Consider the following 70,907-nt stretch of genomic DNA (forward strand, 5'->3'; position numbering starts at 1 on the left):
TCTACCCCTAAATTCCAGATGTGAACAAAGTTGTGTGGACATTTTATTTTACCTAAGTCATATCAAACCTCTAGACACAATCTGACCCACACATCCTCTCTTTTGCCCCAACCTTCTCTGGCCATATTAGACACAAAACTAATTTTTAAAAAGTCTACACACCCAGATCTTATTGTAATTTGAAGTCAGAACCTCCCCACTCCCTCAAAAAAAATCCATCAGTCTTACAGAAATACGTGTGAGAGAAAATTATCAAGATGAAGCTAAGGACATAGATTTAAAGAACAATCATAAGCTTCACCAAAGACTTCAAGGAATTTAAAGAGGACACAAAGAACCAGTCAGACGAATTTAAAAAGAATAAACTTAAAGAGATTAAAGACTGAGTAATGCCCACAAAAACACAAATATAAGACTGATGGATCTGATGAAGACAATATAGTGTTTTAAAATGGAGTTTAATAAAGAGACAAGAAAAAAGAGCAACACTGAAAATGATGCAAGTTGAAATGAAAAACAAGATTAAAAACCCAATACTCAATTTTATTGAAAACTCTGAAAGGAACGGACTGCAGAGAGAATATCAGAACTTGAAGAAAAAGTAATGGATCTCGTGAAATAAGCAAAGAATGTTAAGTGTTGGGGATGCACATTGAGGGACATCTATCATGTCCAACCGACTTGTCCAGTCCAAACCTGAGAGGGGGAGTGTTGAATGAGGAAAGAAACAGTCTAGAGACAGAAGATAGAGTCAGGAGGTCTACTTTTAGTTTATTGCTCAAAATTCATATATACCCCAGTCAAAAGTGGGAAGAGGCAAAAGACTTGTTTACCATGATACATGGAGCAAACAGACTTAATTACTTCCGTAATTCTCCATATATGTTTTAATCACACCTTACATCAAACCTCTTATAATCTAGTCTTGAGGATTAAGACATCTAGTAACCTTAGATCAAGTATTCTTTTATCTAGGTAAAATGACCACACCTTGGGCTGGAGAGATGGCTCGGAGGTTAAGAGCACTGACTGCTCTTCCAGAGGTCATGAATTCAATTCCCAGCAACCACATGGTAGCTCACAACCATCTGTAATGAGATCTGGTGTCCTCTTCTGGTGTGTAGATGTACATGGAGGCAGGGTGTTGTGTTTGTAATAAATAAATAAATCTTAAAAAAAAAAAAGATGACCACATCTTTCACCAAACATCCTTCGGTAATAACACCTTACTCCTTTAGGTCTTAGGCCTTTAGCCTTGAAAGAGAAAAGATAGTTTTGAACTCTCCCAGTTAATATGGAACAGAGCCACTTCTATGGGACCCAACAAAAAGTTTTTAAAACATAGGAAAAGAAGAAACAGGAAGTAGGAGGTAACATGAAAAGAAAAATAAATAGCATAGACCAAATCGTCAACAAAATTATAGAAGAAAATTTCCTCTAAAGAAACTAAGGAAAGATATACCCATACACCTGCAAGAAGCTCACAGAACACCAAATAGATAAGACAAGAAAAGAAAATCCCCATAGCAAATCATAGTTAAAGCAATAATTATAAAGAACAGAGTAATGAAGACTACAAGAGAAAGAAAACACAAATTACATATTTAAAAAAATAGAAAATCCTATAAGGATTACTCAATAAAAATGGTAAAAGACATAAGAGGGTAATATCTAGAATATACAAAGAACTAAAAAAAAACTAAGCATCAAGAAAATGTTAATGCATAGACTAAACAGAATTCTCAAAAGATTAAGCATAAGTGGCTAAAAATATTTTTAATATTCAACATCCTTAGCTATCATGGAAATACAAATTAAAGGTACTTTGAGATTTAATCTTAATCTAGTCAGAACAGCTAAAATAAAGAAATAACAGTGAATGCTGGCATGTATGTTACTGCTGATAGGGATGCAAAGTGATACAACCACTGTGGAAATCAGTGTGGAGGTCCTCACAAAACTCAAAGCTATAGTATTTTGGGGCATGTATCCAAAAGACACTAAAGTTCTACTAGAGTGCCTATTGATAATAGCCAGAAAATGAAACCCTCCTATGATGGGAGATGTCTTTCTGTAAATCTGTCTCTCTTATTGGTTGTTGAATAAAGCACTGTTGGCTAATAGGGAAGCAAGACAGGTGGGACTAGGAGTCAAGGAGGATTCTTGGAAAGAGAGGCAGAGTCAGACACCATATAGGCCACCAGAGGAGTAAGAGAAATACTTAGATTAATAATTATGGGTTAAATACTTAAGTCAGAGCTAGTCAGTAAGAAACCAAGCAAACTGCCAACAGATTCATAATTAATACAGTGTCCTGTGTGTTATTTGGGGACAGCAACTATGGCAGGGCCTAGGCACTGGCAAGGAAGACAACACATTACACTCCTAGGTGTCCATCAACTGATGAATGGACAATGAACATATGGTATATTTACACAATATACTATAATTCAGCTATCAAGAAAATAATTAAATTATGAAATTCTCAGGTAAATAGATAGGGTTGAAAGCAACCATCCTGAGTGAGGTAACACAGAACCAGAATGATAAAGGTAGAATGTTTTCTCTCATTTATGGATGTTAGCTTTGAATCTTCAGATAGGTATGTTTCTTTATAATATTATAAAGGTCAGAAAATTAGTAAGGGGCATGGAGGTGGAAGTCTTCAAGGGAAAGGAATAGAAAACTGAAGTACACATGGATAAAGGGGAATAATGAAACAGAAAGACTTAAATTGGGGTCAGGTACATAAGTGAAGAGTAGAGGATGAATACAGTGAGGGTGGTAAGTAACTCTAAAGATCCTTTAAAAAAGTAACATGAAACCCACCTACTACTATAGAAGCTTCTATATATAATATTGCATACATATATAAACTGTAGCTACACTAATATATATATTATATACATACATATTTATTAATGTAGTTACTTAGGTTATAGAGATATTGCTCAGTGCTTAAAACACTTGGTGCTCTTACAGAAAACCATGTTGAATTCACAGCACCAACATAGCAGTTCACAACCATCTATAACTCCAGTTTCAGGAGTTCTAATTCCCTCCTGTTACTCTTTGGGCACTAGGAACACACATAGAACACATACACACATACAAGCAAAACACCCATATACACAAATTAAGCAAATCCAAAATAATTTTTATGTAGTTATCCTATGGGACAATGGTGCCTCTTCTAGACTCCACAGGCTAACAAATAAAGAGTTTAGTGCTAAGAATGATTCTCTTTTTTGAATTATTGGCCAAACATAGACTTCAAACATACAGATTATTGCTCTTGGTTACCCTCCAGATAATGATACACTGTTACTGAAGATATCATGTACTTGGGTGATAGACCATGGAGACATAAAGCTGGAACTAACCTGAAACTTCATTCTTACTGGCCAACTTTTGTGATGCTACAAGGCACTATGCATACTACTGGAGGGGAAAAACAATCATCAGTCTTTGAACTCTGTGAGCTACATAACTAGTGACTGCAGCACACGAAAAATAAAAGAGACCCAGAGACTGATGTTGGGGTTAAAACTTCAAGCTGAAGATCAGAAAAGCAAAGCAGCTGGCCTTTAGCTCTTAACTACCTCAAACTGAAAGGTGATCCTGGCTCCACCAAACCTCAGACTGAAATCTCAGACTGTTTTGCTCTCCTCAGTGTGGCTGGAGATTCCTAAGACTCTATCCTCAATGTGACTAGAGAATGAATACCAGCTCTGAGACCCTGTTCCTGTATTAAATACCTCTCATAAATCTAGGGATTAAAGGTGTGTGATCCCAAGTGCTGAGATCATCTGTGTGTAAACTTTAGGACTGGATCAATTTCATGTAGCTCAATGTGGCCTTGAACTAACAGAGATCCATCTACCTCTTAATACTGAGTCACTGGATTAAAGGTCTGTTCCTGGCTTCTATGTCTTGTGATGGATTTCACTTTCTGAATCCTCAGGCAAGCTTTAATAAATCATAAATAATATATCACCGTAAGTGGCAAGACAGTCCCATTGGAACAACAGTGACTTAAACATAGTATAGGAGTAACCATTTTTTTATTGAATTAAAGTCCCACTCTACATCATTGCTGAATCAAGAACCAATAGCTAGACAGGTCATAGGCCCTGTGGAAAAAAACCTACAACTATTATTCTAATAAATGGACATAGTATGAAACTCATTTCTAATGATTCACTATTATAGATAGTAAATTAGATTAGCACATCTGTCACCACTCATCAGAGAAGCTTCTGTTTTCAGTAGATGATAATTAACAAACAAACAAAAACACAACTAGCCAAGAAGCAGAGAATAACACTTGCCTGTTATCAGTCCTCTCAAACTTATCTCAATGTAGAAGTCATGATATGATAAACTAAATTGCTTTGCTCAAACTCCTCTGGTATCTTCTGCCTCACTATGAATGAACCCCTAAATTCTTACATCTGTTAACAAAACCCTAAATGATTACTTACCAACACTCTCTCCCCATATTAGTCAGATGTTGCATTGTTTTGACAAAATGCCTGTCATAAACAACTTATGGATAAGATATATAGCTCATCACTTCAAACGTCCATAGTCCTTGTTTCATCGATTCTGTGCCTGTGATGAGACAGAACACCATGGTGGTGAAAGCATGTTACATTAACTACTCACTTCATACTAGCCAGAATGCAGTGGGAAAGAAACAGCAGACCAGCAATGTTTATCAAAGAAAGGCCCGTTCCCAATAACCTACTGTCTCCAGTAAGATTCTGCTTCCTAAATATCCAATTAAACATCTCCCAGAATAGTGCCATTAGCTGGGAACCAAGGATCCAACACATGAAAATGTGTAACGCATTCCATATTTGTACCCAAACTATTTCCAAGCTGCTCGAATCTTGTGTATATCCTAACTTGTCCTGCCCCTTCTTCATTCTTCAGATTCACACAACTCTTTGATGTCTCTGAGTATAAAGTTTTTTCTCTAAATGATCTTTTAGAAACCTTAGCTCAAATGTTCCTGATACTTTGAGTTTCCCCCCAGAGCTTCCTGCTTATTTCCTAATTAGTTTCACAATTAATTGTCTGCATAGATCTTATGATTTCCTAAATATCATGTTACATGAAACTTACTTGGTTCTATATCTGATCCCCTAGAGTATAATTTCCACATTAGCAAGAATGTTTTTGCTCACTTTATTCAATGTTTAATCTCCTATAAATTTAATTGATGTCTATTAAATAGAAAAATAATTCTTATACTACCTTGTATTTTCCATGCAATGTGTATGTATCTCAAGATCATGTTTCATTTTATTAGTGAGCATGGAAAGGATAAGGGAGTTATGACTGACAGTAAGTGAAGCAAGGACTGTGAATAAGGAAAGAAAACTATGTAAAAGGAAAGCTCCCGTGGAACAGATGAGGAGATTGCAATGAATGTGACCTCTCATGTCAGTACCATTCACGCCTAGAAACTGTATTCTATTTTCTATCCATGCTCCTTCCTTTCAAGAAACAACCTTGAACTTGAGCTGCTTTAAATAGGATTCTATTTTTTTTGTAGTATGAGAATTCTGACTAGCCTTTTCTCATAGCATAAAGTAAGCCGATATTTCAACATTTTTTAAAATTGCAAAATACCACAATATATGTTCCATAATGGATCCATGTTTTTAATTAAAAGATGCAAAAAGCTTAAGACAATTGCAAGATTACTTAAGTACTATTAATCTGCATACTTTGTCATTTAATCTGAAGTTTCATTGTTATTTAAACCTTCCTATATTAAGTAAAAAATCTTAATTCTGTCTTGTATTCTCTCCAACTAAAACAGCTGTTTAGAGTCTCAATAACCCAAATCTGTGGTGGGAAAAGTCACATATAATTTGCTATTAATGATAAAATGTGTTATTTTCTGTCTCTATAAATTCCAATAGCTATGTTTTTGTGCCTTCATATATGCAGTAATGAGCTGAGGAGAAAACAGTGGGGTCACATACGGCTTCATGTATTCACATGTTCTCTTTGGTCTAGTTTGCTATGCTGTAATCCACAACTGGAACCTTCAAAGGACTGTAAGCCTCATGTTGTCACCCTATTATTATAATAGCATATCAGTCATCAGAAGGGCATTCTCTAGTTCCTCAGGCTCAGATAACCCACTAAAATATATCTACCATATTGTTCTATCTCATATGGAAATAATTTACTTACCATTGTCTAGTACTTTACCTGCCTTTTATCCTTCCTTCTTTCTTCCTTATCTCTCTTCCTTTTTCTCTCCTTCCTTTCCTCTCTCTTTACCATTATTCTTACTTTTTAATCACCAGAATATAAATCCTATGATATCTGGAGCCTAAAATGTATGTTTTGCTCACTGTCATCATCTTTGAATATATGATACCTGTCACAAAACAGACTCTCAAAAATACTTTTTGGATTAATAAATTGATGATTTAACTGAAGTATGTCAAGCTAGTTTTTACATGCAGCCTTTACATTTATTTTTCATGGTTAGATTCATTCATCTTCTGACCTTTTTCTGTCTGGTTTCTTCAGATCACTTCAGTCCTCAGCTAAACACCCTGTCTTCACAAAAACCACTGCTGCCAATGTCAACCCATTCACCTCTCTATCTCTAGGCTGGGTTCAGTTTTCACACAGGACTTATGACTACTTGAAGTTTGTTGTCTTATATATCCTTCCAAAGGAACTTTGACTGATCCTAAAAGAGATGCTGACATAGAAAACATTAATAGATACTTGTTTTAAGAGCAAATGAGAGGTTGAAAGCTTCAGCATTAAAATAAAACCATATGTAGTGTTACTACTCTCCAGTACTCTATCTGTATCTCCAGATATAGACAATAAATTACATTGCTATATGTACAAATAACTAACATATTTCCACAAGATATGTCAAATAATAACCAAATTATATTTCTAGTTATATTTTGAATGTGTTAATTTTCTTCACATAGATTAGAAAGGTAAATTTAAAAGAGACTATGCTACAGTTGAAGATCCCCTCAAACACAGCAAATGCGTACCACTGACCACTATGTGTCATTGTCTTTGTATATGCAGACAGAGACCATTTCTAAAAAGAGAAAATATCTAATACAGAAATTCCTCAAGGCCTATCCTCTCAAACAAGTTTAATTCACACTTCATACAAACCTCATACCTAAAAGAGAAAGAAATCTTCTCTAAGGCAAAAGAAATCACAATTATTGCTACCACAAGCTATTGGCTGTAGCCAACTAACTAAAATTTTCATATATGATGACATTCACCACTAATATAAATTCTTACAATGCTGCACTTTTCATCCACAGGGCCATTCCCACAAGTCTCTAGGCACCTGGGACACCTCACTTATACTAGGGTCCTTTGGGGAATATTTTCTGATGAGTTGAAGTCAACCAAGTAAGTCAATCAACAAATACATGAAGAACATACATGAAGAAACAAGCATGTTTGGGCCAGCAAATCCATAAATAAAATGCACAAAAGTTTTCATGGAGCAGTAGATAGTTGTTAGAGTTAAATATGTAGTCAGTCATAGATACACCGAAAGACACAGATACTCTAAATTTTCCTGATAACTTAGAATTACATAACTTTGAAAGCATATCTGAAGTGGGTACATTTTTCCCATTTGTTTCCCTGCAATGTTTTCTGTTTTGTTATCCGCAATATGGGTATCCCTAAGAAATGCAGTCATCACTTTCTTACTCTACATTCACGTAGCAAGTTGTATACTGTTCTATATAGACTATGAATTCCTTACATGCTTTTTAACATTTTAAAGGGCATTTTAAGATGCATCACTGTTACTGTATCATGAACAAGTTCCTATTCTAATGCCAAATCCAGAACATTGTTTCACCTTAATGGGTACTAACCTAAGTGGTGTGTCTGAAAAACAGCTTTATTTTTCGTTTAAAAATTGGTCTTTTGGCTGTTTATTGATTGATATTTTCTGAACCTTTACAGTTCCAGACTTGAGAAATATGAATAAGAAGTTTTAAGTTACAGTAATAGGAAAAGGGGGGGAAGAAAGACAAACGAAAACTTGGGTTTAAATAATACTCACATCTATTAGGCTTTAGTTAAAGCTAGCCTAAACTACACAGTGAAACCCTCAAGAAGATTTAAAAAGGGGCTGTTTAGATGGCTCAGCCAATAAAGGTGCTTGCTACCAAATCAAATGATGTGAGTTCAATCCCCAGAACCTGCATGAAAGAAAAGAACTTACTCCCAGGAGTGGTCTTCTGATGCATAAACACACACACACACACACACACACACACACACACACACACACACACACACACACTTAGTATTAAATGTTTTCTGACAACGACGGAAAAAAACGTACTGTAATCTAGAAAGCTATAATGAATTACAGTTGAGAAGGTTGGTTCATTTCCATACTCCACCAGGAAGGACCTGTAATGAAGTCTGGGAAGCAGTTTGGTTATGGGAGGAGGAATGAGTCAGGAATTATTTTGGAACTTCCAATGTCTATCTTTCATACCCAGAAAGTAAATGGCCTGTGTTCTCTCTTTTTAATCAACAACTACCATGTGTTATCCTTCTCAAAATTAAAAACTATTCATAACATATAGTTTCAGATAACTTAGTGAGCTAAGAAATTATAACATTTAGGACAGCAAGATGGCTCAACAGGTAAAGGTCTTTGCTGCCAAGCATAGGATCTGAGTTCAATTCCCAGTTTCACATGTTAGAAAGAGAAACCCAACTCTCACAAGTTGTTCTCTAATCCTCACATGTGTGCAGTGGCAAGCAAGCACATGACAATGTACACAGAATTAAATAAACAAAAAATAAGCACAGTTTTTAAAATTACGTATGAATCACACAAACTCACGCTGATTATCTTATTGGGAGTTTACAGGTTGCCAAAGGTATTTTGATAATAAAATCCCATGGTTCCCCAGTGACAGTTCTTTTAGATACAGTAGTTCTTTCTACATCAGTACAAGCTCATGCTTTTCTTTTCTTAAAAGAAAATTCTTAGTCATCATGTCTCAAACTCAACTTCTGGGTGAACGATTCTGATTCTGATATAACTACTGGACCCTGGGAATTATCAGAGTCTCCACTTCACAGCCCCATTTTCATTGATTATGATGAAAATCAACTGGTTTATTCTTTGCTGCTGAAGTAGCACAGCAATTCTTGATTCCAGGGCTAATACAGTCTCTGGTACTGGAAGTGATTCTTAGCCTAAAATGAATGAGAAGAAGAGCCCAGGCCTCACCTTCTCTGAGGAGTGGATGGGGGTGGGATGGAGAGATCATGGGGGAAGTGGGAGGGTGGGAGGGAGAGGGAACTGGGATTGGCATATGAAATGAATTGTAAATTAAGAATAAAAAAACAGAAACTCAATATATAATGAATGTTTACTATGCATTATGATCTATAAATTATATGATTCAAAATAATCCTCAAGTAGAACACAGAATAGAAGTATAAACAACATTAGGTCAAGAGTTGATGAATATTACCAATGAGTGATAGTTTCTTACATTATCTCTGCTTTTATATGTTGAAAAGTGTTCAGAATGAATTTTCATACAGAGAAGAAATGGTCCAGGGTTAAGAGCACTGGCTGTTCCTGAAGAAAACCTGGGCTCAATTCCCAACACCTCCACAACAGCGCACAGCTATCTCTAACTGCAGTCTCATGGGGCCAGGCACACATATGATACACAGGCATACCTGCAGAATACACCACCATGCACATAAAATTAAATATAAATAAACAGATATTAAAATAAATAAGCGAGAAAAACCACATGTAAATAATTTAAATCACACACAAAATCAGCACCTCAAAAACACTGCACACCTGCCAGAACTCTCTTATGCTAAGAGCTGTCAATCAAGTAAGGATCAGACTGGCCTGGGCCGCAGCATTTCTGGTGAATTCAGAATACAGCAAGACTCTGGGTGATATGCCAACTAGTTTTCTCTGCTTCTTGCATTATTAGGGTGAGGTGAGTCTTATTTAAAACTTCATAGAAACTAAATACAGCCAGCTTCAAAGAGCATGAATTATTCCTCGGTTTTGTGGAGCAACTATTAGATGTCATAAGACCTTAAAATTTTCCTGAGAAACATTGCCAAAGAATTGAGTAAGTCTAGGGAAAAAGAAAAACATGGCCTAATATCTCAGAGCAGATTGTAAATTCACACACACACACACACACACACACACACACACATACACTCAAAGTCAATATGCTGACACTTTTATAAGCAACACTTTAAAATGAACAAAAATAACAAAATCAAGAATCAAGAGAGGGGATTGTTATCAGTAACAAAAGAATCTGTATGTAGATCTAAAAACAGTAAGGGAAGAGAAGAATGTTGCACATTTCTGGGTAGTTCTGTAAGTATAAATGTCCTGGTGACTGATGAATATATCCTTTTACAAATACTTGCTGTGAATTTTCAGAACTGAGTTTTTGCTTGGTCTGAGTCTACATGAAAATGGGATTCAGGGATCTGAAAGTCTTAGAGCATCCTAGACTCTAACATCCATATAGTCTAAATCCATCCATAGGAGCTTGGACTAGCTGACTTTACCTGGGCACTCCAGCAAAACCTGTTCCCAATAGACAATGTACTGACAAAGATTCAGGTGGCAAAACTGGCTATGCCATTGTCACCCTCCTAAGAAAGGTCTTTTCAATGTGTGTATTGTCTAGAGTTCCAGTGCAAATGTGAGGAACGGGAAGATGGTGGAGAAAATAAAGGCATGGGAGGTAGATGCAGGCAAAAGAAAGAAAAGAAAAAGTCTGTGACATTGTCTTTTTATCTACAGGAACAGGTGATATCCATTATCTACCAAAGAAACTCAAAAAGTTACGATTTTTTATTCATGTTTTTCTTATGACAAGCACCATACTTTTCAAGCTTCTTGTCTTTTCCATTATATTCCTGCAGCGAAGAAAGTATTTGAACTTATTTTTGAGATGGCACAGTAGCTATCATTTTGACCAAATTCATTTTAAGGCACATTTGTTTTATTAATTAATCAATTGATTGATCCACTCGGGTACAGTCAGCTGATAGGAGGGTGACAAGAAATGCTTGCAGAATCTCTAAGCTGAATAATGCACTTGATATATGGACCTCTTCACACGAACCTGGAAGTGAGAGGATGCAACCAAACTGTTGTGCTTTCCTCTCTCGCTCTCCTTTAACTTTTCAAAGTGTGATTTGTACAAAGTGGGTACAGCGGATACACCTTGCATCCGTTTTTACATGGGTGCTCTAGTCAATGTGCATCTTTGAAGGGTCTGAGTTTTAATGTCCCTTCCATTTTAGAAAGGCATTTTATTTTATTTTCCAACTGGGAATCAATTTTTGATATCTTCTCCATGTTTAATGGTATACAGTGTTTCTGAAAAGTGACTCTCAGGAAAGAAGACTGTGGACAATGACATGTGACATAGGAGATGCCAGTCAATTGTATTAATGTTGGAATCATTTAAGCATTTACCTTGCTTAAATTGTTTCATAAATCAAATTCCATCTTTAAACACCTGCTGTTTTGAGGGAGTTATTGAAAAATGTAGGAAGCCTCTTGTCCAGGGTACTGAAGCTCACAAAAAAAAAAAAAAAAAAAAAACTAAGCCAGGTCAGAAAGTGGAAAGGACTCAGACAGCACCAATGTCACGTGGCTCCAAACTGTGTATAGAACACTTATTTGGAGACAGCAAGAAGCACAAATGATGACTGTGAAATTTAGCACTTTCATAAAACTATTTCCTTATATCTGTAATACTTACTGATTAAAAAAACTCCTAATAATGTTAGCTGACTTTTAATATAGTTTTTTCCCCTGAGCTGTAATGCTACACACATAGTCTAGAATATATACTAGGCCCATAAATTTTAGCCAGCTGCACTAAAAATAGTAAAGTCCTCTGGAATGACTTACAGAACATAAAAGAAGTACATAAAATGGCAACACAGTCCAGAATTTACTGAATGATGATGAACTGCTCTCCCCAACTCCAAGTATTTTCCAATCCTGTTAACATGGCTTTGGAATTTTAATTAAAAGTCTGGGTATTTGGTGTTACAAGTATTAAAATCATGCAACAATCATTCAACTAAAATAGTTTTGATCTTGTACCTTTGCTCAATTATTTTTATTCACCCTAAATAAAGTTGCTTCCAAACTTGTTTTGAAATTCCAAGTACAAATCCTAGAATTGTTCCATTTGGAACAAGCCTGAGGAACCTTGTATACTTACTCATGTGGCCACTTAAACTCTCTAAAATTCTCCTTCAAAATTATGTAAATCATGTAAATGTTCTGTTCTGCTCATTTTATAAAAGAGTCATTACATATTTCTGTTGATCAATATGTGGTCTTGACAAATAATTATTGGCTAAGTAACTTATTAATTTCACAATAAAATCATCAAAAATAAACCCATTGTGCAGTGCTGTGGAAGTTTCAAAAACATTATTAAAACTGAGACCATTGTCTTTCTCTGTGTTAGAATCACTTGCCTTGTCTGGTACTTTTCTGTGCATTACTATAACTACAGTGACTTACTGGAAAAACACATTTAACATTCATAATTATGAGGTTGATTCTATACTGTCAAGGATCACTATTTTCAAACAGTACATAAGGTTTCGTGTAAGTTGCCTTTTTATATACAAGGTTTTCCAAATGGATTTCTCATTCGGTTATCTAACTTCAAAGAAATTCATTGTGCCAAATAATACTCAAATCATTTGGGTTTGCAAATTGCTTCTTTTCATTCGTGTGTGTGTGTGTGTGTGTGTGTGTGTGTGTGGAGGTTTTTATATTTTATTCTCATTTCAGTGAGTTGTTTCTCCAGAAAAACCACATCACTTTCACCTGTGGAACTGCATTATGAATGGCATGATTTCCTCCCCTTCCCACCAAAGGAAAGAGCCCAAGAGAGAGTCCACCTCTCAGTGACTGTCTCTGCAAAGCTGAAAACGGACCTGGAGTTTTTGAAATTGATGCTTAACTTGTGTAAGATTCTGTTTTATTATGGCTATTATAAACGTTTTTAAAAAGGAAAAAAAACTACTTTGGGTGTTGTGAATAAAAAGTTTTCTTCCTGAAGCCGTACAGCGGGCTCTCCTGTTATCTTTGTTACGTTTCTGGAGGAAGGGGTTTATTCTTTTTATTGATCAGCCATAACAGTGTAGGAGCTCCAGCTAAAGGTCCGGCCGAATGGCAAAGGAGCTGGACCCAGAGTAAAGAAGTAGAGACTGGGTTTACAGGGGCGCTGAAGTCCCCAATGCTGGGTCCATCGCGAAATGGTAGCGAAGAGGTTTACACATGTACAAAGACTGGTACTTCCACCCGGTATCCCCTCAAACAGGTAGAAAGTGAGTTTCGTACCTACTTGTGCGGGGAGGAAAATGAGAAGTTAAGTTTCGAGGCTTTGAAAAACCGAATTTCTTTCTCTGTCCTTTCCTGCTACGTTGCCAGAGGAAAAGGTGGGTAGAACCTGCAGCCAGAGCATTCTCTGCTTCCTCTGCTACGCCAGTGCGGGATGGAAAATTAACGAGGCCCCAGCAGGGCGCCTGCGGACAGGCTAAGGTTCAGCGGCCAACAGCCCCTGACGTCAGCGGCCGCTCTGCCTGCGTCAGGTCCCCAGCAGTCCCCCCCTCGGGGAAGGGGGAGCAACTGGCTAGAACTGGGAGCCCAAAAGGAAAGCCCTGGGCAAAGACCCCTTTAGCCCCCGGAGAGAGAAAGGGGGAAAGGGGGCTTTAGTTTCTGATTCCCCAGAAAAGTTAGAGTTAAGTTTGGCTACTCCGGGGACTACCAGCGGCTCAGCTACCAGGAATCATAAAAGCAAGCACCGCGCACCGCGACTTTAGTTCCATCTACTCTCATTGGGGATCAGCGTTATTTGTACAGAGAGAGAGAGAGAGGAAGAGAGAGAGAGAGAGAGAGAGAGAGAGAGAGAGAGAGAGAGAGAGAGAGAGAGAGAGAGAGAGAGAGAGAGAGAGAGAGAGAGAGAGAGAGAGAGAGAGAGAGAGAGAGAGAGAGAGAGAGAGAGAGAGAGAGAGAACCGTGGGCCTAAAAAGAAAGGAACTTGAAGGTGCACTTGGGCCTGGAGTGGCAAACAGCAAGAAGTGTCTGGGACCCGTCTCTGGGTGAAATGAACTCTGTTAGCCCGGAGCTTGCCTCTCTTCTTTGCCCGCCTAGTCTCTGGGCCAGATCTTATGAGAGCCTAAAGCTGCCAACTTCTTAAGAAAACAGAAAATTTTGTTTGATCCAAAGGAACCTTGACCTCCATGGTACGGAAAAGCATATTTAACTCCGGCATATCCTGAGACCTGAGGACCCAAATGCAGGCTGCCACCAGTCCAAGACAAAAGTCTGAGTCTACAGAACTGAAGCCGAAACAAACCCTGAATCCACCACGGGCCAATCCTGCCTGGATTTCTTTACTCACATTTTTTAAAGAATGGCAACTCTCCCTGGAGTCCTTGCATTTAAAGTTTTTGTTTGTTTTGTGTTTAGTGACAGTAGTTGCTGCTCCCGTTTAATTTCCATCTTTTCAGCTACACCCAGAGGCCTGAAAGGAGTAGAGGTAGAACAGAAGTGAGGCCGAACAACGCTTACTGTAGTTCTGTCCAATAATAAATTCGGGTCTCTGGAATTAACCCTGCGCTGCTCCAGCAGATCCTGGCTGGGAAAGACAGCGCTCCGGTGGTGCTGAGCTGCGATACTCTGCAGGGTTTCGGCTGCAGAAGCCGGTGCTTTGAGGTCTGTAAACTCGCCTCGCGACTTAATTTCCCGGCCTCAACCGACTTTCACCCTGAAATAGGTGGACTATGGCAGGAGCCAATTTCTTCCCCCAACTACTGATATCCGTTGGTGGGATATGTTGATGGAAATGCGGGAGGAAATGCATTTCCTGGAGATTCCTGTCTCCTAACAATTTTGGTAAGGCTCTTGTGAAATGAAAAGACCCCTTTTGCCGCGCTGGTCTGTAAATGTCAGGAAGTCTCGGCGCCCACCAAGCAAGTGGCCTTCCTTCCCTGCCTGCTAAGTCTCCAGCTTCAGACTGTATGTGTTAGGTGCAAGGTTCTTCAGGACTTCGTGGCCAGTCTGCCCTATCTGGGTTCCAAAGTTTTGGTATAAGTTGTTGAACCAAATTATAGGGAGTGCAACTTGTAAAAAGGCTTCTGAAAACCTGTAATCACTTTTTCTCCATGAGCGTCTGGCTGCCTTAGTTACACTCTGGTATCTCCTAAGATATTCATACTCTCTTCGTATGCATGTGTATATGTGTGTGTATATATGGATATATATATATGGGTGTATATGTGGATATCCATAACTATAACTGCTTTCACAGCGTTGTCTGGTAGGATTTCTCAGATTGGAATACATTAAGAATATGCCCAGCCTTATTTATAAGTCGTTGCCTCAAAGTGAACCCCTGGAGAATTCCAGGAATTACTGGAAATGTTTTATTTTGTTTTACTTCTTGATATTTATTTATTTAAGGAGCTAGGAATGTGCCTTTTATTTGATATCCTTCATTGCCCTTTTCAGGGCCCTGCCTGACACCCGGTTAAGCCTCGAGACTTAGAAAGATCATTTCCTAGAACACTAATTTAAGCGAAATCTGGATTCAGAGCGTGGGTTTACATGCCCAGCTGGAATGTCTAATGTATCAAATCCTCGTTAACCAACGGCCTGCTCCGTGGCCGTGTCAGCCAAAGGTCAGGCCTGTGCAACAGGGCCGAGTAGTTCAAAAGCCCTCTTCCATCCAGTACCCTGATCACCACCACCCCCATCCATCTCTCAGATTTCAATGATAGTGCACACCATGGCTGTTTCAGTGTGTGTGTGTGTGTGTGTGTGTGTGTGTGTGTGTGTGTGTGTGTGTTCCCTTCTCCGTTTTTCATTTCAGTGAAATGTAAACGGCTTGTGTTAATGCAGCTGATTTTTAAAATTACCAGTTTTTCTTTCTTGTGGGAAAGGGATCAGTATTGGTGGACAAAGCAATTGTTAAAGTGTCCCCAAGAGGCTTGTATACTTGCAAAGCTATGAGTGACATACATGGTAAATGTTAAAACAGTAATAATGATAATTCTCTGAATCCCAATTTAAAAAAAATATGAGTAACCTTTGTTGGAAACCTTTGTGATTAAAAACAGCCTAGGAGAAGTAAGCGAGTCTCCTACCTGTCCCTATTGAGCCCCCTCCCGTCCCCCCTTCCCACACCACCACCACCTTTAGAAACACAGAGGTTCATCCTTCCTTCCTTCCTTTCTTTCTTTCTTTCTTTCTTTCTTTCTTTCTTTCTTTCTTTCTTTCTTTCTTTCTTTCTTTCCTGATAGCTGTGGTGATTTCAGAGCCAAACAAGACCCAGGATCACGAAGTTGGCATTCGCATCTCCCTCCTCAATGTGGAGGCCTGGCCCCTTGGGGCTAATCTGAGGGGTAGCCCTGGCAATGGCGACCGACGGTTGCTCGAAACAGTCCAACTTGGTGGCTTTTGCCTAGGGTCACACAAGCAGCCATGAACCCACGTGGCTGGGGGCTCAGGAAGAACTGAACTTACCATATCTGGGGTCTAGATTTCAGACAGATTGGGCAGCGGATTGAGGCTGAGTGAATAGAGTCATTCCTACCGGAGACAAGCAATTTGGGCAAGGACTAAGGCACAAATGTGGGGGGGGGAGCAAAGAGCAGGTCGGGGTCTCCTTCTCCTAGCTGCCACACCCCACCCACAAGCTGTGGATGAAGACTGAACTTGACCTGGCGGTGGAGCCGCTAGTCCCTCTCAAACCTGAGTCTCTGGCCCAGAGAGGGCCGCTGCCATGTCAGCTTCTAGGCGGAGCAGAGCTGAGTCGAGCTACTGAGCGAGGACCCCCACCCCCGCAGTGTGCCGACCCCCAACTCCATCCTGCCCCTCCCCTCCCTTCCTTTCAGCCCGCGCCAAATGAGGTTTCTTTGGGCTCTGGTCTTTGAGGAAAGGCGCGCGCGAATGCACTCTGGCTTTGAGCTTTCTACCAAGGGATTCCCCTTACAAACCTTCATCAGTAGCTAGAGCCTTGGTCGCTGCTGGCCTGGTATTCAAACTCATAAAGACCCACGTCTTTCTGGGTGGCTTCTGTTTCAAGGATTCTGCACCGACCAGAAGCTATGAGCACCTCGGAAACTGAACCTTTGTGTTCTCGCCGCTATTTTGAGTGTACAGGCTGAGTGGCTTTGACCAAGGTTGCCCTCGGTGGGTAAGGCAGGTAAATGTATTCTTCTGAAAAACTCCAGTTATTGAGCTGCGAGATTGGCTGGGTGAAAATGGCATCGAGCTACCACGCTATCTAGGAAGGAAGAGAGGTCTCGTCTTGGTCAAGTACAGGCAGTAGAGTATTTGGCCCGTGGTGACAGGCAGGTGGAAAGAACCGGCAAGGCAGGGGTTGTGCATAGAGAGCAGACTGCTGTGTAAACTGGACGGTGACCCAGGCTTTCGCTGTTGGTAGGAAGAGTGTGAACTGCACAAAATGGCTCTGCCTGTTCATCTGAAATTCAGCGGAGGATTGGACGTGTTGGAAGCCATTTCTGCCATACTGGACGGGGTTTTAACTGAAATGCCTAAAACAAATAATTCTACAAGTCCATGAAAGGATCCAGTTGGCTCAGAGACACCCACCTCCCTCCCGCTACCCACTTTATTGTGAAGAAATGCAGGCCACTCCGTCGGACATGTTATGCAGTGGCTCTGAAAATAACCGATAGGCCTCAAAACACCACCAGATGTACAGAGCTCCACAAATGCCGCGAGGAGAGAAAACCATAACCCCAGTACCTGAAGTTCACATTTCCTGGGTCAAGGCAGTTCTAAGTGTGTTTGAGCTCATCCAGACCATTCCTAGTCCGCACAGCCTCAAACTGACTAGTATTTGGGAGGAGTCCATGAAAGCCCCCACGGTAGCTGTTTAAGCAAATAGCATCTAGCTCAGTGATGGGAGGGTGTCTTCGGAGGAAAGCCAGGGGGGGCTGGAGGAAAGGTCAGAGGAGGACACAAAGATAGGCACACACGGGGACGGGACTCTGAATAAGGGAAGTAAAAAGCTCCTACGAACCTCCTATCCTATCGCCAGACCCCTGAAAGGCTAGCCCTGAGCCCTAGGAACCAGCTGAGTCCACAGGACATTTTGTCTGAGGAGCGCGGAAAAGGTGTGTGTCTGAGAACAGCCAGAGTGCTAGAACCCGCATTAGAAGGAATAGACCATAGGGGACCCCTGAGTGGATAACGAATAAGCCAGGAGCCCAGACACAACATGTTTGGCCCACTCAAGCCAAGCAACCCAGCATACCAGAAAAGGGAGAACCCTGCACTCCTCCCGCCGCTCAGTTCTTATAGTGGCGGCCGCAGGTTACCCGAGCCTCTGCTGTCATTGTGAACTCACTTAAACCAGCGCGGTTTGAAAACAAACACGTGCGGTTTCCCCGCCGCACTATTTTGGGAGTCAGGCCAGAGACGTTCACAGGCGGGAGCTTCCGCGATTCCCTCCTCTGCTCGCCAAGGGCGGGGGCACCATGCATATTCATTAGCACGTGGAGCCCTGGGCCACTTGCCGCGCATGCGCGCTGCTGGTCCGGCTAGAGGCCGGGGAGACCTGGAAACACGTCCCAGCTGGCAGAGGCACAACAGGCCCCTTAGGTTACCCACCAGGCCAAGTGTGGCCGTACCTTCTATGCCAGAGCTGGGCAAGAGGTTAGCCTGAGTATCCTCTGCACTCGTTCCTCAGGCTTGTTTCCATACTTCCAAAATATCCCCCTAAGCAAACAAAAAAAAAAGTCAACAAATTCTATCCCATCCTTTAATCTTGTTTTTCTCCGCTTCTGCAACCTCAGTTTTGGTCAGGGGCTAAGAAATTCCCGGTTAGACAAAGTTAAAAAAAAAAAAAAAAAGTAACGAATTGCTATCTGAGCTCTTTTCAGCGTTCACGTTCCGATTTTTTTTTGGGGGGGGGGGCTTATTTTGGAAATGGTTACACACACACACACACACACACAAAACACATTAATTAATAGCTTTTGTTTTATAAGTTCGCAGTTTTCTCGGGTCTAATGCTTTACAGCAAGTCTGTTGTTGAAGACATGGTTACTCTGTGTTCAAGCCCACGTTCGGCAGTTTTCTCGGGTCTAATGCTTTACAGCAAATCTGTTGTTGAAGATATGGTTACTCTGTGTTCAAGCCTACGTTCAGCAGTTGGTTTGTGCTTGTGCCATGGGTGGGTACATCTCTCGGTAACTTCCAGAACCTGAACATTCTCCTGAGCTGGCTATAGAGAAACCCCTTGGCCGTTGAAGGCAATCAGAATTCAGTGTACAAACTGCCACAGATCTCTAACACCACCATCAGCAAATAGTTTCCTTCCATACTAGATGCCTGAATTCCATTTCTTGAAAAACCCACCTCTAATTCGTCATGTGGAAACCCTAATGAGGGCTGATGATGGGATAAAACAGTCCCTAGTTTGTATGGAGTGTTTCCTATCTCTGGGGGAGAGATACTAAACCAATCAGCTGCCCATAGATTGAAGGTCAACATTATTCCTAATTTGTGTATAGAATAACATTATGTTGTCAACAGACTTTGAAAGTCTTGGATACAAGCTATAAAAAACATTTTTGTTGCTTGTCTCAATTTAGTTAGTAACTATTGAAAATAAGAATGACATATGATCACCAATACCACCCTCGGGGGGGGGGGGGAGAGGGGGGAGAACTTATATTCTATAACCATTTTAAATAGGTACACGTTGCAGCCAGTGGGGTACCATTTTTCTTCTTAAAAATTAAGAGAAAAATATTATGGGTTGGGTAGGCCTTTAGTGTCTGGAACTGGCAGAAACATAATCAGTCTTTCCAGTGCTACTCTGTTTTCACAATTTCAAAAAGTAAAGAATGACATCCAAGCTGAGCATCTTGATGAAAATACCTTTGCTTCTTAGTGTGAATGCTTAGTCATGAGAACTACAATTGATGTTACTGGGAGTCTAGACCTCTGTACCTAAAAGGGAGTGATTAGCATTTTAAGTTGGAAATGAGAGAAGTAGAAGTCGAAAACATAAAATCTGAAGTCTTCACATCTAGACCAACAATAGCTGAGGGAATAAACCCAGTGCCTCTCTTTTAAGTGTGCCAGAACACATGCAGTCACCCTTCAAAATGACTTACTCGGAATCCATCTCTAAGATCCAAGGTTTGCTCCAAGTCACTTCTTGGAGGATAATGTGCTAAGGTACCAAGTCTATCATCAATAATCTTCGAGGGCCCTGGGCACTAATTACACCTTGGCCTCCAACATGGTGCTTAGAATCGTTTGAGGAGGTGGGTGAGATCTTGGACAGTGTATTGCTGTTGACAAGCCTTTCAAAGTTCTGAGAAAACTTCACAATCAACAAATAAAAATATCTAAATGCCAAGCCCATCAGGAAAGAAGGTTAGTGCTATTTTCATTGTCAGTTAAAGCTAAATAAAAAAATATATGAATAAATAAATAAATAAGGCAATTGAAAGGTTACATCTTTCTTTTAGAGGTGGTTTGTTTCTTAAAGGTTAACTTGAATGCTTGACTTTAAAAAATCAAAATCATCAGCTGCAAATGCTTAAAGCAGTTGGGGGTAGCTTTTGAAGAAGAAAACAAAGGATCTGAAATATTTGAGAATTACTTAGCCCCCATATAAATGGTGCTTGGTGTGTTTGTATTCTTGCTCTTTGAATGCACACACACACACACACACAGGCACACACACATTACACACACGAAACTCATTCCTCTTCATTTCTCAAAAGAATGCTTATACTCAGGCACTTTCTGTTGACACAAAATAACATTTTAATAACTTGTTAGCTGTCCTAATCATTTGGTTGTACCCAGAATACAATGCAGTATGCAATATGAACCAGTATGGCCTTCTGCCTAGATCAAAATCCACAACTACATATAGAAACCAGCCATTTGCAGCATCTTCAGCTCCTGCTAAATAGAGTCTAACAATATATTTCTCTGTTCACATTCATGTATTTCAAAACCTAATAGCCCATGAAGAAAAGTATGAAGAATACATCTCAAGAAGCAGACATTAAAGGTGCCAGCAAAATAATAGACTACATTTAAGTTTAAAGCATTATTTTGGTGACTTACATCATTAATGATCTTTTTCTTTGTGGTGGGCATTGGAGGAAACAATGCAAAGAGGGGATTGGCATAAATATTGTCTTCTATTATAAAAGTTCCTTTGCTGTGAGATTATTCATAAATACATACAGAGGCCTTCTCAAGTGGTAATAGAATTATTTGACCTTAAAAAATCTACATGAATATTTGAAATTTGAAAAAATGTACTTCTAAAATGTATTTTTAAAACAGTCTGTATAAATCATTTGTCATAGTGTGATATTTAATCATTACACTATGATATTAAAACAAAAGGGCATTGGGTACATAACAATCAGACAGAATTTCACATTTGAAGTAAACTTAATTTAGAAATAGTCAAATATGCCATCTTCTTAAATATTCTGACAAAATCATGAAAGTGCTGTTAAAACTACTATCATAGTCACATCAAGTCCCCCCCAACCTCATCTTTAACAAAAAGGGGGAGAGATTATTATTCTTGTTATTCCTGTTATTATTTCTAGGAAGATGAGTTATTTCTATTCCTTTTTCTGTGTTTAATGTTGGGCTCAGTGTCTGATGTCAGTTTAAATACCACACTGTTAATCAGTCTTAAACTTCCCAGGCTACTGAGACAAGGGTTTTAATCTCACAAATTTTTAGAGCTACAACAACTCTTGCTTAGGTATTCAACTTTTTAAAAATCACAGCAAATTTTGCAAGGTGGCGCTCTTTTCACGAAAGGCCAATGTTGCTGTTATAAACAGAACAACTTTGTTTTTACATTTAAACATCAGTATTCTTACCCATTTAAAAAAGTTACATGATGTATTAAAAGCAGCAAAGTCTTTTATTTGTAAATAAGACTTTGTTGACTAAACATTAGAAGTACAAATAGCAAGAGGTGATTTTAAAGAGTATAACATTTTTATTTTATAATTAGCCAGTGATATAATTTCTTAAGTTGCTATTGCTGTGAAACACATGTTAAGCATTTAAGAGGTTCTTGTTCTTAGGCCTGTAACTTCCGGGACACACAGAGGACAGTTAAGAGCAGAGCCATGCTTCCTTAGACTTCTAACTCATCCACACCCTTGCAGGCATAGCCAAGGGCCTGATTTGTGAGTTCTAGCTACGTTGTCTGCCTAATGGGGCGATCATGCAAGCGACAACCAGAGACAAAGAAACCAGAGTCCCTACCAGAGAACCTAACTTCACCGAAGCAGCATAGCTTGCAAATCTATCAAACTAAACTGCAAGAAAGACAATCTGATTTAGAGAAAGGGCGTTCTGCCACAGTCATTAAGCACAAGTAATTTAGATTTTTTATATTGTCTTCTCATTTACAAATTTACTGTATCAACGCCAGCCAATGGAACGAATTTCTTAAGTAAATGAGAAATAAATAAAAGAGATAGAAAGATAATCACATTACATAAAAATAATTCTGTTTTCTAGATGTATTTTTGAGAGAACTAATGACAGTAGCAAAATTATAGAATAATACTATATCATAGGAAGTAATTAATTTAAATTAGCATCATGTTTGAAAAATATTAGTGAAACGCTTTATGGACATTTACTTTTGTACAAAGATGGAAGGCCTGGAAAAGCATGCATCGGCATCCTGAAAATTAGTTATGGCCATAACAGTTTAATTGAAGACAGCAATTTAAAATATAATATTGTAAATCTACAATCCAGTTTCAGACCAGGGGATTTAATTGGGGAGGGGGGTAAACTGAAACCTTGAATGACTGCAAGTTCATTTGCAAGGCTACAGAGAGAGCCCCCCGAGCTCCTCACAATTCGCTTACATTAATATTGATGTTGCCTGTGCAATCTATTTCCGTTATTTTTATGGTTGTTATTCTATGTCTGCAAAGGTCATTTAAATTATACTGAGGCCGAAAATTTGTTTCATAAATTTTGATATAAATACTAATTACACCCTCTCGGAGAGCCAGCAGGGTAGCGTTCATTTATCAAATTTATATGACCTGCAATGACAGAAAAGAAGGGAAGAGAGGCTGGAGAGCTTTCGCGAAGATCCACTAAGGCTGGCACAGGTTGCTGGGGGGAGGGGGTGTGAAGAAGAAATTCCTACCACAATCACTGCGATTTAAGAATCTTTAATAAGGTACGAAAGGTTACCAAACAGTTCTGAAAACTAAAGTGTACATAAGAGTTTTTTTTTCTAGCCATAAATATTGAATAGCTGTAACATGGATAAACCGGGCCCTTTACATGCGGATAAATATGGAAACTAGGAATTATATACATTGTGTGGTTGTATAGTTTGCCAAAAGCAATGGACAGCTATAGTTTATATCTTTTTTAATATCACTTTACATAAACAAATGGAACAGTTTGACACGTAGATCCAGGCTCGTACTATACGAATTGTTGACAGGACATGAAACAACAGTTTACTGCACTAAAGTACTCAGACTTTGGGACGAAAATGTTTGCACTTTATACAAAAAAAGCACATTAATATCAATAATATTCTGTTAGGTCGACGTGGAGACTGTAATCGTACAAAGTAGTTCACATTTTGGTACACATTTACTAGAACATTCTCGCCATTCAGTACAAACAGTTGGCTTTCGGCCGCCCACCCCTCCCCTTCCCCCCTCCCGCGGGCCCTCCCCTCCCCAAAGCAAAGACCACCACGCCACGATCCCACCCACCCACTCCAACCGAGGTGTAGCTATATACAGAATCCAACAGAACAGATTTAAGCTAATAATTCTGTATTTACAAGAAAGCAAAACAAGAAGATAAAGAAAAGCTGCAGCCCCAGAGAGCTTGTTCTGATCCAACCAGAAATTGGCCCTCAGGGCCTTTAAGCGGTGTTCCGTCAGGCTCTTCCTCTTCCACCCCCTCCCGCCCTTCAGCTACCAAGCCTTTTCCAAAGAAAAGAAAAAGAAGGAAAGGAAAAGAGAAAGAAAAGAAACAAGAAAAGGAAAAGAAAGAAAGGAAATTTAAAAAAATTAAAGGCTTGCTGTTTGCTCTGTCTTAGTCCTGGATTTACCGGCAGATTTAGAAACAAAAACAAACAAACGTTTGCGGGATCGGGACGAGGGGTGTTTCGATTTTCAGGATTCTTTCAATTATATTTTGTGTACGCGTGTGTTCAGTCTCTTAAATATGATTTGGCATGTTTTGTTTCTGATTTTAAACGTACCATTCGTTAAAATTGGAAGAGAGCGCGCTGTGGCCGGCTGTGTGGTGGACCGCGGAAGAGGAGGGCGACATGGAGCTGGTGGTCGGGTTGTCTGTGGTGGGAGACACGATGGTGGGTGGCGTGGACGACTCGTACCCGGAGCTCGCAGCAGGCGAAGGCTGTGAGCCCTGCGAAGAGGACTCGTGGACCTGAGAGAATAAAGTTGGGTTTTAACGCAGATAAAGAGTGAGCCCGGCGGCTCCGCCGGGCTAGGAAGGCTGGGCTCCCTTCCCCCTGCGTGCGCCCCCCTCCCCTAACCCTCCCAGCTACTTTCAAAGCCAGCGGTCTCCCGGATTCTCTGTAGGCAGGGCCAATGGGACTTGGGCTTAGTTCTCCCGGCTCGGCCCGGCGTTCCCACTCTCTAAGAGGAGACTGTGCCCGAAGTACTCACAAAAGAAAACAGGGGGAGGGGGCTGGGAAGGGGGAGGCTGCTTTCCAGGCCAGAGTCTAGGAAAGTTCACTTCCCAAAGTTTGCCTGCCCACTTGGAGGACAGCAGATAAGGAGAGCTGAGCTCAGGATCGCGTCCTCCTCGCTTTCCCCTGGCTTCCGAGAGCGATGGCCGCGCCTACTGCAGCAGCATCCGCAGTCACAGCTCTGGCAGCACGGCCTGGAAGCCACCCCACTCATTTTTACTTTCATTATGAAAAACTCAGTTTAATTGGCCTCTGGTTCTGCTGTCCTTCCCGTCCCGGCTCCCTCTACGCAGTTCCACCCGACAGAGGTAAACTGTTTGCCTTTCTCCTCCTGCGGCTTCTGCCGCCGCCCAGAAGCCGCTCCAGAGTAGCTGGCACCGGCCCGAGCGCAGAAAGGGCTCCTGCTCGAAGGCGAGCGGCCAGACCGCGGCGTTACCTTCATGTGTTTGCGCAGAGAGCTGGGGTGCGTGTAGGACTTATCGCACATCTTGCAAAGGTATGGTTTGTCGCTGGTGTGCACGTGCATGTGCTTCTTGCGGTCGCTGCTGTTAGCGAAGCGCCGGTCGCAGCCTTCGAACTCGCACTTGAAGGGCTTCTCCCCTAGTGTGAAAGTTGAGAAAGAGATGGGTCTTTTTAAAAATAAATCAGTAGCTGTTTTCAAAGTTTAATGGAGAAATTTCAGTAAGTTAAAATGCCAGTTGCCCAGGGGTATCCCTTTCGAGCTTAAAATCTGGATTTTTAAGAATCCATGCATCTATGGTGTAACTATGAATATTTTAACGCCCAAGACAGTTGTATCTACATTTTATTTGTGCTTTGTAGTGGTGGTAGAAGTAGCAATAGAAGTACCAAGAACAGTTTAATTTTTGTTTGTTTGGTTGGTTTGGTTTTTTTCTATCCAGAATAGCAGAAGCTCTGGATGCTGGCTAGCCCAGGTCTTTAAGGATGTCACCCAGACGCTTCTACTTAGCTCTTCTTTCTAATTTTCAGTACCGGGTCATTTTCCTTCTGCTTTGCTCGTCGTCTCTCCTCCCTCTTACCCCTCCCAGACACACTGTAACACCCCCCCATTGCCTCTTACATCCAACTCCACTCCACCCCCTACATACATCACATTTTATGGTGTGACTGGAAAGGGGGGAGGGAGTTTCCACACCTAAAGTTCTGACCTGACTGGACCTTTAAACCTAGAGTTCAAGTTGGGTTCTCTTTAACCAGAAATGTTCAAATACGGATAGGTATCTGATCCCTGACACTTGAAGGGCCCAAACGACCCATGATTTCCAGCCTGCCTCCACCCCCATCTCTCGCCCCAAGCCCTGAGTTGCCTGGAACTTGTTTTCTTATTGTTGCTGCTGTTTTGTTTCTTTTTAAAGCTTTCGACTTGCCAGTATTTTTAAAGGCCATCTCGAGAACCCCGCATTTTAAGAACAGTCTCTATTCAGTTGTAAAGGACAATTAGGATATCTGCACCTTCCACCGACTCAATCCCAATAAATAAAATTTATGTCTTCAAATATACATAAACCTGATGTCCTCAGATCCAGATTATATCCCTTAACCAAACTACACCCACCGCCCGTTTCTTTCTGTTTCTACGTGGTTTAACTCAACCTCAACTTTCTCCACCTTTTCCAGTGGAAAGAAAGGACTCAACAAGGTCCCACAGAGGGTAGCCACCAGCAAGAGTTTAGATTTGCTTGTAGCTGAAACAACTGGCGCCTCCAGGATACCCTAAACGCGCCACCTCTCTGGGATTAGAGCTTGTCAAACGCTGGGCCAAACCAGACTCGGCTTCCCGGCTTCCAATTCTTTCTATTCCTTGTTTTTAAAACCTGTATGCTCAGATCCTTCTCGTCCACTCTCTGTTAGCCCATATTTTCGAGACCTGAGCTAAAAGTCAGATCTGCCTGTCTCCTGGAACTTGAGGTCCAGACCCCAGTGAGGCTGGGTCTGTGTCTCTCAGCCCCTAACTTTCGAATCTCGGCCAAGGTGGGAGGTGGAGTATCCTACATAAATTCCATACCTGTGTGCGTCCTTTTGTGGATCTTGAGGTTCTCTGAACGCGCGAAAACCTTGCCGCAGCCAGGGAACGGGCAGGGAAAAGGCTTCTCGCCCGTGTGCACGCGGATGTGGTTGACCAGTTTGTATTTGGCTTTGAAGGGCTTGCCCTCGCGTGGACACTCCTCCCAGAAGCAGATGTGGTTGCTCTGCTCTGGACCACCAACGTGCTCCACCGTGACGTGCGTGACCAGCTCGTGCATGGTGCTGAAAGTTTTGTTGCACGACTTTTTGGGGTTGGCCAGCTGCTCCGGCTCGATCCATTTACAGATAAGCTCTTGCTTGATGGGTTGGCGCATATAGCGGAAGAAGGCGCCAGCGCCGTGATGTGCAGCCATGTTCACGTTCATGGGCCCATAGCCGTGAAGCTGCGGCGCGGCATAGTGCTCGGATCGCGGGCTGGTCACCTGGCCGTACTGCTCCGGCCGCGGGTACATGTCCCCGGAGAAGCCTAGCCGCATCTGCCCGTTGACCACGTTGGGCGACGCGTGGCCCGCCGCCTGCTCGTGAAGCCCGGAGAAAAGGAGGTGGCCCGCGGCGTCCGTATGACCGTGTGGGCCCCCGAAGCCGCCGGCCGAAGCGGCGAAGAGGCTGTGCTGGGCGCTAGCTGCCGCCGCCGCGTCTCCGAAGCCCCGGTTTCGGAACAGAAAGTCCCGCGTAGAATTGAAAGCTGCGCTGGAGTAGGAGCCGACGTGGCCCGGGTGATGATGGTGGCCCAGGGCCGCAGCGGCGGCGTAGCCGGGCGCCTGCGACGTGAAGGCTGTCTGTCCCGCCGAGGCCAGTTCGTGCGAACTGGGGTTGAGCTTGAAGGCGCCCATGCCGTCGGCGAACGGGTTGATACCCAGGCCCACGTCTCGCTCGGCCACGTCGCCCGCCGAGTGGTGCCGGGATGCGCCAAAGGTGGTCACACCGATCGCGGGATACTGGGGGCCGGCGTCCAGGAGCATCGTGGCTGCACGGGGCAAGCCCCGGCCTCCCCGGCCCCCCCACCCTCGCCCGCCAAGGAGGGAAGATCAGGAGGAGGAGGAACGGGAGGCGGAGGAAGAGGAAGAAGAAGAGGAGGAGGGAGGGGGAGTCGACCCACCTAACGAAGTCTTAGCCAGCAGGCAGCGGCCAGGCGCAAGCCGGCGCCCGCCCGGCCAAAGGCAGGCAAGTCGGATGACTGCCGGCCGGTAGAAGGCGGGCTCCAGCGCCTGCCGCTCCAACCGCGCCGGCCGGGCTCGCACTTTCTCGCCGCTCAGTCTCTGCCGAGAGGGCCTCGAGTCAAGGCTGCCCGGGGAAAGGCATAGAACATCTCAGCCCCCCAATAAAACTTCTTCCCGGATTTGTGGCATAGAGGAATGTGAGCGCGAGAGCCGCCACTGCTCGCCCTGTCTCCTTCTCGCTCGGCGCGCCCCTCCTCACTTCTCCACTAGTCAGTCTCTCTCTCTCTCTCTCTCTCTCTCTCTCTCTCTCTCTCTCTCTCTCTCTCTCTCTCTCTCTCTCTCTCTCTCTCTCTCTCTCTCTCTCTCTCTCTCTCTCCTTTCTCTCAGGCTCTCCTCCTCGCTCCTTCACTCTCCCTTTTTCCCCCCTCTCTGCTTTTTGAAAAAAAGGGGGGGAGAAAAGGCAAAGAAAAGGCGCAAATCATGCACAATATTGTCTTTTGCGGTTTATCTTCCTGGGGAGAAACTTTCACCTCCTCAGCCGGGCGGTGAGCGCGAGACTGATAGCAGCAATCATTCCTGCAGATAAATGAATTGAAAGGACGACACCGTCGTCCCCCCCTTGATGAATGGGAGCAGGGGGAGGCGTCACGTGCGACCGACTCGGGCGACGATTGGTGAGGCGGCAATCCCCCCACACACACCCCCGCGGCCGCCGCGCCAACGAAGGGCGCGCGGTGGCGCCGCGCGCTGCTCATTGGCCCGCCCGCCTCATCAATCCCAGGTATTGTAAAGCGCTTGACATCCCCTTTTGACTAACAGGGCTGCCAGGAGTAGCAACTTTTTTTTTTTTTTGGGGCCTGGCAATTTTTCCCCCTCTTCTCACGAAAAAAAATCCACGATTCCTTTTCCCTCTCATAGTCTCTCTCTCTCTCTCTCTCTCTCTCTCTCTCTCTCTCTCTCTCTCTCTCTCTCTCTCTCTCTCTCTCTCTCTCTCTCTCTTCCCCTCCTCTTTCTCTCCCCTCCCTCCTCTTTCTCTCCCCTCCCTTCTCTCTCTCCCCTACTCTCTCTGTCTCTCTCTGTCGTCCCTGTCTCTGTCTCTCTCTGTCTCTCTCTGTCTCTCTGTCTCTCTCTGTCTCTCTCTGTCTCTCTCTGTCTCTCTCTGTCTCTCTCTGTCTCTGTCTCTGTCTCTCTCTCTCTCTCTCTCTCTCTCTCTCTCTCTCTCTCTGCGTCCTCCTACCCCTCCCTCTCTTGGTTTCCCTCCTCTTCTAAGTCCCCTCTTCTCTCCCTCTTTCTAATTTCTTTCTCCCCTCCCTCTGTCTCCCCCCTCCGCCTTCCACTCCCCTTCCCTCTGCCACTCTCCTTCAAACCTCCACTGAGCGATTATAGACTATAGACCCCGGCGTCTCGTAGAGCAGCAGTTGGGGACCAGCTGATAAACACCCCAAAGGCACTTCCAGAATGTCCCGATTCAGCAACTTTCTTTTCTCCCTCCCCCCTTTCTCCCCCCTTCAAGGGAGGGCAGCAAAGGAGGCTTTTGTTATTTGCTCCTTTTGAAGTTTGCTTCCTTTTTGCCGGGCCTCTCTCCTGTTTATAATTTAAGATTCGGGAGCGCGAGGGCGCGCCACTCTCTTTCCCAGAAACGTGATTTCTCGGTGTCTCCCGAAGCCTCGGTTTTCCAGGCTTCCTGCCTGCCTGCCCACTCACCCCCAAACACAGGTGGATGGAGCTCTTAAACTTTTTCCGGTTTCTGAGGTTTGTTGGGTTGGGTTTTGTTTGTTTGTTTTTGTTTGGTTGGTTGTTTTTTTTTAATGGCAGTTTGAAAACGCTGTTGCCGATTTCCCTCTCCCCTTATTTTTCTCTTTTCTCTGGTCCAGTCCGTTGTCTGCTTGCCCCTACCCCCAACCCGCTCACTCTGCCCTCCAATTCCCATCCCCGGCTCCTTTCATTCAGGTAAAACTGTAAATTTCCCAACGCGCCATTGTTCCTCTGGATCTCCCAAAGCTCCCTAGAGATCCTGGAATACTTTTTTTTTTTTTTTTGGTATTTAAATCCCCGGTAGATAGGACCAATGTAAATTTTGTGACATTCAAACCTTTTCCAGTTCACAAATCAGTCACCCTTGTCACAGTTATTGAAATTCCGCAACTTGCCACAACAAGACGGTGGAAAAAGCGGGCGCGGTCTTTGTTGCCGACCAGGCTTTTGATCGCCAGAGAAAATTTACTTACCTTCAGATGAGTGAGCAGAAAAAGAAATAACACTCCCTTTGATTTAGTTAGGAAAATGCAGACATTTGGATTCCGTGCAAACATACAACACTCGCTTGTTTTCGCGATGCGGCCCTCGATTAACCTGTCTTTGCCCAGCGCAAAGTCTATTCAACAACTGCGCGTAGTTGCTTTTTGTCCCATCCACAAAGAACCATTGACTATATATTAAAATGATTGTTGAAAGGTAGAGGAGTATGGCACGTAAAAGCAGGGGAAAATCCCTGTAACTCAATCAATTAAACCGAGCGACATTTATACATTTCAAAAAATGCACGCGAATGTGGAGCCGGGGGCGATGGAGGTTGCGTTTCTCCTTAGCTCAGTTTTAAGCCCATCAGCTTGGCCCAGGATTTAGCCTTAGCGCCTGCATATTCATTAGGTCTAATTATTTTCTAGTAAGGAAAACACAAAAAGCCAAGAGTCGGAATCCTTCAATTTGCCCTTTGTTTCTAACTTCATTTGGCTTCTTTGCAGCTGAATCAAGGCTCTAAACTCTTTTCCAGACAAAGAGACTTTCAACTCATCCTTTCACGTGATGTCCGGTTAGAAAACTTACCAGTTCGCCAAGCATAAGGAAAATGAAATGGTTCCCCCCTCTCCTCTCTCTTCTCTTTCTCGCTCCTTTCCCAGCTAGCTTCCTAGGACTGAAGGAAGAAAGGTCAGCGCGCTGGCTACTTCTAGCCTCCTTTTTGGTGTTTTTTTCAGTTTTCTTCCCAGATTCTGGTTTGGGCACAGTGAACTGGAAGTAGTCTGTCCTTTATAAACACACACACACACACACACACACACACACACACACACACAGAGAGAGAGAGAGAGAGAGAGAGAGAGAGAGAGAGAGAGAGAGAGAGAGAGAGGCTCTGAAGTCAGATTGTGTCTGGGACTAATTCCTCTGTGTCTGTAGAGATTGTGTTTGAGCATCTCTGCTTGTGGGGCTTGAAAATAGAATTTCTAGGAAAAGGGAAAAATATAGACTGCTCTGCTTCTGGCAACAAGTCTGAGTCCAGTGCTGCCCCTGCACTTCTCACCTACTCTGAGTGACCCCCTATAATGAGTGACAGGAAGAGCTGGAGCAGAAGGTTGCTTGTGGACCTACCATATATTTTGTTTTGGGGAAAAGATAAACCAGAACCATTCATTTCTTTTTGCTCCTATAAGGAGAAGTTGGAGCCTGGGATTACGAAAATCCTGTAGTCAAGGAGATATTTCCCCTAGAGGTTGCACTGGTCTTTTACTAGGGAGAACAAATATTGAACCCACCTTGACTGCTTAAAAAAAATGTAGGGAGGAGACCTGAGGGAAGGGTGGCTGTTGGGAGAGGGGAGGGAAAATAATTCTTCAAAAAAGAAAGTCAGGCTTCTCTCCTCCAGCCTGTGGAAAATCCACCGAGGACGTTGACAGGGTGTATTTTTAGGAAACCCATCCAAATATACAAGGTAAGAGTAAATGTGAGAGGGGGGGAAAAGTTGTGGGTTGTAGAAGTTATCAAGTGGGATTTGCGGCGCTCTCTGCAGGAAACGCGAGCGGCTCCAGTTCAAAGCCACATGCACCAACGTGACATATAAGCCATTAAAATATCATCCTGACGGCTCATTTCTGCTTCATCATACATTCCCTAACTGCTTCCCCGAAAGCTGGAGAAGGAGAAATGAAGGATGACCGCCTCGGTGGAACCACAAAAGAGGCATAGCGGGATTTGTGGTCCCCCTCATCCACCCCAAAGTGATGTGCAGAAATGAGGTGATCCGGGCAACAGGTGGAGCAGGGTAAGTGCTTGAAATCAGGGGGTAAGATGGGGAAGATCTGTACCCCATGGCCTTTTAGCAAGTGCCCTTATAGAGGCCATAGGCACCCAAACCACACTAGACGAATAGGCCCAGTCAGACTTTTCTCCATTTCTACACACACACACACACACACACACACACACACACACACACACACAGCGTCCAGGGTACAGGCCCCACCCCACAGATTCTAAAGGGGTGGGGAGGAGCCCTTCTGCCGAGGGGCAGCATTGAGGATGAGCCCTTTCTTTCCTCCCGGGAGAAGAACGGGTGCAAGAAAGACAGATGGGGCTCCTACTGGCAATGGCACCAAAAACAGCTTGCTGCCCGTCCGTCTTCCCTCCTCTTTTTTTTTTTTTTTTTTTTTTTTTTTTTGTAAATTGCCTGGGTGTGCCCACCGTGGGCACAAGAAGGGCAAAACAACTTGGTCAGTTTCCTTCTTGATCATGGCAGGAACCGAGAAGGTACCGGTGAAGGAGTCTTTGCAGGCAGCCTTTCTGCTTTTCCCTCCGGCAAGGACGACAGGGAGGGTTTCGGTTTACTCTCGCTAGGGTCAAAGAATCAAGTTAGTGCTGCTGGGTGACTACATCTTAGAACTTTTCTGGACACTCACTGAGGATGCCGTCTGGGTCCGCGTCGGACAGGATGCCTTCCCAGGGCACCCTCATCCTTGGTCCTGCCTCAGGACTCTTAACTCTAGGATCTGCTCCGTATGCCTCATGAGCCATGGGTTCACGACTTGACTTTCTTTCTTCTGGATATGAATCTGGGCTGCGGTTAGGTCTGGCGAGCAGGCCGGAAGCCTAGACCCAGGGACATGTAACAAATTACTGGCAAGAAAGAAGGGACCGGATTTAGGTGTAAAAGAGTTAGTTGCCTGGTTCAAAGTCTGAAAGTTTGGAGTTGATGAATGGTCCACAGGGACAATCTGAGAAGTGGAGAGGGTGTGAGAGGGCTGCTTGAGTTCTAGGCATTCGCTGTCTACAGAACTACCTTTGGATGTCAAGGCTTGGCAGTGACCTCCACCCTCTGCATCTGGGGGCACCGTTCTTTTCTCTTCCTATGTTTGAAGATTTCTAGTCCAGGCTAAATTATCTGCTATCGACCCCACTAGTTTAGACTTCACTCTGGGCACCCGAAGGTTACCAGCCTTCGGCCTACAGCAACGGCAATCAGAGCCCTACCCTCTCAAGGACAGGAGTGAGAAAGAAGGTCTGTACAACCGAGTCCCTCAGCTCCATTTCCTGGTGCTTCGGGGCTGGTGGAAGGTAGCCAGGGCGGTGAGGGTGTAGCTGAGCTGCGATCGATCGAGAAAAGGCCAACAGCGGCTTTCATCTTTGGTTTGGTAGCTCTGAGCCTGCCAGGGCCGAGCTTTTCCAGGAAGTATTCATTCACGCCTAATGGTTAATCAGTGTGGCACTGAAGTCACCAGCTCTAGTTGACCTCTGACCTTAGACAGATCTGTGTGGACTAAGTCTACCTTACAACAGGAAGCCTCTATGATTCCTCAAATAAACTCGTGTGTTTTGCAGTACCAATCATCCCATCTTCTTGTCGCAATCAATCAGTGAGGCTCCCTGGCACCCCTCTCCTCTCAAGGCAGGGTAAAGGTTGATTCGAATACATTCTGGTGGTGTTCCTTATTGAGCTGGTAGCCAGATGGTATAGGAAAACACCTCAGGAGCAAGAGTTTTGGGGGAATCAAAGAGCTTTCCAGGCCTCTTATCTTGGGGACCTCAGATTCAGGGGCCCATGGACAGTTCCCAAATTCTCTCCTCATTTTGTTCATTCAGTAAGACCACTAGCTTAGTAGTTTCAAATTTGGAGAAAAGGGTGTTTGCTTTATTTCCCTGCACAGAACTGCTGCAGAACTATTTAAGGTCCTCCTGTCTGCCTTGGTCCAACCTTTGAAACATTTGCCTAACCATTTGTAATGCACAACGGACAAACACATAAGGTGTAAGGGTACCAGCCACAGACCTCAAGGAACTTGGGCTGTGCCAGCATTGTGGGTGGACATAAGTTTCTAGGGAAACTTACACCCCTTTTCCTCAGAAGCAAACAAGTAAATTCTATTATTGCCAACCAACCAGGAACTATGGTGCCAGACATCCCACCATGAGGACATTGAGAGAAAGGACACCCAGCCTGCTGTTCTTCTGTAAGAATGCAAAGTTAGGCCTCCTTTCTCTCTTGGTCTGTGTTAGAAGGAGCTTGCTACCTTTATGGAAGGAGTTTGTTGTTGTTTTGTTATAATTGAAAACAATTTCCTCTGAGAAAAGGTAAGTATACTGAGGCCCATGCCTGGGGAAGAAAAAGAAAGGATAAATACCTTAGGGTAGTTTAGGTCTGAGTTACAGGTAAGGGGAACATAAGAAATTAGAGACCGTGTATGATACTACAGCCCCATTCCGATTTAGCCTGTGGGTCAACAAGTTAAATAGCCTCTTGTCCTGTGGGCTAGAGTGTCAAGACAGGCAGACCCATTGACTGAGGTCTTGCTTGTTTGCCCAGCCTGAGACCCTTTTCAATGACTGTTTGTCCTTCCTCACCAAATTCAGGGTCAATGTTAGGTGGATTGCCTGTTTGGCTGTCCCACTTCCTTCAGCCTTGCCTGGTGGACACAGAGGTCCCTAGAATGGTTTCAAGGATTTATGGTTACCAAATGCCTGGGAGCTCCAGTCACTGACAAGCAATCTTGAGAAGGATACATGATTTCTAAATTTTGAAACTACAAAAAAGGGACAAACTTGGAACCAAATGACAACAAAAACATTTTTTAATCCAGTGGATTTACTATTAGCTTGGGAAACCGAGTCAGTGACAGCTCTCAAGTGTTCTGTAGGGGGATGAAACATGTCAGGCTAAGGATTTTTTCCCCTACTACAGACAGAACAGGATTCTAAAAATCTGCAAATTTCTTCAGTTCAACAAGAAAACTAAGCATAATTGCACACCCCTTGAGGATAGAGGGCACTCCCTGGCACACCTCACCAAATATAAATAACTAACTTGAGGAAATAATGGAGTTTTCTGAAACATGATTTCAAAATCTAGAAGCCATAGATTTTTTTTAACATTGAGTGAATGCTTCTACCTATAAGACAGAACAATGAATGATAAAAATTCTAGCTGTAAAATAAGGATTTTTCAGTGTTTTTATTACCAACCCATGCCATTTTACAGGAAAAGTGAGTAGTCTCCAGAAATTTTTTCTTGTGTTTCCCAATTTGAAAATGATCAAAGAAAGGCTAAAAAATTGTTTTCAGACTAACATCTTTCTTTCATACATTCAAGCCACAGATTCTTGGTGTGTTGTTTTACTCAGCCCTTTTCTTCTCAAGCAGGCTCAGACTCAGAAAATGAAATACAAGACTTCCTTGGTGATGAGGAAACGATTGCGGCTTTACAGAAACACCCTGAAAGAATCGAGTGAGTAAAAAGAAATCTTATTATAAATAGAGATTTGCTGAAGAAGCACTTTTTGTGTTTTTAATGCATAAATCCTATTTGTTTGTTTCTCTTTTGTTACACTGATATGTGAGTTTGGGCACAACTCTAGAGTTCAAATGAAACTTAGAATAACACCTTGGCATTTGATGCATTTGCACACACATCAATGACACAACATCCCACCAGCAGCCTGAGGATTAGCCCTCAATGCCTACTCATCTGGACGTTCTAGAATTAATATTTGAGTACTCGATCATTGAAACAACCACCCTTGACCTTCCGCAATTCCACTGTCACATTATTCTATGACATATTCATCTTGAATTCATTTCCAGACAATTTGATTGGGATGAGGTTTGACATGTATTGGCTTCCATGAAAGAAGCGGACTTTGATCTTGGTGATGGGGTTTACATGATATGCATCATCTTTACCAGGGGCACCAGCCTTCTGCAATGTGGCAGTGACTATGTTCCCACAATGTGGTGTCTGAACCAAGAATGACTGACAGCCACTCTGTCAGAAATACCTTCATTGTGAAGAATTTAATTTCATATTCCATTTAGAATAAGCATAGGATTTAAGGTTGGCTTTTACCCCCTTCCAGGCATCTAATTTTTCTCATTTCAACTATACAACTACATGTTTTCTCCAAAGATGTTCCCTTATTGGTATGCAAGGCAAGCTTCTTAACAAAAGTTTAAGTAAGTTAAGAAATGACTCTCTTCTGCTATTTGGGATGATTTTATAAGAGCAGTAAAAAGAGATATAATTATTATATACATTCAGTTGTTTTGATTCCTTAATGCTACCTTGGAAGTTCTTTTAGCAATTTCTCTTAATCTTTTGTTAAAAAGACACTTTGCAGAAGCGTTGCTTGGAAATTAAATTACATCTAAGTATATTTTTCCATACTCTCAGTGCCATTAATGATGATTAAAGCCCAAATTTCCATAATTAGGAAAAATTTCCTCTTCTTAAAAAAAACTGACAGACCTCATCTCCTTTGCATAATTTAGGATTGGACATATGGCAGGCTTCTGGGGCTTAAATGATTTCTTTTCATAAGACTTGAGATACCTCCCACTGGAGGAATCCTGAAGTCAGTGGATAGCCTCTTCAGAGATGCACACCTAATTCTGAGTGGCACCATGGTCAGAAAAAAAAAAGGACCAAAGAAGTGACTGCAGATTTAGCAGCAGAATATTCAGGTGACAGAGGCTGCTTGGCCTGGCTCTGAGTCATGGACCCTCAGCTTAATCACAATATAGCATTGTTTCAAGTATCAAGATGGAAAGATAGACCAGCTTGATGTCTAATCTCCATCCTTCCACCTGCCCAAGAAGAGAAGTCAGACATCTCAGCTAGTGATGTTAGGAGCCCCGACAGATGGACCAACTGCCCTACTTCTAAAAGTAAACTAGAAATCATTTGTTTTGCCATTGATGCATGGGTATTGTGAACAAAAATACCCAAGTTATGATTCTGGGCATTCATTTTCAGAGTCTGGAGGATGAAAGGGTCACTGGTAGAATGTGTTCTATATAAGCCCTCATGAAAGCTTTAGCGCTTTTGGGGAGGGTCAGCATTTGCCAAAACCACCTCCTTTTCTATGCAAATCAAGCAGGAATCTCCGGAAAGTAAACTGAGCCTCAGTGAAGATAAGCACTTCTGACCAATTGACAGTTTCCAAAACTGGGGGTTTCTACATCCTGAGACATCAAAAAGATTTCTGGAAAGACTATGGTTCACCTCTTGGACATTGGCATTCCATGACTTGCCATTTCTGATCAGCTTGAGGCTTTTTTGGAGTTTATTTCAGAAATACACCTTGAAGGTCCTTATATAATTGCTCAGAGTTCTATGTCAGTAAGCATAAATGGATACAATAAATATTTTTTTCTCTCTATCTTTGTCTCTGGGGAAATTGACCTTAAAAGAATGTCTGGTCCCATTGTTATGTTTAGCCAACCGAGGTATGGACCATATGGCTCCAAGAACTTTGCAAGGATCAGGCAGCCTCTGTGACCTGCAGGTCACCTGACCCCTGGCTACTCAAGAAACATCTACCCAGGATGGGTCCAGATGTTTTTAGTGCTTCAAGAGAAGGCTGCATCTGGGAAGGAGCTCCATGGGGCCAGGTTACTGTCAGTGATTTTGGCTGAATCAGATGTGTTTGCCCTTTTGCTTCTGGCACAAAAAGTCATACACATGTTCATACCTTTTCAAGGGCAAAGTTAGTCAGACAGGCTGTATACTAACATGATGTGTATATAAAACCCCTGGGTTTCTTTAGCCTTCCGATACACAGGTCAATACTTACAATTCAGAAGGTCTGTAAACTTGGATTTTTAAAAAATCTTTCTCGCTACAGCCTGCTAATGGAAAGTTAACATTTTCTTCTCCTGTGAAAATGAGAAGCAAACACATGACTGTTAGGAGTTCAGCATGCTCACCAGGCTTCCAAATGGTTCTGAAAATAACAGAAAATGCTTTTTTAAAAACCCCTGTTCAGGCTGTATTGTTATTCAAAACTTCTAATGAGGATCGGATCACAGTATGCATATTAAGAATCCAAGTTGGTTCAAATAAAATAATTAACAAATTAAAATGGATTGTGAATTTGACACATCCTGAATAATTAATTGTATATCACCTAGGTTTAGGTAAGAGGATTTTACTTCCTGGCCTATGGTACCTATGCTCTTGCACTCTGGGTTACTATTTCAGTTCTGAGGTTTGATGGACAGACATAGGTGGACAAGAAGGAACACAGTTGTGCTTCCAGTGTGTATGCTGTGCTTTGAGCCCTTTGGAGGCTCAGCATAGACTCACCTCAATACATTATTCACTTTGCTCAGAGATCAGACTTGAAATTCACTGAAATTTGGTGACAACTATCCACAGATGAAGGGAAGGCAAAACAAACCAAGAGTCCTGATAGAAGTGCCTCTCATTAAAGGGCTAACTAAATGAAGCATAGGGAGAGGGGGAAAGCCAGGAAAGAAGATGAATTCTCAGAGTCTAGTTTTAAAATTGCCACAAATGGCCTTGGTTTAGGGAACAGAAGTCAAATGTCTCTCTTTCCTACAGGGTGTGTGTGTGTGTGTGTGTGTGTGTGTGTGTGTGTGTGTGTCTGTGTGTGTATCTGTCTGTGTGTGTCTGTGTGTGTATTTCTGTGTGTGTGTATGTGCATGTGAGTGTGCACACAGAATCTATTTGTAATTGCCTAAGACCTTCCTAAGGCAGAGTAGAGAGATACAGGCTATTCAAAGCTAGAGAAATTATTGTGGGAGTTAATCCCTTGCTAAATCCCTTGCCCCAAGCAGGGATGAATGAAGAATGTACCAAGCTTTAGAAAATAAGTCAATTATTAAAAATTTTAAACCCTTATTTAGGGAGTAGGGTTGTGGCTCAGTTGGCCGAGGACTTGTTTAGCATGCATGGAGTCCTAGGTTCCTTTATCAGCACCACTTTAACTCATTTGTGCTACTGAATATCTATGGACTCAGCTCCTAGAGACTGGTGGCAGAAGGAGTAGAAGCTCAAAACCATTTAAGTTCTAGACCATCCTGGCCTCCTTGAGATCTTGCCTCTAATACAAAAGAAAACAAACAAAATAAAACAAACAAGCAAAATCCTTTATTTACTAATCATGGGATGTAATACCTCAGGGAGGGGGGCAGTCCCATCAGTTCTAAATTGTGTTCCATGTAATTTGTTCAAACTTCTCCCTTCGCAGAAAGGTTTTTTGTTTTTGTTTTGTTTTTCAACATTTAGAATTCTCTTTAAAAAACAACAAACAAACTAGACTTTCTGTGTCCCTCAGGAAGGTCCAAGAAAGTCCAGTGGCATCTTTGGCCATGAGGAACAGCCCATTTAGGCTCAGAAAGCAGCAGATCCTAGGGCAGACAAGGAGCAGTCATTCCTGAGCCAGAACTGAAATCTTCATCTTCCTCAGGCAACTGTGGTGGCAATTCTAGACTGAAGGTCATGGATGTAGTCAACTATGGTATCCTGTCTGTAGACTCCTAAAGATAGCAAGGACTAAGGTTAAAGCTTTGGCAACAAGTTGCCACAGATCATGGAAGTAATCATAGTTTCCATTCATTGAATCTTCATCTGTCATCACTGCATAGAATACAGGAGCCTCAGATTAGTCCCTTTACCATAGCCTCCAGAGGAAAGACCTGCTCCTCCATTTGTGTGCCCACAGCCTCTCTCTCTCTCTCTCTCTCTCTCTCTCTCTCTCTCTCTCTCTCTCTCTCTCTCTCTCTCGATTGCTTTCTTTTTGCCAGAATACCCTCAGATAAATTAATATGAGCTGTGACAAAAAAAAGAAAGAAATGAAGAAAGAAAAGTCCTTTCAGGGAGGCCTGAAGTGAGTTTGAAAAAAGACTTCCCCTCCTCTCTTCATAATCTCCTCTGGTTCAGTCTCTCTAGTCAGGCTGGGAGTTTTGGGTTTCTACTTCCAAGAGCGCCATCACAGAGGGGAGAGAGCAAGAGCTGGAGCTAGAGCGCGAGAGAGGAGGAGGGGAAGAAGAGGGGGAATAAAGAAGCCAAACAGAAAGGGCAAGTGTGATGGGGATGTATGTGGGCTAGGTGTAGGGGAAATGATAAGAAGGAAGAAGAGAAAGACAAGGGGCAGAACGGAGGAGAATAAAGTGGGTTCGCTACTCTAGGAGCTTCTCTGCTCCAGATAGTCTGCAGCCTGCCTTCCTTGAGTCCTTTGCACGCAAGACAAACTTTCTATGCTCCTTGAGGAGTTTGGATATTAAAATGCCTAAGACTATGCTCAACTCCTTCCAGGAGTCGTCATGGATAGATGCGAAACCCAGCCCTGCTCAATTTCAGGAGCCTGGTAGCTCAGCTTTATAGAAGGGATGGGGATGGGGTGTTAGGTGTACGGAAAGAGTAAAGAATTCCCGCCTGGATCAGAGCGCATGAGCAGTAGAAGGCTGAAATGTTATTGGGGTTGGGGGGAGGGAGAGGAGGGAGGGACAGGAGAAGAGAGGAGAGGAGAGGAGAGAGAAAGAGAGGGAAGGAGGAAGGGAAGAACAGAGAGAGAGAGAGAGAGGAGAGAGAGAGAGAGAGAGAGAGAGAGAGAGAGAGAGAGAGAGAGAGAGAGAGAGAGACAGAGTCTGGTCTGTCATCACTGACGTCGGGCCAGGCCACTGGCCAATGGGCAACATAGGCGATTGTTCTCACGGTGGCCCGGGGCCGTGGCCTGAATCTATTCATTTCCTTAAGCGCCCTGCTGCCCCTCTGTAGTGCCCCGGGTTTCACACAGACATTAAAGACACAGAAAGAGAGGGGGGAGTGCACACCCAAAACTCAGAGAAAAAATAAAACAAACAAACAAAAAAATCCCCACCACTTTGCATAAGTTTTTTTTTTTTTCGGTTGTCCTTTCTCTGCACTGCCAGATTGTAGTAGCACCGGCGGCTGCCGGGCCGAGGTTCAGCAGGAGGTCCTTTCCAGGCTCAGTGGGACTCTGAAATTAATATATACGGCTAGGATGCTTCAAAATCACTACCACTTCCAACTTTACCACCTCCGAAATGACCCCTCCTATCACCTCCATCTCTGGCCCGGGAGCACCCCTTGGTGTTGGTGGACAAAGTAATCTTGAGATATGGGTCTTACACCTCTGCAGCAGAGGCCGTGCCCCCAGGCACCCACAGACTCAGTCCTGTTGCCTCTCCCACCTACCCCATTATCACTACCCCTCTCCAGCTCATGGCGCGGCAGGGGACTCAGCAGAACTGCAGCCTAGCCGGACGAAGGAGGAGGCTTTTTGGCTTTGCTTGGTCCTCCACAGGTTCACTGCTGGCACCGACTTGCTCAAGATCCCAGCACCAACGCCAGAAACCTAGATGCGGCTGGGCAGGACTTGTCCCCGGGATCCGGGGAAAGTGCGAAACCCACTCCATCGGTTCTCATACACGCTATTTGTCTCGACAACAGGTAGCAGCTGTGGACACCATGGGCCCCAGCTCGCCGCCGCTTCGAACCCCTCGGTATTTCCGGGCCTTCATGAGCAGCCTCCGCAGGCCTCCCACAGCCGTACTTTGAACGGACTCCTGCGTCTGGGGCTCCCTGGAGACATGTATGCGAGGTCGGAACCCTTTGCACCGGGGTCTACGGACCGCAGCGACACTTTGGCAACAGCCACAGCCCTGCACGGCTATGGCGGCATGAACCTGACCGTGAACCTCGCCGCATCCCATGGCCCAGGAGCCTTTTTCCGCTATATGCGCCAGCCCATCAAACAGGAGCTCATTTGCAAGTGGCTAGGCGATGATGGCCCAGTGTCCCCGCGCCCCTGCTCCAAAACTTTCAGCACCATGCATGAGCTGGTCACGCACGTCACCGTGGAGCACGTCGGTGGCCCAGAGCAGGCTAACCACATTTGCTTCTGGGAGGAGTGTCCGCGGCAGGGCAAGCCCTTCAAAGCCAAATACAAACTTGTAAATCACATCCGCGTGCATACGGGCGAGAAGCCCTTCCCTTGTCCTTTCCCAGGGTGTGGGAAAGTCTTTGCTAGATCAGAAAATCTCAAAATACACAAACGAACACATACAGGTCAGTACTCAGTGCTGTCTGTCTCGTGCGACCCCATGGGACGCAGGCCCTTCGGGTCTGAATTTCCTTTAGTTCCAGCCGAGGGGAGGAGGGAGGCAATTTTTGGTATTGTTTCCATGAGCCAGACTTATAAAACGGTAATTAACAGCTTCTGCCTGTAGACTCACCCTTTTCCGGAGGCTGTGTGGGAAGAGAGATTCCAGAGTTCTGTGATCCCTGTTGGTAAACGGGCGCTTCTACCTTATAGGTTTGATTTGATTTAGGATCTGAAGATTGGACCCTGGGTACGAGGTATATCCCTCGTTCCTAGAGCTTGGTTTTAAGGCTTTAAAAAAAACCAGCATGGCCTCCCCCAAAACCTTAACGGAAATGGGAATTATTGTCTCACATTTACAGATCACTTTGAAAAACTCTTCCCCATTTAGCTTCACCGTCACCTGAACTGAGGGGTCATCTGACCCTTAATACCTCCTTTAGGATTCAGGAGCCTTGGGGGCCTACTTTTGACCAGCTTTTGTATTGCTGGCTCCAAAGAAGGGACATTTTTGGTACCCCTCATTCTTATTTTATTAGAGACCCAACGGGGACCCACTGCCTTAAATGTCATTTAAGGAGCTGTTAAGTGAAATAGGGACATGTGTCAACCACATCTGTTAGCTCTAGTTAACAGAAAGAAAAGGAGCTCAGTGAAGGAGGCTGGGAGTTGAACTCTTCTGGCCAGAAGCATCTAATTAATACAATTGCAAGAAGAAAGTTTTCACACTTTCCGAACAGCCTGTGAAGTTACATTAATTAGTTTAGCAGCCACCCTTTGACTCTCCTTTCTCCCCCCACCCCTTGAAGTTTAAGAAGTCAGCGTCTTCTCCCCTCCCCCATCTTGGAGGCGGGAAAAGGGAAGAATGATGCGGAGAGATCGGAAGAATTCCAGCTTGGTACTCCAGCTCTCCGGGCAGTATCTTTCCTTTCTACAGTTCCCTTTAGAACAGCCACCTTTTTAAGAGTCAAGAGTCCCCGATGGCTGCAGCGTCCGGGAAGAAGCTTGCTACAAACTGCCGTCTCCATGAGGTTTAGGGTTAGAAAGAACACTGCCATAGGCTGAGGCAAGACCAAAGTCCAGTTTGGATCTGTTCTTTATCCCCCCCCCCAGCATGTCTGCAAACATCTTGTGCGGTTTTCTAGAGCACGCTCTGAATCTCTCTCACTCATCTGCTCCTCTCTCTCTCTCCCTCTCCCCGAGTTATGTTCCCAGGGACAGAGGGATGACTAAAAACCATAATTCCAACCCCGAGACTCGCTGCTCCAGGGGCTGCTTGCCAGCACCTGGAAGGTGGATGCACACTCCGGGGCTGGAGAAAGAACTCATCTTTAATGACAGGGATTTTGAAGCAAACAAACTTATACTGCTCTTTGCCGGCCCACTGTTTAAAGTCTGTGAAGCAGAAAATGGTTAAATTCTTAGCGCAACCGACCTACACCAGAGAAGCACAAGTGTGCCTGGCTGGCTCTTGGGTTTGTAAGGACTCAAGGCAGAATTCTGTGCGTTCTTTTCGGTCTCAGACCTGATTCATTACAGCTTGGGCTTAAAAAAAAGGGAAAACAAAACAAAAACCCTACAGATCCACCCCTGTTCCGGGGTCTCCCTCAAATCTCCTAAGCAATGGGAAGAAAAGGAGGAGGCAAAGCAGCAACAAAATGTTTCTCAAATGGCAATAGAACTCTCTACAAATTATTCATGAAGACAGTTTTCGATTCAACAGGAAAATAATTGCCTTTTCAAATATTAATGGCGTTTCATTTCCATCGAGTCGCGGAAGCGGCGATCAGGAGCAGATTTCTTAGCTGAGATTGTCCGGAATGTGACTCCCAGGCCTGGCTCTGGAGGCGGCGGGTGAAGAAAGGTTTCAGTCTGTGGCTGTGACAGAGACCCGGGAACAATGGTGCGGCGGCGAGGGAGGCGCGGGCCAGGAGCGCGCACCGTGCCAACCTCCCCAACTGGCGCGCCTCCCGGAACCCCTGCCCTGGGCTCTCCCCACCTTTCCCCGCAGTCAGTCAGCCCTCGGGGGGGGACAGAGGCCAGTACCCGGACCGCTCTGGGGCGGAGTCACCGCGAAAACAGACCCAGCCACAAGTGCGAGAAAATGGCGCTGGTCGGGCGTCCTGTAGGCCGGCGAACTTTGCGCCCGCGCGGAAGGAGGCCTTGGGCGCTCTGGGGCCCGGGCCAAGGACGGGGGGCCCAGGGCCAGGGCCCCAAACGGGGCCGGGAGCATGGCGGCCTAGGCGACCCGCACAGCCAGGACTCAGGTGGCCCGGCTGGAGGCAGGCCTAGCACGGCGCCGCGGGGTCCACCCTCCCACCCAGGGCGTCGCGCAGGGACTTGGGGGAGGGGAAGGGCGCGGGGTGGCGGGGCGGCGGGGCGGCGGGGGTGGGAGGGCTGTCGAGCGCGGAGACCAGGGCGCCTCCTGCAGCTGGGGAACGCTAGGGCCCGGCTGCACCTGGCCTCCCAGGGCCGTGCTCACTCCCCCGTTCTGAGGCATTTTCAGTACCTGCTTTTTTTTCTTCTGGTTCTCGTCTGGAGAGAAATACTCTTCTATTTTACGTGACGAGACGCTGGGAGGGGATATGTGTGTAGCTGGATATATCTTTTTTCTTCTTTTTCTTTCTCCCCCACCCCACCCCGGTGAGGGAATTCTAGCCTCCATTTCGAACATCAGATCCTACCCCTTGGCCACACACACCCGGAAAGTCTTATTCTCTTTTGTAGGCTTCAAATAAATTTTTCTTTTGTAAGTTATTTTACGAAGAAGAATGGGGAGGGAAGGAGGAAAGTTTGGGATTTGCAAACGCTGATGGAGTAAGAGGAGAGAAACCCGGGGACAAACGGGGGCACTGATTTGTTCATTATACATCTCCTCTACTTTTTCAAAGTAAGACTGTGCCTTGTCCTGTGCAATGGCAGCGGGCAGCATCTTCCAGAGGACCCTAGTGTACTCCAGCAAGGATGAGCGCTATCGGCTGTCCCCGAGCCAAAGGCAGGTTTCCTGTAAAACGGTCTCCACCTGAGCTTCAGCGCCGCGGCAGAATGGGGTCTTTGTTGGTGTTATCAGAAAGTCTTTCCTATAAACTGCGGGAGAAGAGACCACAAAGCCAACAGAAGGGCATCTTGCTCTCGAATCAGTTGCTAGAGGGGTTCCTGCACCCCTGATCACCCCCAGGATGTTCAGCTGCTTAGAGCCCAGACAGCCCCCCATTCATTTCCGAAACAGTATCAGTGGAGGCAGAGACTTGAAATTCTGGGTTCTTGGCGGCGTCACGGGCGCGTGGGGGGTGCCTCTTGCACAGATCAGCAAATTCAGGCAGCGGGGAAATACCGGAATGAGGTTTGGCCCAATCAATATTCCCCGAAGCTTTGTTCGTTTTCTTCCTTTCCTGCAGTTCTACCTAGACCAGCCATACATTCAGTGGTCAGAGGAACCGGACCTGGTTTACTGGTAGCAGGCTTTCACCCGAAGCTTACCTCACTCAAGGGCGGTGATTTCAACAGACTTAAGACCTCCTTTGACCTGAGTCTACTTTCCCATACAGGCCTCTGGGCTCTCTGGCCTGCGAGGTGGAACAGGCGGGCGGGGAATTGTCTGGGGAGGATCATAGACCTGGAATTGTCAGTTTGGACTGAAAGGGGCCTGCTATACTCCACAAGGTCTCTGAGATACTAATGGATCCGGATAATAAAATGTTATAATCGACAAACATCTTGAGAGATTTCGAACAGTTTAGGCAAGACTCGAAGAACGTTGCAGCATGTTTGCCTTCAGTGGCTGCAGTGCAAAGGGAAGGGGGTTCTATTTCCTGGAAAACAGCCTTCGGGTGGATCATTGCTCACCATGTTTCCCACACTACGCACACGCATGTGCACCCACCGCTCATCCTTTCAAATCCTCTCATTGCCTTGGCGTTTGAACAAAACCTACTTTAGAGAACACTTCGGACCAGGGCGGAGTATGTGTCCAGCGGATTTGCTGGGCAAGGCTCTCTAGGGCAGAGACAGATGATGGCCTGGGCAGTAACTTCAAATCCAGCAAATGTGAACTCCTCAATCAACTCGATTCTTTGGGCAAGGGTGCTTCTGTCTCCACACAGATAAAAGTTGGAGGAAAACAACGTGCGTGGACCAGGGTTCTCTAGAATGGAAATGACTATGATGGAGTCATTGTCGCTCCTCCTCCGAAGCTCCCCTATCCCCACCCCTAGGCACAGGAATGAAGAGGGGGAGGGGTGGTAGTCTGTGGGAGTGGGCTTCGTCTCCTCATTGGGTGGGGGAGGGGTGCCAGACCTAAAGAATAGAGGAAAGTAATTTCTGAAAAATCTTTTGTGGCTCTTTTGCTGAAAACAAAAGAGCAATAGGAGGGGTACAATCCGGAGACTGTGAAGCAGCCCGCTCCCTACTAACGTCTCTGCGTTACCTCCCCCAGGAGAGAAACCCTTCAGATGTGAGTTCGAGGGCTGTGAGCGGCGTTTCGCCAACAGCAGCGACCGCAAGAAGCATTCACACGTACACACAAGCGACAAGCCTTATATGTGCAAGGTGCGCGGGTGTGACAAGTGCTACACACACCCCAGCTCTCTGCGGAAGCACATGAAAGTTCATGGTCGCTCGCCGCCACCCAGCTCTGGCTACGACTCAGCAATACCGTCTGCCCTCACGTCTCCCACGTTAGAAAGCAGCCGCGAGCCCCCGGTAGCCTGCACAGCAGTGGTGGCGGTGCGTGGCACAGACATGAATGAATGGTACGTGTGTTCGGGCTCCTGGCTCAGTGGAGGCTGACTCTGTAGCGCCCCCACCCCAGCCTAATGCCACCTCTGGGCCCTGCCACAGCTACCACCGCCTCCAATATCAGGGCTGCTCCCCAGCTCGGGCTTGTGTCCTCTTCGAGTCTAGGCCTGGCCACTGAGGCTCCAAGAAGTAGGCAAGGAACGAAGGGAGGGAGGGTAGAAAGGCAGGCAGGCAGATAGGCCACTATCAAAAGTTACTGGAGGCCATTGAGTATGCTGATACTAGATCTGTATACAAAAACATAAATGTGCTCATTCTATAGTTACATTCTGCATTCTCCTTTGCCCATGAAACCCATGTCCAGGATAAAGAGACAGATAACAACAACAACAGCAGCAGCAGCAGCAGCAAAACTTGTTTGAATTTATTCACAGTTCTGGCAACTGTGGGTGGCAAAAAGTAAAGCCATAAATTTTCCCAGTGGGTGTGGAAGGGTGGAAAATATTTTCCTTGAGGCCTGGACCACTGTCTCCCCAGCACCCAGTTACAGACTCTTTTTCATTCCCTCCTCTTGCCCATCAATCCCAACCTGAGTAGTTCAGAGCCCAGGAGGTGGCAGACAGAATTCCGCAACCATTTTCTTTCAGCCCATTTGTCTTTTCCTTTGCCTCCATATCCTCTCCAGTTCCTCAACTAATCTCAAACAACAATAACAACAACAAAATAATCAAATAACAACAATAAAGAAACACAGAAGTCCCGAATTTTCCAGCCACTTCTATAAGGGAGATGAGTAAGAGGATGTTCTCCCCTTTTCTTGGGATGTCACATACCTCCAATCCCAATGCCTATCAGAACACATAGATAAGTCTATTCTGTCAAACCTCAAACTCAATTTACATTTTATACTTGCAGTGGGGAGTGAGTCCAAAACAATGGGAAGCAGGGACAAAGGAACACTAGAAGGCTTTCAAGAACTCTGCGTTGTGAAGCTTCAGGCTTCCTTTTCCCACCCCCCATCTGTTTAGACACGGCTATAGAACATCATAGGTTCTCTACTTGGGATACGGAACTGGAGGCTGTCACCATTGAATCAAGGTCTCCACAGCCAGGGATTTATGTACCTTAAAGAAAAGCCTCAATTCTCTAGTAGCATTTGTCAGAAATTTATTTAAAAAGTTTGTGGGCATGTGAGAAATAAAGTGCAGCGACATTATTATGCAGCAAACACCAGAGTGTCTGAAGAGTTGAAAGTATTTGATGTGCTGGTTATGAAGTTCTCGGGGGGGGAATCAGATATTGATGAAGGTAGAGAGTAAGGACTCTGCAGTTGTCAAGGGGGAGAAACACAGGGCCTTGCTTCTAGTCTGCCACCCTCTGTAGGGAAGGAGAAGCTGCCTCAAAATCCCAGCTGAGATGTAAATAAAGAAAACCACCAAGGAAAGAGAAGGGTGGCGAAAAGGGAGAGGGGAAGTACAGGCAGACTTGTCTAGGTTTCTGCAAATCGGAAATAAAAATGTGGAAGAGGGGAAGTATTTCTACCCAAAATGAAGGCCCAGGAACTCAGGATTTTACAACCTGAGTCCTGAGCCTTGGGGTGTAACTGTGGTAGATACTTGCCCACTTCCCTTAAAGCTCTTGGATTGTCCCCAGTGCCACCAAAAGTAGGCACACTGGATACAATAAAAGCTGGACAAACAATTCTTATCACGAGAATCCGCCTGCATTGTCTTTTATCCCTTCCTTCTCAGAATCCAGTAGAAAATTCTCACGCTGGTCCCACAGACCCCACAACTTCTATCCAATAAGGTAACCACCTTGGCAGGAAGGGGGTGGTTACCCACCAATAAAACCCAAAATCTTAAAAGTCCATCTCTAGCAAACCTGTTGTTGAGTCACAGCTTTGCCCAAACGCAGCCCGGGACAGTTAGAAGCAAAGAACTTGTTCCTATGGGCAAGCACTAACCTTGCTGCCAAGGTACACAGAACATTTGTGGGACTTGACGCCTCTGCTAATATTTTCAAGCTGCCCCTCCTCGAACAGGACTCTTGTCTTTCTCTTCTGTTTCAAAACACTTCGTTTTGCCTTCTACCCCAGTTCAAAATAACGAAATGAAATAAAAATATTTGGCCGATCACTAATCGCCTTTAATTTTTCATTTGCTTGTTACAGATGTTGCTTGCAAGGTAATCTTGCCCTGCGCAGCTGAGCGCCCGCATCTTGCGCCTGCGACATCAAAGGGCTCTCTCACAAAGCAGTGTTTCTTCGCCACGGTGCATCTTCATGGTAAGTTAGGATTTCTATGGCAATGGGCAAGTCTCACTGAAATCCTGAAAGGCCGGGCCTGGAGCCCATCCAGGCTTTTCATTAAGGACATAATATTTACGTCTAACAGGCCTTTTTTCTTGTGTATACAAGTATATATTTTTGTTTGACGCGGACTAAATCATTTTCATTTAATTTCCGGTAAACAAAACCCACGCGAATGGGCACTTGTTCCCGATCATAATAAAAATGGATAATAATGCGAGGGAAGAAAAGGGCCGCTTGAATCGCCGCTCAGCCCTCTTTGTTTCTGCTTTCTGCGGTGATCAGAGGGCGTATTTGGGTTTGATGGCGAGTTTCTAAAGGCGAGGAAATGGTTTGTAAGGGGGAAAAGAAAAGGAGAAAGGTCCAATCAAGCTCGGGTTGTTCAAAGAGTCGGGTTTTGGGGTTGAAAGTGTGAGTTTGACGGTGCATCAGCACGCTGCGTTAGGCTCGCCATGGAAATGCGCGCGGGGAGCGGCCGCTTCAAAGGCGGCACACTTCACTGCGGACACTCTATTAAGATACATTTGCGCTGACCTTTGCTTTCACGCCATTTAATACTGTCACTGTGCTCTCCAGTATACACTTCCTCCCAGGACCTGTCTTGCCAGTGTTTAGGGGTTCATCCTGCACCCTGATGTAGGGGCCTTTGCTACCCGGGATTCTTTCAAGAAAGGGAGGAGGAGCTGGACTCCGAGCATCTTGACAACGCCCATAGGCCCCCAGAGTCAGAGGAAATGACTAGGGCATCCTGAGAAGCTTTCCAAAGGAGCACCTCAGCTCAGTTGTCAGCTCAGTGCGGAATGGGGAGTTAAGACGAAGGTGAACCTGGGAAAGTACAGGAGCTGTTAACTGCACTTCAGGGAAAGTTAGTTCTGCTGTGTTCCCCAGAGGTGTTCCACTGCTTCTTCACCCCAGAAGTCTTGCAGCCCCTTAAACTTTCCCTCTGATGTGCCACTGTGCGGTAGCCTTAGGTTTCGACTGGCTTTGGGCACAAACTGAAGAGCCCAAGGCCAAGTGGATGGGAAAGATGGCAGCAAAGTTAGAAGTCCATGTTCCCTTAATTGTCTTGTTGTTTATTTTATCCAAGTACCCTAGTGAATAGGGGAAAAATAAACACGGTGGAAAAAAATCAAACAGTAGAGTCTTCTTTAGTGCCCGTCCTTGTGGTTGAATAAAAAGGATGGTCTGCCTTCTATTGAGCTGAGAAATCTTTGAAGTGGGAGTTATTATCTGAGACATTCCTGCTTGTCGTCCTAACAACGCTGATGAAATGTAAAAGGTTCTTTGTCAGCGATTTGTTCTCCTCTCTGTCAAACTCACTTTGCCCCATTGGTTTCAAACCATTGCTAAAGAGATAAAATCAAATTTTGTAAAAGAAAAAAATCCCTATACTCCACCAGTAGATAACTTTAGGAATACGTTTTTCCAAGAGAGACAGAGAGAGAAAACAACAACAACAACAACAACAAGCAAAAGTCCTGTGTAGTTTCAGGCCTGGTGAAGTATGGAGATGTTGGAAGGCCAATTACACCAAAACTGGTAGATTAGGTAATGCAAGGATGGCAGAGGCAGAGGATAAGTGTCCCAAGTCTGTGCTTCTGTGTTTGTGTTTTCTGTCCTGGACTGCATCCCATCAGTCCAGGGTAACTAGCTGGATGGATTCTCTTGGAGATCACTTGGGCTCCAAAAAATTCTACCTGGAATTCTTGGAACTTAAGCCTACAAACATGTGATGTCTAAGTTTTCCCCTTTTCAAAGAAACTTCTGCTATAAATAGATCCGTGGTCGTGTTTCCTCACCAATGCAGCAATCAGCACACACTTTCTGTCATTTGTCTAAAGGATGGTAATGTAAGCAAGAGAAACATTTTCTTTATTATTATTATTATTATCTTGGAGTTCAGAAGGTTTGGTTTACAAGATAGCGACCAAAAAGTGCATGCATATGCCAACCCCCTCCCCTATGTGCAGTTCTCCATTTTATATTGTGCCTAGAAAAGAAACTTTCCCCCTGTTCAGGTCTTTTCAACCTCCTACTGTAGTTCTAAAGGTGATTTAAATAAACAAGGTCGTGCCCATCATCCTAGCCTTTGTGCTTACTAAATGATTTGTGAAGAACTTTCCCCAAGTTGTAACTCATGTAATCAGCTATAGTTGCTGCAAAATGTCTCTTATATTGATGTTGTTTGTTTACTTGACTCTCCATATGTCTGTTTGTATTGCTAATTTATGGGAGAATATAATGATTGCAATGAATGTGAATTATACAGTCAGGCAAATCTTTTATAATCATACCTAACATACACATGAGTCTGAGTCAACCCTTAGATTATTGGTACCTTGTTTATCCACACTGTGATTAAAAAAAAAACTCTCCACTTAACAGCAGCTAAGCTATAAACTAACCTGAAAGGAAAAAGATGTTGTGTGTATTTGACAGTGATTGTTAAATAAAGACAAAATTCAAAGCTGAGGTATAGTCTTCTAGAAAACATGTACATGTAAATTAAATAAAATAAGTTTTTCTCTTCAAAAGATTTTGTGTACTTGTGCCTTCTTTATGCTATGTTATTTGGGAATAAATGACTTGGGGTTTTCCTTTCTTCTTGGAATTCCAGTGTCCAGTTATTGCTTCATCATCCTAGGAGAGTTTTGGGGGCTCTCCTATAGACTGTACTCTTCTCTCTATCTTTCTACATGGTTAAGCAGGACTATCTTTGGGTGTAGTCACTTGAGATAGCAAAATAGGGGACCTGAAAAAACAATGATTGAAGAGAGACCTCTCTGCCCACAATCTCACCTCAATGATACCGATGGCAGCAACTGATTTACATTTCAGAAGAGAAAAGATAAATGGATGCTCAGTGGTCTGTTTGGTAAGGATGCCTTCCTATAACTGTTACCACTCTCATGAACCACCTCTGATTCCTAGCAAAAGGTCCAGGAACTAATAAGGAGGGAACAAACTTAAAAAGGAGAGTGAATTGGCTCCAAACCTGCCTAAACTGATAATATGCCTTAGGCAGAGCTGTCTGAAGGGATCTTGCTATAATTCCTGATGGGCAGAGGTCCCCTGAAGTATCTGTGAAGGCTCTCAATCTTAAGGCTAAAAGGTAAGTGTTAGCATACTCCATGTGTCTTTATCTGGTTTGCCACTGGAAAACTTTTCCCAAATGTGTCAGAATCATCTTAATCACAAGATCAATACCTTGCTTCCACCATGGTCTCTGCTTATAGAATCCAATACCCTTTCCAGACCCCCAAACTCTGCACAAATGTCACATTTTGGAGATATGTGCCTGGCTTCTTTCTAATGGCTGAGAAGCTGGGTGTAGTAATCCTGGCTGGAATGAACAATTGTATGGAGTGGGAGAATGATAGATACTGGGTTGAGAATGGTAGGTCTCCTTAGCTAATAACTTGAACAACTAGCTTATAGCTAAAGGACTGCATTCCCAGAGAGAAAGGTTCCAGAATCAAAAGAAAGAGGACAGACACAAGCCTCTCCCAGGTCTGAACTCTGTTGCCTGCTGATAGCCTGGAGTCCTCCCAGCCTCTAGAATTGACTAGTCAGGACTAGAGAGGCATCCTAAAGTCCATCTAATCCATACCTCCATTACCCATGCAGGTTAGGGACTAGCTGATAAGGTATTTCTGGACCACAGTCACTTCACAGAGTGGAAGAAAAGGAGGGTGTTTGGAGGGTGGCTGTCTTTGACATATTCCAGTAGGTTTTTTGAAAAGAAAAGTTCTGCCTTTGAAACCTCCTAGTCCCAACAAAAGAAGGGAGGGTAGGGGCAAATGCACAGAGGAACTCTGCTCCAGGCCATTGGGTAAATTATCACTTCCTTCTTGCTTTGTTAAGTCTGTCTGTCTGTCTGTCTGTCTGTCTATCTATCTACCTATCTATCTATCCATCCATCCATCTATCATTTCTTTCTTATTTTTCATGAAGAGTAGAATGGTACAACCTCGGTCTAAGGTTCACACCCTCTGGTCTCCAAGCCTCTCCCTAGAATCACTTTATCTTCTAGGACAGTTATCTACTCTCTAGTGACAAATGACTAAGGTATCTTAGGGAAACAGTCTGCTTATGATGCCCATCTCCCTACCATCTTAGGTTTCCTTCTCATTATTCCACAGGAGAGCACCAGGCCCAAATTCTGCTGGCAGCATAGTGACATCAAAAGGGAAGAACACAGTCTATCACTTATTAGTCCTGTATCCTTGTAAATGATACAAATTCACTCTGACTTGATTCTTGTATCTTCAAAAACAATCAGACCAACATTTTCAGTAGTCTTTAATAAAAACTGTATCACATTTAAGAAGCTTGAGTGTTTAAAAAAAGGTAGTGCCTGAAACATTTAGAGATACATGTAAGTTATTCTATAATTGTTGCTTTTTTACTCAATTTTCCAGAAGTATCTCATAGTTCTTTAGGGACTTAGATAGTTATTGGGGGGTTTTTCTACTTGTGGAAGCCTTAAAGGTCCAAAGTCTCATGGAACCTTGTGGCATACTTAGGCATCACTAAGGATTGCTTAGAATTCAGTGGCTACTATAATTTTGCTTTTCTGAGAATTTTCGATCCTGATATAGCCCAGCACTGAAGCAGAAACACAGTCTTTTAAAACCCTCAGAAAAATGAGTGAGAATTTCTTTTAGTATAGACTAAACCTGAAGAATCTGATAGCGTTAATGTCACTCTTATGACTTGTTAAGACTTTGGCATTGTACTGAACTCCATAGCCCTGTGAGCCCAGGAGTTGAGCTTTTAAATTGTAAGTCTCTGCAGGCTACTGTGCATCCCATGAGGGCTCCTCAAGACTTCGTGAAGGGCAGAGAAAATGCAATTGGGAAGTGAGGGCCAGCTGAGGACAGGTGAGTTGGAGACAAAAGTCAGACACAAATACATTCTTTCCAGCAAGGCATGAGCACCTTTTATTAAACCATGGTTTCATTTTATTAAATCTTCATTGCAGGAAAAATGAGTAACATCCTAGTCACTCAATAGCCAGATGTAAACCACTATTCTCTGCTTGTCATTGGCTTCTTATCATGCCATCCGGATAGCCTGGCCTTTGCACCCAAATATTACCAGTGCAAAGAATGAATGAGAATGTTCTCAGAAAGCTACTGAGTTCCAGCCCCAAAGTCACTCAAGAAAAGAGAAATTTACCAGACAGTGTGAGGAAAGGGTACCTATGGTTTTGCCCATCTATTGGTTTTCCAAATATTCAAAGAAGTTCTCTGAAAATGAAAACAGAAAATACCTCACGGTGCAAGTTAATTTAATATAAACATGTCCAGCAGTAGATCTTGAAACATGTACCACCTATTTATTTATCATTTACAAGAACCAAAATATAAGGGACAATATAGATCAACTCAAAATAAAATGAGCATGGCTATACATGGATGGCTCTGACCTTACAATGGATTGACAGCCTTGGGAAATGTCTGTGGGAAGAAAACAGCATATTTTGGTGACTTCATGAATTTGCTACTGTTGTAGAATAATGACAGAGCAGAGGGAAAGCTAATCCATTACAACATCATCAGAAGATGTCTGTAGTAACATATCAGAAGGGTAAGTGGGTTTCTGCAATGTTTCTGAGTAACTGGCTGGCCAGTGAACTCCCCAGTTAGTCTATGTAAGGTCCCTTGTTTGTCCTTTTCAAGGGTTTTACTCAGGGTCTAATAGAGCTTTTGTACTCATAAATGTATTAAGTTAAAAATACTATCAGAACTTTGATAAATGATGTTTTGCCTGAAAAATATATATATATTTGTAAGCCATAAAAGTACACCTTCCTCTTTTATTTATTTCCTCTGATATAAAAACTATAGTTCCCTGATGAATTTAAACAATTGTTGCTCACACTGTGGTCACTTTCACCTGACAAATATGTTTCAAATATATTGTAAAAACTCCCCTACATTTTCTGCTGCTCTTTCTAGTGAGAAAAAAAAAGTAGTAAAATGTCTCCCATTGCCCCAAAAGCCTGCCAACTTTCTTTCAACTAAAATACTGTTGTGGAAAATCAGCCTGCTTTAAGTGTGAAATATCATTTCATTGTAAAAAGTTTTTTGTTTTTTGTTTAAAAGGAGTGGTAATCCAACTTCCGGAAACTGTTCTGAATTATTTCACCAGACCCTTTTAAAAGGGGATTAGCGGGGCTTTGGGAGCACAATCCTTCTGTTTTATTCAACCTCTGATTTTATGTTATAATTACTGCTTGTAAAGGCTCCAGGATTAGTATGCAGGCACTGTCAGGACATGATGCAGGTGCTGTTCTAATGGTTCGGCTTTTTAATTAAGAAAAGAGGTAAGAAAAATGGAATCATAAAAACACTTTTGTGAGAGCTGAGAACATTGCAGCGACTACATGAATAAAGCCTTTATACCTTCCACTGACAGGTCAGCCACTGAGGTTCTGACTTACGACCTTTTCAGGGCCAGACAATAGTTAACAGCGTTCTCACCTTGTCTCCACAGACAGATCTTATGGAAATTGCCAGAAGTAGCTTGACTTCCACAAAAGATAGGCAGTTAGAATGGATATATGTCTAGATTGAAATGCCTGCTCTTAGGTCCTTACTACAGGTCTCTTGTTCTCTGGATCCCTTCTCATGGATGGGGGAGGAGTGTATGTGGGAAGCACAGAGAATATGTGGGGTAATGGACTCTTCCTGGAAATAATCACACTGGGCCCCAATGCCAAGGCCAAGGTGGCCTGCTCCTCCATTCTGGGGTTAACAGATCTAGAAGTTATAGAAGCCCAGGCTGCAGCTGCAGGCTTTCTGCATTAGGTTTTTCTTGCACAAACACTTCATAGCCTTCTTGGGGGCAGCTCTACTCGCTCAGTAGGTGTGCCTGGGTCCTTCTGCCCCAGTAATCACGGAGCGATCTTCACCTGTGAATAGAAACGTTATTGCTACAGCACTTCAAGAAACGCTGTTTAGTAACCCCCCTCCCCCAACCCCGACAGTGAAGCTGGAGCCTTCTCAGCCTTTTAGGACTCTAGACTATTTAGGTCCTAATTTGCATGAGAGGCTCCAGTTTGTACTCAATTTCGCCAAAGTCCAGAGCCCACACATGGACTCTCTCTGCCTTCCTCTGACCCCGGCGAAACGCCACATAGGCCTTTTCTCCCGGCCTGCCCAGACAGGAGCTCTGACTGGTGACCTGATCCAGGGCCAGCAACTCAGGCCTAGCGCTTGCTTCCGAAGGAGGCCAAGATGCTCCTGGGCCCTACTGAGAACAATGCAAGTATTAGGATATCAGCTGCCCTCGCAATGATCACGCGTTCAACGATTTTGTTTTCACGGCTGAAGGGGCTTTTTTCCAATGTAAATCAAGCGCTTTAGTTATTAAGGCCGAACACTAATCTCCAACAACCTTGACATAATGTGGCCAGGCGCGCTGGCCCACTTCGCACCTGCAGTCTGAATAGGCCTCCTTGTCAATGGGGGACACGCTTGTTGCCCCTGCTTGCAAAAGAGGGGAGTGAATAAGTCAAGCTTTGTGAATGCCCATGCGCGCTCTCCCTCTTGCCTTTGATCACCGAAAAATGTCTTCTAATTTGTCCCTTTTTCATTGTAACAACGTTTTCAAGGTCCTTTCTATTTTTCCAAACCCCATCTTTATAAAGAACATAAATCGCGCCCCGAAAACAAAAGGGGCGCACCCAGTCTAACTGTCGCTGTCTCTCTTCAGTGCTTCCTGCAGGTTCTTGGAACTGTTGGAAGGCCCCAGTGTTCCAAAGCTCCAGATCTGGCCTTTGGGCTTTTAGATGGGAGAGAGGAGGGAGGAGAAGGATCGAGGGGAGGAAGGGAGAGGATCCTGAGTGGACAGGTTGGGGTGAGGCGATCCATCCTTCTTGCCAAATTCCTTGGCTTGGCTAGAACCTAGGGGCTCACTTGCCTCCCCAGGTGTTCTGGGTCTCTCCTAACCCAGCCGGGTCCACAGACTTTGTAGAAATGGAAAAGAGCAATTCCTTTTTCTCTCTTATGGTAAGTGTTGGCTCTCATTCCACTCTGGCCACTGTTTTCACAACCCTTTCTGCTCTTCTAGCCCTGTCCTGCAATCAGTTGTCACTCTATGTCCTCCATAGAGACTAGGGACTTGGGGAACATTCGGGAAAAGCTTCTGTCCCCTACCCGCAGACAAATCACCAGAAATTTGCGGGAAATCCAGAAAGCATTTTAGGAACAGTCCCAGAAAAAAATCTTAACAGAAAAATTCAGGATAGCATTTTACATTGTGTCACAGAGCAATCTACTTGTAGGATGCTGTTTCTTTTGGGATTAGAATTCATTCAACATCTGTAAGGGAGCACACAGGCATTAAGGACATTGATGTCTCATTTGGTGGCATATTAATTGTTAGACTGCAAATCAGTGGGCAGCCCCATTGCTCCTCCCCTCCAGCCTCACTCCTAACAGCTTAGGGTTCTCCCAATATCCTGGAGAAACCTCTTGCTAGAATACCTTTTTTCTACTAGAGTTTTTACTTACTCTTCATATCTCAACGTGTGTGTGTGTGTGTGTGTGTGTGTGAGAGAGAGAGAGAGAGAGAGAGAGAGAGAGAGAGAGAGAGAGACAGAGAGAGAGGTTTCTTTTCTTTCCTCTTGCCAGTTATTACTTTACTGCAGTCTCCCAGAATGAAAACTAACATATCCCATTAATACAGTTTAACACACGTTGCTGTCTGACTAGGAAGCATGCATCCTTCAAGAAAGAAGTCAACATTTGTTTTCCACATTAAAGGACGTTTAGTTGCCAGCAGATAAAATAATTCTAAGGACCACTTTTTAATTCGATGGATAGCAACCGCAGGGGTCTAAAAGAAAATAACGACGACGGCCATAGACACAAATAACTAAATTACCAAAACGTTAGCATATCTCTAGGCTTCATTAATATGTAACAGACTCCCCAGTTAATCTCCAAAAGCTAGAGTTCCCCCTGTAAAATAGCACTCTGGGACGAATTGTACATGAGATCAATCACTGCTAATGTAAGAAGGTTTACTGCAAGAAAGGGGAAAAGCTATTCACACCTTCAAATAGAAGCTTTTCAGATTTAAGAGTAAGGACCATACATCACCAAGAATAAATGATTATGAATTGATAAACGCACCCTCCAGCGATTAGCTATGTGATGCTATTTATCATTTCTTGGGTGGCAATGGTTGAGGTTTTTCATCTCTGTTGCCTATTTCTAAAGTCATTTGACTGTCTGGAAAGAAAAGTCTAAGAAGCAGAGGAGATGGAAAAAAGATAGCACATGAAAAAGTTTGTATTTGCATATACTGTAAGTCATCAAAATGGTGATGGCTTACAGGTAGAATCCCATGAGTGTTCAGAGAAGGGTGTAGGAAACATTTTGACCCTTTGTAGTTTCCTTGTTGATGGGGGGCAGGGGTGCTTGCACATTAGAATTGACCAATTTCTCTCTTCCCCATTAGATATTCTCTTTTTCATAGACTTCACATACTAAATCATTAGTTTACCATTTGTGAACTCCCCTTCCTCAGTCTTTCTCATTCTCTCTCAAAAAAGAGGGAACATTGCATGAGCCCTGGAGTATCTCAGCTCTCCTCTACACCAAGCTGAAGCTTGGAGGGAGTTCTGCTTGCCACAGTCTTCTAGGGAAACCAGAGCTCTCACCCAGGCATGCATGGGTGGAAGATCCCTGGGGACCCTGTTTGATGTTTGCAACACAAAAGCATATGCAATTCCTAAACATTCCAAGAGAGACAAAAGACTGGAGCAAAGGGCTGACTTAGTCCAGCTAAAACTAACAGCCCACCCTTTATTTAGTCCAGGTCTAGGGGCTAAGGGGAAACCTTTAAGACCAATTTTCCACAGGAGTTAGACTAGAAGTATGGGGGAGGCAGGAGGCAGTTTATTGGTGGTAAAGGGAAATCTATTCAATATAGGTGGAAGGGAACCCATGTTCCTAAAAGATGAGGTCACGCTCCCAATATAGAGCTGCCTGTCTACCCAAAGTTGACATACACAATTTTTTGGTGGAATAGGGCTGCTCTCTTTATCTGAAGGCAATATGAGTGTCAGTGTATATCCCCTTTGATTGGTATTCAAATAAATGTTAGGAAGTCAAATAGAACAGATACCTGTCCACTGTTCCCTGCTCCCAGAAATGCTGGCCTCCTCAAAAGGCAGACACTGTACAATCTTTGGTGACAGTCTACCTTTGACAGTTGAGTTGGGCCTCTGTGGAAACTCTTCAGAGGCTTCCTGTTCAAATCAGGAAGGAGGTTGAAACTTTGGGAGCCAGTATGTGTGGGTTACCAGGACTCCTGAGTTGACTGGACATTGCCAGTTCCAGATAATGTTACACAGTGGGACCTAAGTTATGTTTGGGATCTGTTTGCTTAGTTTGGCTATCTGTAGATTATGATTCAAACTTATCACAGTGGCAAGACCCCTTTGGGGATTGTTCAAGTGAAGATGCAGTCTCAACCTTGCAAATTGTTTCATGATGTGGAATAAATTCAGAACATTCTCCCAGAGACAAGAGCAGGACCCATTTCAGGCTTGTGTTATCAATACATTTTGAAAATAACATATTTAAAGAAAGGTCTTTACCTCTACAAAAAAAAGAAGACCCCTCAAAAAAGTTAGTAAAAACAAAACACAACAAAGAACAGTTGGATGCTGGTTATTTAATAACTAATCATGCACCCCAAGGCTTAGGGTGATGAAGCTGCTACAAAATAAATTAATGATGGGGAGTAAAAGAAGGAAGAAAATATCTATAGTTTTTATTTTATGCTTTATTATGTAACTTTTCTTGTCTCTCCTTTCATGGACTTTTCTCTCATTTTGGTAACCCCTGTCAGGTTGGTGTGCTCCAGGGATTGATGCAGGCAGTACTGGCCATCAGAAAATAATACTTTGTTTTACCTTTCAAAGCTATATCAGTTCTGTGACTTACAGAAGAGATACACAGAGAAAGAATCATCTCAGAGTCTTGAGAAAGAACACATATATTCCTCTTGAATCTGCAACCAAAGAGGTCTATAATACTTTGCACTTCATACTGGCTCCAGGGAAGAAAAAGTACATTGATAATAAACCCTATAAAATGAGCAAGTTGTCACCATGAAGATTTAATTTCACAACTCCAACAAAGAATATTATTCATTTATTGTATATTGTTTTTCAAGATTTTATTTTTAAGTTTAAATTTTAATGACATTATCTTCTCATGTAAAATCTGTTTGTGAAATAAAGGGTTCTATTTTATGATATGTTTTTAATAGTGAAAGTCTCTGAAGATCTATAATGTTATTATTTATCTGAAGTCTGTAGCTCTGAGAGCTGTATACACGATGTAATTGCTTTAACATGTTTTCATAAATTACATTCAGAAATGTGTCATAGTAAATTACCTTTGTAATAAAATGTAAAAAATGCAAATGGCTGTTGTCTTTATTACGTTTTAAGCCATTGGTTTATCTGCACTATTTCACTTGTCACTTGCACAATATGTTGGCTGAAGGGGCGGCACAGTTTGACAGCAGAGAGCTGGGTCCTGTGTGTAATCTTGCAGGCACGTACAGTTTGGGTCATTTCCTCATCTCCCGCAGAAAAGACATTATCCCACTCATATTTACATACTTTTCAATATTTGTCAAACAATCATAAATTATAAATTAATGAAATGTTCGACAGTCTTCAGAGATCAGACTAATGAAGACATTTACCTTTTTGGTGATTTTGAGTCTCATCTTTGTAAGTTTAATGACATTTCAATGCTTATGCTTTATTAGGCTTTATTAGATTTGCCCTTCACTCCTGCTGTCATTCAGATGTCTTTGCAGAAACATCACCTGTTTCAGGTAGGAGAACAAATCTACTCTGATAAGGGACCCTTCAAAACAGGGACTCTTCAGCCTTAATTTTAAAGAATTAAGGTCAAATTCAATTTCAAAGATTGCCAGAAAAATTTACCTGCCCTAAATGTCCTAACGAGGCATGATTTACTCTTGTTTCACTACTTTATAATACTATGACTTAAGGAGCTTCAAAAGAGCAGTGACTTCAAGTGACCTACAGGACACTATCAGAAAATGAGAGGGGGCATAATCCAATTTCACTTTCTGGGATTTTGTAAAATCTACTTTAGATAGACTGAGATACAGTTTGTTATTTGTTAAACCATTTCTTTAAATCCAAAAGGCTGAGGTATCACTCAGAACTGTGCTTAAAGCAAGGGACCATCTTACTCTGCCCAGGATCTAGATAAATTGAAAATACCTCTTCAAAAATGATGCTAACCAGTAGTAATCCACTGACCTGGGGTCCTCAGAGAAAGTGCTAGGTATATGTCTGCTTAGCACAGGGAATAAAGCCCATAGAAGTATCATATGTCCACGAGGTTGACATATTTCTCTGAAAAATGTTGGCTCACCATGTTCCCATTATGATTGATGGTCATTCAGCTTTTTAATAAAATTATAGATGATGAATTTAGTTCAATCCAGAGAGGTCAAACGATCAGCTTTGACTTAAGAGTCAAGTAGTAAATCACAAGGAACAAATGCATATCATTGCCACCCATCCCAGACAGAGTGGAGGGGAGTTGGGGCTTTAAAGCCATCTGATTCTAAACAAAGGACAAGGAATCTAGGAAGTAGGAGTGTCAATGTCTCTGCCATCAAGTTGCATAATTTTATTAGTCTTCTTTCAAATCTCATCAACCCATGTTAGCACACACAACCCCCACTGGGCCACCAGACGCCCTGCTTTCCTTTAGACTGGTCCATGAGAAGTGTGCTTCATTCAGGTCATTGCTTGTATTGGTATAGGTGGGGAAGTGATGCAGAGTGGCAGGATGCTCACATTTTTCTCAGCTACATTTAGAGGGAACAAGGTATATAGGAAGTGGGTGGGCAGAAAGTACATTTTCAAAGTGGCTTCCCTGTAACCCATAAAACTTGCTTTATAAAGGACGCTTCCTTTATTTCATCTCAATCTTCTTTGGAACATAGTATTGGCCAGGTGAATGACAAGAAAGGATGGGGATCTTGCCAATTCCCTCATCAAACGGGGACTCCAAGATTTGTCTTGATCCCTGTGTAAAATAATGCATGAGGAGTATAATGGTCCATTAAAAGTGTCAACGAGAATCTATGGAAATGTTGGGAATGACTTTAAAATATTTCCAAGCACTACTTTTAAAAACACACAATGGAGAGTTATTAAGAAACTTCTTGGTGAAGCAGGCATGGCTTCTGCAATCATCAAAAATTGATATGTACTGCTAGTAAAGTAATTATGCACCATCCTGAGGATAAGGGAGCCAGCAATTGTTAATCCACTTGCACACCCGTTGACTTGCAGCATCAAGCTGCAAATGGCTTAATTAAGTCATACACGTGGACTATGCCATATTGCACCATTGCATTATGCACACTATATCTCAGTTTATTGGGACAATTAATGCCAGGAGCCCACCTTAGGTGGGAGCTTCACCCCCCAACACCCAAGTTCTTTTGTGATTGATGTTTCCTGAGACAGAAAGCTAGCAGAAAATGAGAATTTGGAGAAAGGCAGCTGGTTGGGAATGGAGGCTAAGATTTGTCCTGCAGAAATTATTGGGGGACTAGTGGAGCTGTAAAATGGGGCGCTGCAAAAGTTGAGGCAAATAAATTGCTCTGAACACTGCTCTGGACTGGTGCTGTTGCTGAGTATGAAGAGCCTCCTTTCGTTTCTTTAAGACTGTACAGTGCAGAACCCAGTCGTTATACCCTGAGAAATCTTCAGCCAGAGATTGGTTAGGACAGAGATTCAGATTAGTTCCACCACCCCACTCCAGGACACATGTTACAAGCAGTAGTGGTTTGGTTTTCTGAATTTAAAGTACAAATTACTTCACAGTTACCTGATATTTTCTTTTACTACAAATGACAAAGACAGGAAATTCTGCCTGGGATGTCCTCTCTGTCTCATTCCATTATTTGTTGTTGAAGCATTTCAGTTGAGACCCTCTGGAAAAGCTGTTTCTGGATGGCTCCAGAGCCTTGGCAGCAGGAGGCGGGTTGTGACCTCCTGGGAGAGGCGGTCTGCATCAATACCCAGCAGCACTTGACTCTAGCGCTTAGGTGAGTGCTAGAGCTAGCTTGAGCTGGGGTTAGACTTTTTGTTCTGCCTTTTTTTGAGGGACTAGGGGACCTGTTCCTCTTCCACCAAGCATATCTCGGTTTGGAGTCTGAGGACCAAGCTACCCTGGAGTCTTTGTGTGGACCCAGGAATGAAAATATTGACAAAACCTAGACCTCCTTAGCCCCAGTAGAGAGACCCGGAACTTCTTACATCGGGGAGGATGTAAGCTACTTTCATTCGTAAGTAGCTTAGTGATTTAGCTGTACTGCGGTTCATCACAACACCAACGAGAATACCGTATTAAGACCTGTGGCACTAGGGCATGTTGATGTGTGCTGATCACCTCCTAGAGTCTCTCAGCCGGGTTTCATTGCCGCATGGCGCCAAGACATTGGATTTGGCATTATATTTCCGAGGTGTCCGGGCTTTCGAACTTTTTACAGAGGACAACTGCTGGAGGTCTCATACTGATGGCCGTTTGTCTTAGAGGAAAAGTTTTCTCCCGGCATCCTCTGAAAACAAAACAAAACCTTGACCTGGAGGTTGAGGGGGGCAGCTTAGTAGTAGAGCTCTGGCTTCACACTTGCGGGTAACTGGGTTTCGTCTCCAGGACCACTATAAAACAAAGAAACAATACTTGGGCGGGGTTGAGGGTGGGGGTGGGGGTTGTGTCAAGATGTGAACCTGGAGTTCATTTTCAGCTGCCTCATCCTCCTCACTCTGAGGTTGTTTACTTTCCAAAATTTGAAAAGTGATCACTCGGTATTTTCAAAAGGTCTTCTCCAAACTCAGCTTTGGGGAAGTCTTTCAGTGTCTCCGACAAAAACCACCGATAACTCAAATCTACTGCTGTTAGTACTAGGAACCGAAAGGGGGAGGGAGCGGGTCCTGCCAGCTAGGAAAGAGCCTCGAAGCTTGAGGGCGTACAGGGTGGCAGAAACCTCTGTTGGGCTACTGTAGCTTGAATCTGTACGATGGAAGTTGCAGAGCCTGGAGAAAACAACTTCCTAGGTTTTCCTGCTCACTTGCAGTAAACATTATCAACGTTCATAACAACATAACAACATCAATCCTCCCAACACACAGCAAAGTGCTTACAGTGTGCTCTCGAGATACACGTTTCTCACACAGTTTTATTTAAAACAAATCAAGCACACATCCCCCATTTTATACAGATTATGTGTTTTTTTTATGCAGTTACTGCCAAGGAAATGGAAGTACGAGTAGAAAGACTAGACTAGGGGTCACTTAGTGAGGCAGTGGCAGGGTAGGACCAGCGACAGAGCAGTGCTGAACACGTGGCCCGGTGATCTTTCTCTGAGGAAAGCCCTCTGAGACTCAGTGACTGCCTCCACCTCACCTCCTAGGCTCTGGAAAGCCAGGTATCCTCCTCCTGTTCTCCTTTCTGTGTCCTTGACCCACAGCTCTCAGTTCCTTCTTTCAATTTGACCTTAACAGGGGGAATGGTGATTCTCTGGAATAAGTCAGGCCTGGGCTGAACATGCCCCCTCCCCACCTGTTTCTTGATATACTTATCCTGAAGTATACAGTCAAGAAGGCTAGGATGCCTTCCTGGAAGTCTCCCTGGAGGTGGAAGCTGAACTGTTAGACTTCATTAGACCTCCTTAGACTGCATGCTGTGGGTAGGATGGTGCTTGGCTTTTCTCCTCCAGAAAAAAAAAATGCCCCAGGACTTCTTCAAGTCCAAAGCAAACTTCTAACTCTTCCACCTCAGTCAAGCATCATCCCACCATCCCATAGCTCACTTTTTTTTTGGAGGGAGAGAGACTTGGCTAGAATACGATACATGTTAATTTTATAATCAAGATGCCCATTAATTTTACAATCCCATTTCAAAGTCAGGGTGGCTACTGCAGCTAGCTATCACCCTTGAGAAAGTTGTGTGTGGTGGGATGGTGAGGGGTGGTGGGGGGATTGGGTGAGGGCTGGGACAAATAAATGCACCCAGAAAATAGTTGTGAAGCTGAAGCTGCATGATGAGAGGTATCCCAGGGTAGTACAGAAAGGTAAATCATTTCCATGCCTGGGGCAGGGGTGTTTATGATGAACATATTGTTCACTGAACTTAAAAGCCTCAGTTTCCTTTCTATGTCAGATGTTGGAGGAATTTATACCTAGATCCTAACTCTGATCTTCAGTGAACCATTCTATTGCCGCTGGAGTTAGCATTACCCCAGGATGGCCACTCGAAAGTTTAACTCCGTTATCAAAGGAGGAATTGAAAAGTGACTTCTGCAGATTCCAAGGCAGGGGTCTCACCAGTACATATGCCATAGGGGAGTCTGGTGAGGAACAAAAAATGAAGTGGGAAAAAAGATCGAGGGGATTTTTTTTAAAGATACACATGGGATTAAATAAACTAAGAGGCTCAGCCCAGGGAATTCCAGATCTGGGTTTTGAAACTGAGAGGACCCTTCTACTTTTGGCCATCTGGCTGCTCCAAAGCTCTGCCCCATGCTGTATAATTTTAGCTGAAAATCTCTTCCGTTGCAGCTTTGCTTTTATTGAATTCATCAAAAGCAAACTTTCCCTGAGTTTTTTTTTAAGAAGGCTAAAATAATACGCCGACCACTGTGACATTCTCCGAGCTCAGGCCATTTTTCATAACGCCTTGGATCTGCTTTTGTGCCTCTGAGGCGACTCAACAGATGAATAACGAGCAAAGTCCGCTGAGAGTAAGCTAGCAGCTTTTCTCAGCTCTGGGGGAAAAAGTTAAATGAAATGAGAGTCACATGTAAAAATCTCCACACCCAAAGATGGGGGCCACATTTTTATTGCTTGGCCTTGGACAGGCAAGGATGTCTTTTTAAAGCAGTTAACTTCCACACCCGCACTCTCTCACACACACTAGCACGTTTGCTTGCACAAACCACACAAACTTAAAGCCTGAGACACTTCACAGGTGGTGTTCGGAGAAATTTGTCAAGGAGAGAAAGATTTGGAACAAAGTGTAGTTAGGAAAAAGTGATTAATAGAAACTGGTTTATTTTCTTTTAGTTTTTTTTCTTTTCCCCTCTTTTTCTGCCCTCCCCCCCCCCTTTAACATCAGCTAGTCTGATTTTGATAGCTGGTTTTTGGCAAAACCCAAGAAAAATCTGCAGCCCGAAAGGAAGATTCAAAGTGTTTAAAGGACGCTCAAAATGTAGCGTTGTGGCAGGTCGGGGTAAGTCATCTTTCTTTCTGTTTTCCTTTTGGCTTTAAGGTGCAGTGGACTCGCACTTGGGCAGAGTTTCCTTGTTGTTTGTAGAGATTAGAGAGCAATTACAAGGTCCTTCCTTCAGAGGCAACTGTCTGCCGAGACTTTGCCCGGATTTTGTGGGTGATCCTTTCCTTTTTTCTTTAGCCCTGTCAACAAGTCCCAAGAGGCCCGCAAGTCCCGAATGTCCAGTGTCTGGAGAGACTACAGAGGCAACAAGTTGTGGGCTCTCGAGCCCCAGGCAAGCGCGGCTCCACAGCTGTGCCTGTGGCTCGCCTGACTCGTAGGAATGAATTTTGCACGTGTAAACTATTTGCTCGTGAGCATGCACAGCTGCGACTCTGGTTTATCAGGGGAAAAGTCTTTTCCCTTAAATGGACTATTTGGAAAAACAGCCATTGGCTCTCGCCAGATGATTATTGATGCAAAACCCTGTGGGTTGGAGCCCGGCTCGCGTTTGTTTAACACTGAAACTATTTCTCTTCCTAGTTGCTCACATTGACATCTGCTCAAAATCATTTGTATCCTATTTGTAGGGGCTGGGAACAACAACTAGGAGTGATCCGTGAGAAGTGGTTCATACACGTTAGACTGGAAAGCGTATTTTACAGAAAAGCGACTTTTGCTTTCAAAGTGGCTCTAAAGAGAGTCAGAAGGCGGTTTCCAGTGCGCTGCACGCGTCACCAATACGCAGTCAACTGTACTTCTGTCCCTCTATGCACAGCTTTGAGAGTCGGCTCTGAGCTCTGAATACAATTGTTGGTGTACACCGAAAATATAGTCAGTTTCCAGTTCTGACTGGGCTTTCCTTTTAATCTCTGTACAAAGGTTTACTGAAAGCTGGGTTAAGTTGAACATCAGTTTCCCTTACCCAGAAACGTGGGACAAACTGGTGATGCACCAGAGGTTGGGCAGTGTTGATCCAGGGCTTGGCACACAAGTATTTGCCAGTTGTATTGCAAGGAAACTCAAAAGTTTGGATACGCAGGCAGAGAGAAATCGACGAGGGAAATGATCGGAGGCGATTTTGTTTAGTAGCTACAGGACTCCTGCGCCTCAGCCTGGCAGGATCGGCGCATAAAATGCAACTTCTGTGCTTTGGTTTGCTGGGTGAATTGGCGCACACTGGGGCCGAACAGTCCTTGACCTTTGCCTTTATGTGTGCGCAAATGTTTGCCTAAAACACAATCAGGCCTGACAAGGGAGCATGCTACCGTGTGACACTGCCTATTCACCAGATAGATGTTCCCCGCCACACACGACCCAGCGCAGGCTTGTAAATACCTTAGGTATTTGTAATAAACCTATAAATTAATGTCGGATGATTGCTAGTTACTGAGTAAATAGACTATACACATCTGAGGTGCACATCTCTCTGGCTTCTCTCTCTCTCTCTCTCTCTCTCTCTCTCTCTCTCTCTCTCTCTCTCTCTCTCTCTCTCTCTCTCTCTCTCTCTCTCTCCCTCCTAAATATGGTCGGTATGAAGCAGAAATAAAACTGGCAATGAGGGAAGTTTGTATTTGAGGAATGAACAGTTTGGTCACATGGGTAGAGAAATGCCATTCTAAGTGACTTTTCTTCAAAGATGGGGGGAGTGGTGAAGAGGAGAAAGGAACAGCCGACAACATTGGGAGGGACCCTTGCTTAGCACAGCGATTTTTGGCGGGAGGTTGGGATACTAACTGGGAATTCTGACTGAGCCTGCCAGTGAAAAGGCTCTTGAAGCTCCGCAAATCCTTTGGGGTTTTGGAAGCTCTCTGGTTCCTAAGGTTCATAGGTCTGAACAGTTTCTTTTATAAATACCAATAGTCTAGCTGAAAAAGAGAAACATCTTGTGAATATCTAAAATTAGTTTAGATCTCTTTCTAATCCTCACATTATAGACCGGGAATGATTTAGAGGCAGGGTTGCCTTTTCTTTCACTCAGACATAACAAAAGAAATATATAACAAATTATCAACGAGCAAGCTTTCCAGAGCCATGGTTTCTAACCTGGCTCAGCAATTTCCACATTTTTGTAGTTAAGCACAACTGAACAATTTGTAGGGATCAGTTCTTGGGGCAAATAAAGCCGACGGACAAGACTGGGAGAACAAACTAAGAAAGGGCAAGGCAGTTTCAGTATTGCTTCAGGAGGTGTCACTCATTCAAAAGATGGGTTCAGCAAACCCTGTGAACTAAGTGGCTTACATCCAGGGACTGCATTCAATATCCACTTTGGTTTCTTGAAACCTTCCCAAGGTCCTTTAGGTTTACTTTAAATGCCCTCAGGTGGAGAAGGTTTGGTGGCCAGCCACTCCTTACATATCCCTTTTTTTCTTTAAAAAAATTAATATCTGGGTCGAATTCTCCTTTCTATTGGGCTATGGTTCAGAGCAAAAGGGAATTTAAGGTATGCCACATTCTAGGTCTAATGTAGGTGCACACAAAAGCAGCAAAAAGGTTAAAGACAACCACCCTGGAATGCAAATGATCACATGTTTAAAAGCTAGTATGTTCCAGAGAGTACCAGGGGCTTAAAAATGCATGTAATTGATACAGGAGAAAATTAGGAGACCACTTCCATTTTTCAATAATCTCTCTTAAGAATTTTCCCCCACTCAGGGATCAGAATGCATCTTAATTAACAGATCTGAATTTTCTTTTAGTGTACTTTTGTTATCTAATTAGCAATGTGGCAGGTGTGATAAAATAATTCATTAAGTTTTCTGGAAATGAAGATGAATGGTAACCTGTGTATTTTGATTTATATTTAGAAATGCAGCTAACCAAATGTATTTGTATTTTGAGTTCTTAGGATAACTGTCCATTTGATTACCTGTATAATCATGTTAACTGTTTCTTTTCTTTTCTTACTTCATTCTTTTCTTATGGTTCTTTTTGAGACAGAGTCTCACTATGTATCCTTAGCTGGTATTATGTAGAGCAGGCTTGTCTAGAACTCACAGAGATCTGCCTGCCTCTGCCTCCTGAGTGCTGGGATCAAAGGCATGCACCAACTATACCCACTGGTACTTAATTGTCTCTTAAAATTATTTTCATTTAAAGTTAAATGACTATCTACTCTCTGTCCCTGTCTCTGTGTCTCTCTCTATCTCTCTGTCTCTGACTCTCTGTGTCTCTGTTTCTGTTTCTGTCTCTGTCTCTCTCTCTCACACACACACATTTCAACATCTTTCAAATTGTACATGTTAAGGCTTCAGGTAGGCTACAGTGATATGGAGAAAGCAAAGTAGCAATATGTTTCTGATCTTTGCTTTTGTGGTTCTGTGCTTGTAGTGAATTAGAGCTAAAATTCATAATTTGTGATGATGAATTAGAAAGTTTACATTTAATTTCTATAAAATTAATTTAGGAATAAAAAATTCTGGTTTGTTTAATTTGTGGTAAAAATATCTTAATACAATGTATCAATTTATAAAAATAGATTTATATGATGTAAAACATTTCACACATATTCTATTCATCAATAATTCAAAAATTTAATCCATTGATTCATTTAGTTACTCAATTATGGTTACTCAAATTGAATATGAGAAATGGTGAATTCCATTCTGGCAGGCTTTTAGGTCTAGTGTATTTTTCTGACCAAAGCAAAAATAAATTAAGTATTAATAAGTGAAATTTATAGGTGGTTTTATTTGTAAGTGTTTAAAGAAATATATACTTTATTGATATGGATATAGACAATATGATTTAGCAAAGATGAATAGTGACTAGTATGAGAAATAAAGGTGGAATGATTATATCAACTTTATTCCTCTTAAGGTAAAAAAGACAACATTTAAGTTTATATTTAAAAAGTTAGGACAGTTTGTTTATTCTTATGAGAATTCAGATTCTCTGCCAAAATTTATCTGCATATGAAATTAGTATTCCTTAAAGTTAGAGAGTTTGTATTTAGTGGAAATACACTGCACTATATGTTATGTAATTAGATAGCATACAATGGCCTCTGGATTAATGATTTCTTTAATGATTTTATTATAAAATGATCTCTACTTGCCATGACTTGTGACATTTTGATGTATATTTTAGTACACTGTGAAATTAAATTGAGGAAGTCAAGTTGGGCTTCAGGGCTGGGACAGATGTGGGGGGGAGAACCCTAAATCTCTCCATTGAATTTCCCCAAAGGAGTATCCCCCTAATTTTGATAGATGTGGCTTTGATTGTTCTAATAACTCCACACTTTTGTAATGGTCATCTTAACTGTATGGAATTTCATTGAGATGTACAGACTTTGAGTCTTGCTAAATTGGATGTGTGATGTTTTTCTATTTGCACAGTTTTTTAAAAATAAAATAAAGTTTATAAAATAAATG

General features: G+C 43.4%; 2 protein-coding genes and 2 long non-coding RNA genes across 11 annotated transcripts; 1 reads left to right on the plus strand and 3 right to left on the minus strand.

Annotated features, from left to right (window-relative positions):
• Window positions 1-23,938: 23,938 nt before the first annotated feature.
• Window positions 23,939-31,013, minus strand: Zic1 (Zic family member 1). Of its 2 annotated transcripts, none has more exons than XM_040739852.1 (4): window positions 30,875-31,013; window positions 26,869-28,172; window positions 25,279-25,442; window positions 23,939-24,577 (listed from the first exon to the last, which is right to left on the minus strand). In XM_040739852.1, exons 2-4 carry the CDS (start codon window positions 27,848-27,850, stop codon window positions 24,380-24,382), a joined length of 1,344 nt encoding a protein of 447 aa, XP_040595786.1. In that variant the 5' UTR covers window positions 27,851-28,172; window positions 30,875-31,013; the 3' UTR covers window positions 23,939-24,379. The 2 variants fall into 2 exon arrangements, with proteins under 2 accessions (XP_040595786.1, XP_021089037.1); XM_021233378.2 differs by lacking the exon at window positions 30,875-31,013 and adding an exon at window positions 28,579-28,664.
• Zic4 (Zic family member 4) lies at window positions 28,668-51,753 on the plus strand. Of its 7 annotated transcripts, none has more exons than XM_040739858.1 (7): window positions 28,791-28,829; window positions 31,689-31,754; window positions 31,833-32,084; window positions 35,453-35,537; window positions 41,526-42,143; window positions 46,613-46,928; window positions 49,088-51,753. In XM_040739858.1, coding segments are annotated over exons 4-7 (1,005 nt in total). In that variant the 5' UTR covers window positions 28,791-28,829; window positions 31,689-31,754; window positions 31,833-32,084; window positions 35,453-35,467; the 3' UTR covers window positions 49,089-51,753. The 7 variants fall into 7 exon arrangements, with proteins under 7 accessions (XP_040595787.1, XP_040595792.1, XP_040595791.1 ...); XM_040739857.1 differs by lacking the exon at window positions 28,791-28,829 and adding an exon at window positions 29,297-29,800; XM_040739855.1 differs by lacking the exon at window positions 28,791-28,829 and adding an exon at window positions 30,858-30,976.
• Window positions 35,246-40,600, minus strand: LOC121137511. Its single transcript, XR_005874775.1, has 2 exons — window positions 37,882-40,600; window positions 35,246-35,524 (listed from the first exon to the last, which is right to left on the minus strand). It is a non-coding gene; the product is annotated as an uncharacterized LOC121137511 (long non-coding RNA).
• LOC121137512 lies at window positions 42,855-44,507 on the minus strand. The gene is made up of 2 exons (XR_005874776.1): window positions 44,177-44,507; window positions 42,855-44,018 (listed from the first exon to the last, which is right to left on the minus strand). It is a non-coding gene; the product is annotated as an uncharacterized LOC121137512 (long non-coding RNA).
• Window positions 51,754-70,907: the final 19,154 nt, after the last annotated feature.

This window comes from Mesocricetus auratus, unplaced genomic scaffold (genome assembly GCF_017639785.1).
Source record: "Mesocricetus auratus isolate SY011 unplaced genomic scaffold, BCM_Maur_2.0 Super-Scaffold_100691, whole genome shotgun sequence".
Lineage (NCBI taxonomy): Eukaryota > Metazoa > Chordata > Mammalia > Rodentia > Cricetidae > Mesocricetus > Mesocricetus auratus.

What these genes read in the sequence shown, in the direction of transcription:
- Zic4 (XM_040739853.1), top strand. Translation starts at nt 28,671, where the DNA reads ATGAATGGGAGCAGGGGGAGGCGTCACGTGCGACCGACTCGGGCGACG. An exon ending in AACCCATCCAAATATACAAG is followed by an intron (nt 31,755 to 35,452) that starts GTAAGAGTAAAT and finishes CTTCTCAAGCAG; the next exon opens with GCTCAGACTCAGAAAATGAA. An exon ending in AAACACCCTGAAAGAATCGA is followed by an intron (nt 35,538 to 41,525) that starts GTGAGTAAAAAG and finishes TCTCGACAACAG; the next exon opens with GTAGCAGCTGTGGACACCAT.
- Zic1 (XM_040739852.1), bottom strand. Translation starts at nt 27,850, where the DNA reads ATGCTCCTGGACGCCGGCCCCCAGTATCCCGCGATCGGTGTGACCACC. An exon ending in CCACAAAAGGACGCACACAG is followed by an intron (nt 25,443 to 26,868) that starts GTATGGAATTTA and finishes CTTTCACACTAG; the next exon opens with GGGAGAAGCCCTTCAAGTGC. An exon ending in CTCTGCGCAAACACATGAAG is followed by an intron (nt 24,578 to 25,278) that starts GTAACGCCGCGG and finishes TTATTCTCTCAG; the next exon opens with GTCCACGAGTCCTCTTCGCA.